This window comes from Talpa occidentalis, unplaced genomic scaffold (genome assembly GCF_014898055.3).
Source record: "Talpa occidentalis isolate TD23 unplaced genomic scaffold, MPIMG_talOcc4v2.1 talOcc4.7, whole genome shotgun sequence".
Taxonomy (NCBI): Eukaryota; Metazoa; Chordata; class Mammalia; order Eulipotyphla; family Talpidae; genus Talpa; species Talpa occidentalis.
Genome location: NW_023605083.1, coordinates 66242399 through 66314487, shown reverse-complemented (window position 1 = coordinate 66314487; position 72089 = coordinate 66242399). Strand labels below are relative to the sequence as shown.

General features: G+C 37.8%; 1 long non-coding RNA gene across 1 annotated transcript; it reads right to left on the bottom strand.

Annotated features, from left to right (window-relative positions):
- Window positions 1-33708: 33708 nt before the first annotated feature.
- On the bottom strand, window positions 33709-44766 carry LOC129144872 (uncharacterized). Its single transcript, XR_008549649.1, has 3 exons — window positions 44694-44766; window positions 36520-36627; window positions 33709-33738 (listed from the first exon to the last, which is right to left on the bottom strand). It is a non-coding gene; the product is annotated as an uncharacterized LOC129144872 (long non-coding RNA).
- Window positions 44767-72089: the final 27323 nt, after the last annotated feature.

The window sequence follows — 72089 nt, the reverse complement described above, 5'->3', positions numbered from 1 at the left end:
CACCTATTTCCCCAGCTCAACTCTCTTATAACCCTTGTCCACCTGGCAAACTTCAAACCCTTTAATCTGAGCTCAAGAATTACTTTTTAGTGTGTGAAACCTTTTCTTATTCTCAAAGGAAGATTGTGAAACTCTACTGTAAATGCCCAACTTCAAGTTGTTCAGCTCTCCATTGATCACTTACAATGGCCCATCAGTTCTTTCTTCTGAGAAAGTGATTTCTTTCCTACGATGATGCCTCCAGGGGAACTATGCATAGGAAATGCATTTAATATGGTCCTTGCATGGACCATGTTATTCTTCACTGTGGCTCAGCCTCCTTCCTGGTTAATGAAAAAACAGTGCTCAGTGCTCAGCGTTGCCTTCAGAGGCTGTAAGTCTGATTTCATTTTCCACATCTCTGTAATTTTTTTTTTCAGTGTTTACGCACTCATTGAAGAAATGTTTATTGAGTTCTTTTGTGAGTCAGTCTTCATGCTAGGTACTAAGGACACAATGGTGAGGCTATATAGTTAAGATCTCTGTTTTTATACAGGAGGGTTAGTGAGACATTATTTCACGAATTCCAGTGATGAACATATAGCCACAAATGAAAACCTAGTGGAAAGCTGATGTTATAACACTGTGATTGGTGAATCAGTGTAGGCTTACTGGTGATGAGTATACACAGATATGGACAAGTTTGATACTGATAATTTGGGGAAAGGCCGGGAGGTAGAATGTTCAGAAGTTTTGTGATAAGAGGGAACATGATGCACTTGACAAACTATGGTGCTTGGGGAAATATATAACTGGGGCAGTTTCCTTCTAGTCTGGAAAAAGTTTCTGTCATCATAACTGAGTCAATATTATCAGGTTGACAAAGACCAGAGATACTACTACATATACTCGGATGCTCATGTCACACGTCAAAGAATTTTGCAGCCCATCAAGTCAATAGTGTCACTGCCAGGATAATTGAAGGTTGTGAAATCTGGTCTCAAATGCATCTGAGAGGAAAGACAAAGAAAGGCATGAAAGTCTTTGTAGCCTATGTAAAATTATTTGGTCTTTAAGAATAATAGAAAACCCACTGTAGCATAAAGGCTACCAGTAGGGGAAGAGGGGGAGAAGGTTAAAAAGCAAAACAGGGAGGGAGCGCAATGGACTATAATGATAGACTATGGGTGCCTTGTTGGTGGGTGTGGTGCAATAATAATACCTGATGGGGGAGATCCTATTTTTCTAATACATCAAAATTATTGTAGTATAAGAAATAATAGGAAGCTAATAAAAACTGAGGGTTGAGAAGAGGCACCATTTGGCTTTCCTTTTATTAAAATCACCCAGGTCACACTATGGAAACATACTGGATGTGTGTCTGATCTTGGATTGGAAGGAAACAGTAATGAATGGGAGAGAACAGCTTACATATTTTTGAGTATCCAGAAAGAATAAGATGTTTTGGATTAACTTTGTTTCAACTATCACTCTTTCTATTCATTCCAGTACTGATGTTCAATATCTTCTACCGCTCCTATAATTCATTAGTTCTTATATTTATTTTTATTTCTTCTTTTTCTCTCACATTTCATCCACAAGAATGTTCTGCAGGCCTATTCTAACAGGTTGCCATGCCTAAATAGATATTATAGAATATCTTATAGCTAGAAAAACAGCTTTAATATCATATAGTCTAAATTCTAGTATGAAGCTCAAATACTTTGAATGCTGACAAGCATGAGGAGTTTAATATTTCCCAAAGATGCTCTATCTCTTTGGAGGAGAACAATTTACACCATGTTCTTGCCAGGCACTGGTTTACAGGAAGCAGAGAGGATATCTTCATATGGCATTTAAAGGTGTTTCCTGAGACATCAACCAGCTACCATACATCCTTCAACAATTCTCTTTGTGCTTTAACTTCAAGCAGCACAAGCACTGGCTTGTAACTCGCTTAACATGTCATCCTCTGCCAGGAATGTCCTCATTCTGCTAACCAAGTCTGTGAGATAAACCACGAGACATCTTCCACAGCAAAACTCGGGCATGATCTACTCTGAATATCTTCAGCATACATCTTCTCTCTCTCTTTTTTTTTTAAAGATTTATTTATTTATACAAGCACTGGGTACAGTCAGAAGCACAGGAGGATGAGAGAATTAACCAGAGCCAGAGTGGGGAGCAGAGCAGGCAGAAGGACCTAAGCACACTGCTGAGGGGAGCAGTGGGCGGCAGGAGAGGTCTGCACGCCATGCGGGACCCTCCTCAGGTGGCCGGGGAGCAGCCAGGGATCGATCCCGTGCCGCAGAGGCTGCGGGCAGCTTCGCAACCCAGCGCTCAACCGCGGCGCCACCGGGGAGTCCCAGCATACATCTTCTCTTAATTAACCCTGAACACAGTTCACTGCACACACCTATCAAACTAGGGTGTGAAGTCCTTGAAAGTAAGTTTTTTTTTTTTTTTAATTTTCTTATTTCTCTTTGATTCTCAATGCTACAAAAGTAAACTCAGTCCCCTGACAGCAACTTCCAGTAGTAGCACGGACTAAAGAAAGGCTCCTTCTTCCTTTGTTCCTTTGACTGAAGAAATACCTCCTAATTCTGCCACTTAATCATACTTGCATCTTTGTTGCTGGTCACAAGGGATGGCTTCTCACTCCAGTGACTAAATAAACTCTGTGATATTTACAAAGATGTATCTCTCTTGGTTCTTCTCATACACAGAAGAAGGGTATGTTACTGAATTGTTTCTCAATCAGGTCTGTTCAAAAAGTAATTTGGTGAGAGTTTCTAAAAACAGGTGCTCAAGTCCATAGAGATTTAGTGAATTTGAGACTCCCTGGGTAGAATTTAGGGCATTCTAATTTGGAAAACTCTGTCCATGTCATGCTGGTAGAAAGATACTAAAATTAATATATTTTCAATTTATATATGATGGGTCTGACCATAATGTCCAGAAAATTCTAGAATGGACAAATGGATGGGACACATTTTTTTCTCTTAGAGTATAAACGCTTGCACTGTCCTGTTTGTCAAAATTCCTACTTCCCTCTCCTGCCAGATACGTACTGGAAATATACATACGGAGGACCTTCATGCTGTTAAATTCCACCCTTATTCCAGTCCATCCAGAGGAAAAGAAGTGAGATCAATTTAGTCAACAGCTCTGCTTTTGTCTCAAGTCTGAATTAGGGTTACTAGTTAAAAATTCTATCTTTAGTTGACTGTCATTTTTTACTTGGTTTTCAGGTACCTAAATTTGGTGCTGTTTCCTATAACTTTCTCAGATGAAAAAAAAAATGTATTTCCAGGGAATAGGAACATGTTAAAAAAGAAAAATGTTATATATAAGGAAGTGGGCAAAGTGCAGCTGAAAATTATTGAACTCAAACTCAGATCAAATTCTAGATTCTGTGGTTATTTGCCCAGGTTTTTTGTTTGTTTGTTTGTTTGTTTGTTTGTTTTGAAAGTCAGTTTACCACTGAGTTGCAGCTTTCCATCTGTAAACCAGATGGGCTAATACAGCTATAGGTTCTAACTAGTGGATGAGGTTCACGGTGCATGTGAACTTAATAAAATTTTCACATGGTTTTATGAATAGTAACAATGGGAGTGTGAGTTTTACTTCAACCCTATCTGTTGGGGAAGGTTCACAGGTAAAGCTAATTAAAACTCATATCTCAAGGGAGACAGTGATCAATAAATGAAAAAATCAACAGCAATAAATAAGGTGTAAAATCCCTTATTCTGTCATATTCCATAGCTTTATGGACCTGACTGTTAATTCAGAAAAGTTTAGTATTTGGGGTTTTATACATGTTATAGCTATGCCATGCACAGTGATGGGAAAATTTAGAAACTATATGGAAAAAAAAAAAAAGTCACTTTAGGATAGTAAATCATCCAATTCTAAACAAGTCATCTTTGTTCCTGTCAATTTGTGTCACACTGACTAAACTTTGTCAAGATTTAGTAGCATTTGCTATGAACAAGCCAGCAACACCTCAGTAACAGACTGGAGAATAAATTAACATAAAAATCTTTTTGATGATAATCCCATGTTAAATTAGGAATATTCCCAATTCTCAGAACAGTCTTACAGATAGAAGGAGACATGAATTGTTACCTCCTTCTAGAATGAGAGAACTTGGGAAGAGTAACATGAAGTAGGTAGTTAATGACCCCTGGGTACTGCTAAATCCTATAGATCAATGCCATCCTCTCTATCTTTCACCATTCTAGCTAGTAACATGTCTCAGAAACAAACAAAAAAAAATGTACCATATTTTAAGGAGCCATTGGTTCAGAGACAAAGTAACTGATTAGTGAAAACTAATCCCTAGTCCTTTCTTCCAGTCATACTTTCTCTAGTTTTCTCTTCCTGGTAAGTATTTTTAGACACAATATCTAAGCTCTCTGAAGTTCAGTTTTTCTTTTTTTTTTTTTTTTTTTTTATAGAGGCATGTTTTTTTTATTTATTTATTTGTTTGTTTGTTCGTTCGTTTTTTTTTTTTTTGTTTATACGTGCACTGGGTACAGTCAGAAGCGCGGGAGGGTGAGAGAATTCACCAGAGCCAGAGCAGGGAGCAGAGCAGGCAGAAGGACCGAAGTACACTGCTGAGGGGAGCAGCGGGCGGCAGGAGAGGTCTGCGCGCCATGTGGGACCCTCCTCCAGTGGCCGGGGAGCAGCCGGGGATCGAACCGGCGCCGCAGAGGTCGCCGGCAGCTTTGCAACCCAGCGCTCAACCGCTGCGCCACCGGGGAGGCCCAGTTCAGTTTTTCTTACTTAAAAGTGGGGGGTGGCTGTAGCTACCTCACAGACTTTCAGAAAGTTCATTTAGTTCAAAGTCAAGCTTTCAACAGAAATATTTCCAATGCAGGTACACTGTCTTATTCAGAACAAGCTCTGAGTAAAACGTCTTTTCTGATTTATTATTTTCCCCATTTTCAATGACCTATTGTCTCAAGGTATCAATATCATAGCCAAAATGTCAGAGGGTATCGACAGAAAGAACATGCATTCATACTATTTTAAAATTCCACTTCAAATTGTTGTTTCTTCCTGATTCTCTCACTTATATTACGCTCTTAGAGAATGCTTTTCCCACAGCCATTTTAAACACCCCGCACTTCATGTTCTCTTAGTACTTCCAGCTGTTTTTCCTCATTTCCTATTTGGCTTTCAGGTTCTCCATTGGACCTGAAGGAGTTCCCAAGTCACTGGTCATCGAATTTCTCAGGTCATTAGTCCCACTCTGTGAACAGTTTCCCACCTAATCTTATTTTTAAGAACCTGCAGTTACCTTACCTGGGATGAGCCCAAGACGTTCCCACTAGACTCAGTCCATGAGCTAGTGGGGGACAGAAAGAGAACACTTGGGTTTTTTGGCTCTGCCGGGTCTGACCCCATAGTTGGAAACACTTTGAGTCAATTTCTCCCTAGGTATCAACAGATATATGCTTAGAATGAATCAATATTAAAACCATCATACCAGTTATATTTTTAAGTGAAGCTTATAATTGATGAGAAATAGTGACCAAAAGGTCTTCTGTACCTTTCCAAGAAGTTGAAAAAAAAAATTTACTCTGCTGCAAAACAACAGAACATATGGAGGTTTTTTTTTTTTTTCTTACTTCAGTTGAATCTGACCCAATTCCTTTATTTTGATTTATTTTTTGCCATTTTTCATATATTTAAGCATTTTTAAAAATGGGAGAAGGTGCATATCTATTTAAACAGACAGTATACAAAATTCCAGGCACTGGCTAATATATATATATATATATATATATATATATATAGTTCTTTTCATAGATTTCATGTATAAAGATAGACATACACACAAATAATATCAACACAATGAAATAAGTATAACAAAGGATGTGTGTGTGTCTTATGAAGATTATTTTTAAGGAGGGAGTAGGTTGCTTCTTATAGAAGACTAAGGAAGGTGATCTTGGTGGGTGATTTGACCTGTTTTGTGAAAGTGCAACAATTAAATAGTGAAGGAAATTGTGCTTGGAGAGGTAGTGATGTAAGACACATTATAGGGCTTAGAGTTGATCTTCCAGGTGATGGGCGACTATAGGAAAAATGATGACGACAAAGAAACCGTTTAGAATGCTCTCTCTGACAACCAGCTGGGGACATGGATTGATGGGAGTCATATAGGTAGCAACAAAAATAGTGCAGGGATGGTAGCAACATTCAGGTCAGGATGATGGGTGTCTACACCAAGGATATCACAATATGAATGAAGAGAACATGATACATTTAGAAAATATTTAGGAGGTGAAATAGGCTTTGTTGACTCATACATGAGGTGAAGCAAGGATAGTGTGAATCCCACACTTAAAATGAATGAAATGTGATTCTTAGCTAGAAGCATGACTCGAAATGTAATGTGATGTTATTTTTATGCTCTGGGAACATTCACGAAAAAACAAGGTAATCTCTTTTCTAAATTTGCCCTTCATTCCTAATTACCAGTTTCGGTAATAAGTGATGTTCCCAAAATAAAAATATTTTTAAATTCCTCTAGCCATATCATTTCCACATATAACCCATTTCCTTGCCCCTCATTTTCTCCCAAAATTAAATTCAAGTTCCTTAACATGGATTACAAATTGCATGATTTGGTGTCTACCTGCCCTCCCAGCCTCACCTATCTACTCTTCTCTCACTCCCAGTCCCATTTCCCTTTTCACTATGAACCAAACACTGTGAACTTTTCATTTCACCTCTATTTCTGTGCAAACACAGTTCAGGAACCATCATGTATGTATGTGTGCTCATGCATTCAGACCCCCTCCACATACACACACACACACATTATTGCTATTATCCTTTACTTATGCTCAAAGCACAGTTGCAACATCATGTCCTTTTTGTATCTTTCCTGGTTCTCTCTCTCCTCATGTGCTGAGTTTATTCCATGTCTTTTCACTTTAGGCCCTTAGCATCTACTCAGTAATGATACTTAAACCATGCTGATTTCTGTTAACAAATATTCTTCATGCTAAACACTATGCCAGCTGTTGGAGATATATTGATAAATAGCACAATCTAAGTTGCTACCATCTTAGAACTTACTCCTTAGTAGTAAAGACAAATATAAACAATCAACAGTTGTGCAGATTACTATAATGCGTTGTATTTTGAGAGACAAGTCCTGAGTTTACCAAGGCAGGGGTCATTTGTACAGGATTGTAACATTAGTATAAACATGGAGAGGGAGATAGGATAAATATTCTTCTTATAACATATTAATTGAAGGTTAAAGGATTAGAACTCTGGAACTATACAGTGACCACCTAGGTCAAGATTGAGTCACACTCATCTGAGGCAGGGGCAGGAGCTTTGGAAGCCTGAAAGCTGGATCAAAGTTTCTGGACTGATGAGAGTCTGACTCAAGGAAACGGAACTTTGCTATAATCCTGGCCTGACTAATCTCTAGAAGTTACTGTAAATTGTGTCCCTGTTTGTGAGCGAAGGATCTGAGTTGTGCAAAATGGACTCTCTATGCATACATAGGCAGAAATCTGGAGAGAGAGACAGCAAAAGGAAATAATTCAAGGCTTTGAGAAGGAATCATGTGTGCATTGTCTATTTCTGCCTGTAGCTCTAGCAAACAAGTTTGCATGAAGAGTGTGTGTGCATTGTAAATGAGTGAACAGATGGACATAGAGAATCACAGTAAGAAAATAATGAAATAGAATGATAATAAATCAATAATAATCAAAATAAATGATCAAGTGATGTAGCAAGTCATGAGTGAATTAATATCTGATACAATAAAATTTAAGTCAAGTATGTGAGCAAATACATTTGGGAAAGGAAATAAATATGAAAGAGAATGACTACATGAATGACTACATGACTATACCCAAGAAACTTTTTAAAATAAGCTTTTCCAGAAGTAAAAAGAATATAAATCATGTATTCTGTAGTGCTTAGAAAAAGGTTAGACTTGTATGTCTCAATTAAAATCATAAATGCAGAAGTGTCCTCCCACTTCAAGAAGAGTTTGGTGGGTGTCAGATTTGACTGTGCTGTTCCTCCAGAGATTGGGATTTTGGAGCTTCCACATGGCCTTCACTTTACTGGAAAGGTCTCTCCTCCTACTCAGCCCTGCTGAAATAAGAAAAATGGCAGGAGTATTGGACTGGCTATTACCAAGAGAGACCTCACATGTCTGAGCTATGAGACTCACAGAATTTAAGTAAGGCCTGGCCCTTATTTTCTTAAGCCAAGAAACATGTTTCTCAATGTGAAGAGTAGTGTCTTATAAACATGAATGAGCACTTTGTACAAACACTTCCAGAGACTGAGCTACCCACCAAGTGTGTTGGTATTAACTTGTATTGAGAAATAGAACAGCAAGGGGGCTGCTGTACTTGTGGGGAAAGTGGGGGACAAGCACGGGATCTGAGGCTGTCCACTTCATTCTCCCATAGGCTTTGTGATTAAAGTGCCCCTCCATCAGACCTACTCAGTCTTTGGAAGTATTGTTTAATCTAGACTCCTACATTTGAGAAACACTAGTGGAGGCAGATCTCTTTGGTTAACTTAGTTTTTACTGGAGGATTTGTATTGCTGACTGATCTTAATAATTGGTCCTTAGCTAACAGAGTTGGGGAGGCCCCACTGTACAAAGTCTTTCCAATGGGAGGTCTGTAAGTCAATATTGAACTTGCCTGGAACATTTCCCAAATGGCTAAGTACCTTTCTCAAGGTTTCCATTTTGAACCCAGCTTCCTTTTGCCCTACCTTCTTGTTCTGGCCTGGGAACTGCATTTTCTTATTTTGCTAATTTTTGTTGTTTTGTTTTCAGGATTTAAACATATGTGCTCTCATTTAATCTTTCTCTAGTATTCTAGTGGTTGTGCTAAAAATGACATGCATAATTAACAAAGTCTTTAGTTAATAGATATTTTCATTCCCAGGCTGAACAATACTTAGACTCTAAAATGCTTTTTCTCTTCTCTCACTCCTCCCCCATAAATGTGCTATTGTTGTTCAGTATTTAGGATGCATTTTGGATGTTTTTTATGTTTTAACCTCAAATTAACCACTATTATTGTTTTTCAGACTGTGTTTGTTTGGATAGACCTGAATGTTCGTTGTTTCTTTGCATCACAGATCTTATTGCTGGGATTATTTTTTTTTCAGAAGCACATCCTTTATAGATTTATTTTATGAGGATTTATTTACAATCTATTCATTTCTTATTTATACAAAAATGTCTATATTTCAGCCTCACGCCTGTAAGATAGTTTTGCTGGCAATCCATCCCAACTGATTTTTTTCAGCACTTTGAAAATGTTGTCCCATCTGGCTGATTTCAGTTTCTTCTGTCATTACAATTTAAGTGCCAACATTCATGCATTTATTTTAATTTGATTTTTTAAAAATTATTTCTAGTTTGAAGCAGTCTACCACATTGAGAAAAGGTTGGGATTTGATTACATAACTACCTCTCTGATCTCTGTAAACTGGAGTTTATTAACTTTTTGTTTTTTATGGAGTGGTAAGAGTTAATTTAGGTGTGTTAGTATAGCTAAAATGTGGGCCTTTGGTCGTTCTGCAACAAACTGTATTTGCTATTAATAGAGCACCTTGTATAACTCATTGTCATTATATCATAGTGTCTCTGCAGAGGCGAGTTTATGCAAGGTGCTCAATAAACATGCGATGATTTAATATTTAAGGCATCCTGAGTTCGTACAAAAATATAAGTGATTTCAGCTCTGAAGTGGCTAGAAATTCCAGATGCACTGACATACAGCAAGAAGACAGGCAAGAATGATCCATGTAATGCTCATAGCATATAAAACCTGCCTATTTGAGTAAGGACATCTGTCAGCTATTGGCTAAACCTTTGGCATGGAAAATTACCCAGGAGTCCTCTCAAAAACACTACATGAATATATTAGGTGGTGTTACAAATATTAGATAAAATAAACAGGCTGGTATTTTTCTGAGGCCTTTTTTTGTACCTCCATAAATCACAACATGCGTTTATTGTTTTTAAATTCAGCAAATGTAACTCCCTTTGGCTTTGGAGGATAATGATGCAATGGGAGTGATTAATACTATAATTATAGCTTAAATTTCTACAATTTCTTATCCCCTAAAGGTTTCCAAAATCTTGGTTTGCTATCATATACAGATATTCTAACTACCATGTACTTCAAAGAACTATAAAGGCAGAAACCAGCTGCTAAAACCTGAACTTTAATGAGGGCCAGAAACAGAAGAGTTTATCTGACCCAAATGGAATTAGAAGCCAGAATTTTGAGCTTCCATCCCAGTGCTCAAGTTTCAGGAAGGATAATTCTCTGTGCTTGTAAAACATAGACCCATGTAGATTTAAGTGTTGGCGAGGGCCCATGGAAATAATGCCATTCTAGTCTTCATCTTACAAATGGGGAAATTTGACCTAGTGAAGAAAATGGACTTTCCAAAGTTTTGCAGTAAATTAGCACAAAGCCGTGTGTGGAGCTTAGGTGTTCTGTTTTTCTGTTTAAGGTTCTTGATCACTCCGATCCCCAAGAGTAGCACCTCTGTTCCTGGCTCATCCTCTTTGAAGTTTGATGGAAGAGATTAGAAAAGTCATTTATTTGATTTACATTAAGTGACGTTTATAATACACCGTAGAAAAAAGACAGTTACTGAGAATCAAAGACGAGGTGAACACAGTCTCTGCCCTAGAGTATTGGAATAATAATAGATGAAATGCTCTGACTGTTCTCTACAGGCTACTCAGCATTCTTTAGTGCTGTAGACATACACACAAGTATATGTACAGATACTTATCTATATCCATTGAATTTTCTCTCTATATATCTAATTAATTGATATCCATATATGATTATAACTACCTTGAAAAGGTGATGCACATACTGATTACTCAATGCACATTTTCAGAATGAAATTTAATACCAATTCAATTGAGCATCTTCTATTGAGATGATTGTTGATTCATACACACTTATAAGATAGAACACAGAGAGATCTCACCTGCTGGTTACCTAGTCTCCCTCAGTTATAACATCTTGCATAGCACAATCAGGAAACAGACATAAATCCAATCTATGTCATTCAGATTTCCAAAGTTTTATAGATACTCATTTGCATGTGTTTAGTTCTTATGTAATTTTACCACGCATCTTTTTGTGCATCTACCACCACAGTCAAAAGAAACAATGGTTTTATAGCAAGTGTCCCTTCTATCATCCTTTAATAAACAGCTCCAGCTCCCTCCTTTTTTCCCTCAATGACTATCTCCATCCCTAGTCCTTGGAGATCTGTAATCAATTTTTAATCTCTTTAATTTTCCCCTTCAAGAGTGCATATAAATTAAGTCATACAATATATAGTCTTTTCAGAACATACTTGCTTTTTTTTTGAACTTGATATTCATCCAAGTTTTATTTATAGTAAAATTTTTAATTGATGAGTAGTATTCCATTGTATGAATGTACTACAGTTTGTTTCTCCAATAAAGGATATGTGAATTATTTCTAAAAAGTTTGGGGTTATTATAAATTATATTGTATGAATAGTTGTACACATTTTTTATGTGAACATAAGTTTTCATTCTCAGGGATAAATACCAAAGGGTCAACTGCTGCGTCATATGCTACTTGCATGTTTATTTTAATAAAAAACTGCCAAACTATTTTCTAAAGTGGCTGTGTCCTTTCAGATTTTCATGAGCAATGGCCAGTTTCTTCATGGCCACATTGGCATTTGATATTTATGATACCATTGATGATAATGTAACTGAGACACAGGACAGTCAAGTCACTTTCAGTATTCATTTAACAAATATTTATTGAGTATCTAGTGAAGACCAAATACTACTACATGGATCAAGAATACAGCAGTAAATAAAACAAAAATCTTTGGTCTTTTGGAACAAATGTTCTCCAGAGTAAGATAGGTAATTTATACAAGAAAGACAAATAGTAAATAATTTGACAGTATATTAGGGAGTGCTGAACTCCAAGGATGACAATTGAATAGAAAAAAGAGAGTAGGATGTTTCTAGGTGGTCTTTAAATTTTATGAAGGATTGTATGTGGAGGTGGCATTTTAGTAAAGTCAGCAGGAAGTAAGGGGAACAGTTTTAAGGGGATGTGAAGGAAGCACATTCAAGCCCGAGGAATAATAAGTAAATAACCTTAATGCTAGAGCTAGCTTGGGTGAGTTTGAGAGAACTCATCTGGAAGAACTGTTGGCCTTTCTCTGTCCTTTATGATCCACACAGTTTCTGAGCACACAATCCTTTCATTTTGTAGAAAGTCTTCAACCAGAGTTTGCCTGATGTTTGCTTATGACCTAATGCTACACATGCCTTTGGGATAGGAATACCACAGAAATTACATTGTCCTCTCCTCTGTGACTCAAAATATTGACTTGTCCTACTAGTTATCTTCTATCACCTGGCCATGGAACTAACTGCTAGGTCACCTGTCAACACCTATCATCCGGATTTAGGTGTACTGATTTCTGGAGTACAGCTTCACACCTAAATAAATGTATTTTAAACATCTACAATGATGGCATTCCTCCCATCATAGGGTAGGTTTATGGCCCTTCCCTTTAATATGGGGAAATTCATGACTCATGTGTAACCAAATAAATATGTCCTAAAAGATGCTCACGGTTTTGAAGGCTAGGTCAGAAAAGACTGTGTGGTTTCCACCTTGTCTACCAGAATACTTCCACGGGAGCCCTGAGCTAGCACATAAGAAGTTAAAAGACAATGGAGACTTGAGGATGATTTCAGTCCCGTGTGGCTGGTCACCTACAACCACTAGCTGTGACTCCACCATCATGGAGCAAAGTAACTGTGCCCTCTTGTGCTTGCCTAGATTCCAGATCCACATGGTATACAAACACAAAAGTAATTGTTTTATGCAACTTAATTTTGAGATGGCTAATCATATAGAAAAACAAAACTGGAACAACCTTCAATTCCAATGCCTCAAGGTTCCCTGTAAATTTCTTCCTTTTTATATTTGTAAATAATTTTTCTGCCATTGAGAAAACCGGCTCTCATTCTGGCCAAAATATTTACTAATTTGCTCAATCACTTGACTTATTTGCTTCATGTAAACAATCTCCCAACCACATTTCCTCTTCTGCCCTCTTCTTGCCTCCCTGGATACTGGGCACACCTCTGCCTCCATGTATTCTTCACCCTGCACATACAGAACCCTGCACCTTGGGATAGCCAAGGGTACTGACTCCCCTGAGCCCCTACACCTATCCCACTCTACTTCCTGGGCTGCAGACTGCACAGATGCTTCTGTGGAGAAATTGTAAAGAAGAGGGAAAGGAATAGGGAAGATGCATGGTAAGAGGGAAGAGAAAAGGACATTGCTATTTTTAATTTATCCCAAGGTCCAGGTTTAGACAACAGTTGATCAATTACAGCTATGTAGACATTGAGACAGTGTCTTTTCTGATGCCGTATATAAAGGACATTGAACTATAAAGCTTATCCAAGTGCTTTTCACTTTACTTTTCTCAGTCTGGGTCCTCCACCCTCTGACCCATAGCTCCTTGCTTATCCAAGGACCTGCTTCTCATTTTACTTATATCCTGTCATTAGACCTGCCTTTTATTGTCTCAGGATTTTCAGTTTGAATGGCTGTTCTCAAACTGAGGGCAGAGAAGGTTGGTAAGGAGAGCATCGTACATGCTTCTTGGAAACCACCAGAGGTACCTGGACAACATACTCTGAGGGACTGGGGATTGCACAACAGTGAGTGGAGGCAGAGCGAGAGAAATTCTTTTTATTACGCACAAAGTGACCCTATTTTTACAATCATGAGAGCAGCTAATGTCAGCTCGTGTAATACATACACACTTTGAAAGGAGAGCATTGTTTATCTAATGTCTAGTCTTTCTCTTTAATGTAACAACTGGATTTGAATCTCGGCTTGCATTATATCTCAAATTATTTCCTTCTCTCAGTCTCGGGTTGCTTTTTGACAAAATAAGGATACTCATTCTTATCTTACAGACTTGGCACCTAAAAGATTACAGAAGTGTTCTTAGACTTTCTAGTGAGTTTCTTTACAAAGAAAGTCTCTTCACTCAACCCCTCCCCCCACTTATTCTTTGTATTGGATCCCTCTGAGCTTCATGTGGAAAGATTTAGTTTGTGTTCACATGTATTTCCTAAAGCACATAAAACATACACATGGACTGTATGTCAGTCTAGAGCTACAGGTTCTATACCTGACTCTAGAATAAAGCCAATATCTCAGTGTTTGTCTCTGTACAAGAACCTTCCCAACTGAGGTCCTCAGTTTCCCACATTTATATTGAGAGACTGGGCTCTCTTAGTTCAGACTTATATTCTAAGTCTAAGAAACTTTGAGTGGAATTTTCAAAAATATAATGTCCCTAGTTCATCCAGACTGAATCAGAATATGCACAGTTGGGGCCTACGCATCTGCCTTGTTTAGAAGCTCTACGGTGATTTATGATGTAGCCAAACAAGTCAACACCAATAAGATGACACAGAGTATGGTCTTCCAGAGATAACATGGCATGCATGGTGACTAAGGACTCTATTTCTGGGGACAGAGGACACAAGTTCAAATATCAGCTTCTCCACATAATTAGCTGGGTGACCTTGAACAAATTATTTGAGTATCTTCCAGCATTATGTATGAAATAGAGGTAATAATCCACACATAATCTCCGAGTTAGCTGGATGTTTAACACACCTGGAATTGGTCAAATTGCTGCAAAAACCCAAGTCCGCCTATGGAAGTCCAAACTCCTGCCCCAGGTTTATAAAAATCTTTGAAAGGTCTGATTTCCTTTGAGAGCTGATATTCCACCTACCACCATTTTGCCTCCATGCACTGATTTAGGCATCATTTTCTCCTTCAGCTTACATAACAACAACAGCCAGAAATCTCACCCCAGTATGCTAGTGTCTGGTAGACTACCAAAGCATTCTGAACTTTTTTTTTTTTTTCTGGGAGAGTGTACACAGACCTGTTTTCATAAGGCTCCTTACTTCACTGGTTTGCTCTTTTCTTTTTCTCCCACTGAGTGCAAAGTTCCAGGTACCCTACAAGAAGGGTATGGCCATCTTTCTGCTGTTTTAATATCAAACAGCATGTCCAACTTTTTAGAAAAACAAAGACCTTTCTATCAGTCGGGCTTCACCCTCCTTTGGAATCAGTTGTGGTTTGGGGATAGCAAGCAGATACTCCTGGTTTTCTCTCTTTGTTTTATTCTTGTTCCACATGTAAAGCACTTAGCACAGTTCTGGCATCTGTGGCTTTATGATCATGTGTGTCAGAGCTACCCAGATGCAGGCTAGCCACTCTCCTTCTTCACCAGCATGGGCAACTCACAATTGTTCTTATGGGAAACCAGCTGGTATCAACCACTTTCCTCAAATCCAATTTAATATGTAAATACAAACATAGCTGGAGAATGATATCTGAGTACTAAGGGTTCAAAAGTCCAAAACATGACTCTAAAACAACATTGACTGCTAACATTGAGTGCCAAGCAGGCACTTCCTGTGACATTATCATGGCCCCGTCACAGTTTATTTCATCCTTGCAAGCATTTTTTAATGCTCTTATTTTCCATAAATGGAAACTGAGGCTCAGGGAGATTAAGTGGCTGAGTTAGGATCTGGTGAATTCAGGACATGTTGATATAACATCCTGGCTTGTTCCATTGCATCACATTCTTGTAGGGGAGTAAAATCTGCCACCCCAAAATATGTCTGGCAAAAGGTTGATTTCATGGGAGGGCCTCTGAAGGTTAAGAGGAGTTTGCTTTGAAAGGAAATGTATATGTTAATTTCTTTCAACCAGGGCATATCCCTCACTGTACAGGGAAGACTTAATCTCCTTCTCTCTTCTCATTGAAGAAGGGAGAATTTAAATCTGTATACCAGTGTTTACTGCATCTTCCTTGGTAATCTCCCTAACTGACCTTCCCTTTCCTATCCTCAACCAACTTGCCTTCTCTTAAAATGACATCCGATGCCATATAAGGAAGCTATATAATGGAATCAAACTGGGTCTCTCCCAGAATACAGCTAATATACATATTATTATAAAACTTCTCTTTGACTTTTTCTCATCAATATTTCTGATTTGTGTTTGAGTATTTGCTAGTCTAGAAGAACCCAGAGGGGTATGGGATGGTTTCCTTTGTTCCCCAACATTCTCTATAATTAACAGAGGTCTGGTCATAAATACACACAGAAAACTATGAATGAAATAACCATAATGATAATAGCTTCTTTGTCATTTGGTAGTTAAACTTCACTGTAACTTCATATAACATGTCTTCATAAAAATTACAGGTGATTTAAAAAACAAAAAACATGATTAGATGTGTCCTGATGTTTTAATGACTTACTACTTAATATATCTGATTAACTTTGTGAGAGATTATCAGAAAACGGTACCTTGGACAAAGGTAGTTGATTCACATATTTCAGGATTTGTGCCAAAAGGAGCTAGCTATAAAATATCTGAGGCAATTCTTAGTTTAACAACTCTTAATAGAAACTCATGAAGGCAAGCGTTGTGCTTAAATTTCTCATTTGTAAATTCAATTTGGAAAAAGGGCAGGCAGAAACTAATAAAGTGGATACAATACATGAAAAATATCAGAAAGACTTCAGTCATATGTATATACAACTGACATTTATACATTATTTTGTAGTCTATAAAATACACTTTTACTGGCTCATCCCCTTCTTATAACATGAGGAAAGTCTTTCTATCACCATTTAATGGGGAAGAGTACTTGAGCTCACAACACAGAATTGCTAAAAAATGACACAGTGAGAACAGAGCAAAATCAGGAATTAAACTGGAGTCTTCCGTCACTACATTTTATGTTCTTGTCACTAGTTTTATGATATTTTTACAGGGAAACAGATAGGCAAGTATAAGGTTAAGCCATAATCTATACATTTTTCAGTACGCCAATGCTCATATTAGTCAATAGCAAAATAAATCAATAGGAACGATAGCGCAATCATTCACTCAGTTTTATTTAGTTCTCACAGTGTGTATAGGAATGAACAAAACACAAGATCACAAGTTCCAGAAAGCCCACTGACAAGTAGGCAAAGTAGCAATTAAGTAACTATAGGTTCTGCCCAGTTTTAGGTCCATTAGAAAGAGTAGACGCTAATGTTCAGGTCTATGTTAATATAAGTTTTCCACAGTTCTTATCGGCAAATTCCAGATGAGAGGCACATGTAACCCCAAGCTGCCCTAAGTGCTGCAGCAGTGAGACATCAGTAAAATGCCACAGCTGCTCTCTGCCACCCTGTGGTTTCCACGGTCCTGTGTCCAACAATGGTACCTTTCGTTCAAATACACTGTGAATAACAACAATCCAACTAAGATAATTATAAAGATCTAGTTGGCTTTACTAAGTCATTCGTATGAATCAGGCAGCATCCCATGCAGCAAGCAGAAGTTGTACACAACAGAAGGTTTTCATAGCCAAAGAGAGAGTGGCACAAAGTTATTAACAAAAGAAAAGCATCATCATTTCAGGCAAAGCCACTTTTCCTTAGGGGAAGGGAGTGGGGTCTCCCCATGCAGATGACCTCACCAGTGCTGACCAGGAAACTCCATGTTCATTAGTTTAAATTTTGTCTTTGGGGAGAGGCTGACACTGAAATTAGGTCAGGTTATAAGTCTTGGTGGCCTTGGCACGAGAGAGTTCATTTTGGGCCTGTTGTGTCCTTTTCCTCATGAAGGTTTACCAGACTTGTGTAATACAGGTACTTGACATTTTACTGTTTTATTTATTTTTCAATCAAAGTGGAAGCTTTTGGGAGACTCTGCAGTCAACAGTCTCTAAAAGCTTAGGGAAATTCATTTCCCCATACTTCAACATTTAACAAGATGAGGTTTCCTGTTTCCAGGGTTTTCTTTTAGCATTTTTGTCTTTAATATAGTGCCCTTTTAGGTATCTGATGTTTACAATAATATTTGTATTATTTATAATATCACCCAAACTCCTCTAGATTCTTCTAGGTTTTCAAATAAACAAACATTAGACAGGTTGATGAAAGAAAAGTGCCATAGGAGATTTAAAAATAATATGCATACCTGCTGCATACCTGGGAGAGAACCAGAATGACTGAATAACTCTCCCAAGTGGCTTGAGATGCCATCTTCAATCACTGAGCTAGGACCAGGGAAATTGGGGAAGAAAGGGAAAGTCGGGGCATTTCCTAGGGGAAAGAAAAGGTATGTGGCCTTCTCCACAGAAAAGAGATAGCACCCCAGAGAGAAGTTTAGATATGAACATTGAAAACAGGTGCCCCCCTTCTCTCCTGCCTACCTTCCACCCCCCACCCTCTAGAGCACCTCCATCCTGAAATAAACCTCTTGCCAATGACAGGTTTCAAGGTGGCAGGTTTTTGCTCCCCTACATCAGCTTTATGTATGCTATGAGGCATTACAGCTGGCACCTCTGAACTCAGCACCCAACTCAGTAACAGGATTATGACCCAACCCATTCTATTGCTCCATTGTTTATTGTCTATATGGAAATATTTTTAAAAGTATAGCAGTATTATAAGAATAATGGAAAAAAGAGAAATCCTTTGCCCCTTCTCAACAAATCCCGTTACACTGAAGCTCGCGACTTCAGTACTTTCAAAATATTTCTCTGGGATTCTGCTTCCATTTTTCTAAATCACTCAATATATATTTTTCATCTTAAATCTGGACATTGATGGCTTTTAAGTATGCATGATGAAGATTTGACTGCTGTCTCACAACATGCACTGTGACTCATCCCTTATACAAACACATGAACATGCATTTTCCTCCCCTTAACTTTCCAGATAGTTCCATCACATTTTACATTAAATCAACATTTAGTGTTGACATTATCAGACTATGCAAATATTTTCAGAGCTAAGCCTTGAAATATAGCATAATTATTTCCTTTCTTCGTATAAATTTTCTTCCCCTTGGGTTTAAAATTGCCTCAATAATCTATTTGTTCAGGGATTTTTGTAATCTCCAAATGAAATAACAGAACAATGAAAGTTGTATTGTTTTGGTTTAAAACAAAACAAATGTCTGTCAGTATGTATATATGTATCTCTATCTACATATCTATCACTATTTTTTACCTTGAATTCTCTCCCAAATCCATCATTGTGGGCTTCATTTCTGAGAACTAGCTACTCACCTCACTGAACTGCATGCTTTTCAAACAGCTCTTACCTTAGACCTTCCCTTCTTCATTGTCATGGGGATTCCTTTTATCTTTTTTAATGGAGAAGTCACTATTTTCTGATTATCATTTATGATATTATAAGAAACATATTTGGTCTTGGTCTCCACTTTTCACACTGAGTCCCTAAAACCATAGGAATTTGTAAGGAAAAAGAGTTATAATGATATATTTTGTTATGTTAATATGGGGGATGGTTTCTGTTGTCAGAAGGACCAACCACAGGGCAGGAACTTTCAGTCCTCCACTTTAAATCCAATACCAGGGAGAGGAATGGTCTGGAGAGTGACTCTATCTTCAATGGCCATAGATTCACTCTACCATTACTACAAAATGAAGCCCCTTAACAAACAAACAAACAAAAAGGACTGGTTTTTGAGAGTTTTGAGGTTGGTGAACCTAGGTGATGCTGGGAGATTACTGTGTTTAAATAATTTTTAGAGAAGGCAACCTTTCCCCATGTTTTGCCTTATAAGTCTCTTCTAGCTGTTCCTGAGTTATATCCTTTTACAGCAAATCAGTGATCTAGTCAGCAAAATGTTTCCCTGAGTTTTGTGAGACAATAGCAAATTAATCAAACTCAAGTTGGGGATCCTAGAAAACCTGGGTTTGTGTATTTGCTATTGGTGTCTGATGTAGGACTGCATGCCTAGCCTCTAGCATCTAATCTATCTCTGGGTAGATGGGTAACAGACTTGAGTTGAGCTGTAGGACACCTAGCTGGTGTCTGAGAATTGTTTTGTTGATGGTAGGACAACCACCTCCACACCACCCTCCCAGGAACTGCAACTGGAATTGAGACATATCCTCCATGCTTCCCTTGTTTAGATTTTGATTCCTTATTCAATCAGACATATGAATTTCCTGGGTAAGTTAATTGCTTGAATTATTTAATATCTCAACATGTCCTTATTTTACTTTTACATTTAAATAATAATCAAGAAACAAGAGTTAGGAAATCTTTACAATATTAAAGATTTTGGCCCATTTTCTTATAGTGTCTGGTGTTGTGTTGGGAACTGTGATGATTTTTTTATCCCCCATATTTTATATATGAACTATTTTGTTCTGCACTCTAAAAGTTCTTATGATGTTTCTGACATTCTAGAATTCAAAATTTTCACTGCGGTGTGCCTTGTTTCACACTTATATAATTATTTTACACACACCACATACACACATGCACACATAAATACATATGCACACACACACATACACATATTTCTTGCCCAATGCTATATCTGGTCCTTCTTTCTGAAACCTCCAGAAAGGGGTATTTTCTTAGTATTACTTTTCAATTCAAATTGAAAAATTCTTGAAAGACAATCATGATTTTAATTTCTGATAACTTTGAAAATGTTTGAACACTGATTTACAATAATGAATATGATTTTAAAGTACAGGATCACATCTCGTCATATGTATCACATCTCACTCACCACCCAGGCACATATGGTCATCTACCATAGTCCACTGGGTCCCTTCCACATCCTGCTCTCCATCTTCCTCTTTCTCCTCTAGTAGTTTCAATTTGATAGTTCTACTTCTAGGGTTTGTTATTGATTTGGTTCTGTCTACTCTTTCATTTTGTTTCTCCAAATTTCACACATAAGTGGATTATTTGTATTTCTTCTTCTGATATATTTTGGTCAGCATTATTCAATCCAGATCCATCCATGTTATCAGGAATGGCAAGATTTCATCTTTTTTTATAACCGAGTAGTTTTCCATTATGTATATATGCCATAATTTCCTAATCTACTCATCTGTCTTTGGGCACGTAGGTTATTTCCATAACCCCATAGTCCCCATATCCCTTTGAATTATTTTTTCATTTTTGGGGCAGATACTTAGAGGTGGAATTTCTAGTAACTTTTTGTTTTCAGAGGAAACAAATAATGTTTTGACATTAATATATTTGTATTTTGTGATATAATAATCTCTTTTACAATGATCATAAAATTGTAATTTTAGATTTTAGGTTTTGCCTTTTATGTTTTTTTTTTAATTTTTTTTTTAATAGAGGCATGTTTTTATTTATTTATTTATTTGTTTGTTTGTTTGTTTGTTTTGTTTATACATGCAATGGGTACAGTCAGAAGCTCCGGAGGGTGAGAGAATTCACCAGAGCCAGAGCGGGGAGCAGAGCAGGCAGAAGGACCGAAGTACACTGCTGAGGGGAGCAGCGGGCCGCAGGAGAGGTCTGCGCTCCATGTGGGACCCTCCTCCGGTGGCCGGGGAGCAGCCGGGGATTGAACCGGCGCTGCAGAGGCTGCTGGCAGCTTCGGCAACCCAGCGCTCAACCGCTGCGCCACCGGGGAGGCCTGGTTTTGCCTTTTATGTTAAAACCACTTCTCAAATGCCTAAAATAGTTAGCTATTCATTTTTATTTAAGAATGAAGAACGAAAACCTACAGCATTGGAGGGGTGTGTTGATTATTGGGTTACCCTCTCTGCATGGTGATCTGATAGTGACCCAGTTTCACTGGAATCCTTAAAAAGTCATTATATTCTGTTGATTTCTTTCAATCAGGATATCCAGAGAAAAAACTACCCCATCATGCCATCTACTGCTTTTTGAGTTGGATAAAGAGGCTAAGAAGGGTATAGTTATTACTCAGAATGTGACATCTCACCTCAACTCCCTGCTTGACTGGTCTTTCCACTTTAAAACATGCCTCATTCCTCAAATAACAAAATTCTTGCCTCCTGCTAGGTTCTGAAGGGACAATTGCCTATCTGCATAGCCACAAAAGAGTGACTGGGTTTTAACTTCTCATACAGATTCTTTATCAGTCTGTGATTTTTCGCCTTACACTTTCCAAGCTACCTAGCACTTCCAATTTTTGAGCTTTTCCAAGAATCTATGGTACAGATCAGCTTGTATTTTTATTAGGATCCCTTTTGAAAGGCACTTTGGTTTCAGGATTTCTCAGTCTATTTGGTCATTTACTACTTATTCATCTGTTTTTCATCTTTCAAAAATTTGTTAATGCTTCTTTTCCAGGTCATCTTGTCTCTGGTTCTCTTCATTCTTATGAATTTATACATTTTAATTTCATTATCATTTTCACCGTAATTCAGAAAGAAACAGAAAAAATATGCTAGATTACCATTTTAATTGAAATTATTCAGTCCTGCAATCATATAACATGAATATAATGTAAATTATGTAAATATAGGCTATTTGAATAATATGACTATTGACTAAGATGATATAAAAATATTAGCTTTAGATTTGCAGAATACAATAGAAATCCTGGAACCAATTTATTTGCTGTTTTTTTTTTTTATGGTTGGTACTCTATGCAGACATTTTCAGGTTTGACGTACTTTTTAAAAAACGTATTAACTCAAGCATATTGAACAGGAACATGTGATTTTACAAAAATCCTTCTGTTATGCCAGTGGAAGTTCAAGACATATGAGAATGCACAGAAAAGTAGTCTTAGGAACTGGAGTCATTTCCTGGGAAATGACTTTTAATGGAAACATGGAGGGCAAATAGGAATTGTCCAGAACAACAGGTGAGTGCAGTATGTGTGTGTGTGTGTGTGTGTGTGTGTGTTTTCCCTGGAAGTGCAGTGCAGAGAGGATTTGGGAATAATAGTCTTTTAGCCAGGGGCTAACATACTTTGAACAACTTTGAGATATTAAGTATGGATGTGGAAAAAGAAAAAAAAAAAAACAATGGAGGATCTATGGAAAGAAGACCAAAAAGAGAAGATTTCATTTTAGGAATATATATATCTTTGGCTCTAAGATACAGAATGGACTGTACAGGGGCAAGAATGAAGGCTGAAAGTTCAGACAGGAGGTTGTTTTGATACCCAAGGAAGAGAAAATTCGAACATAATGTGCTTATAGGGCATTGGAGAGAAATGGATAAATTTTAGAAATATTAGATAAATAAAAGGGACCTATTGATGTAGTAGATTTGATAAGACAGAGAGAACAGTTGAAGATTACTATTAATTAAATCATTTATTTGGCTTAGAAGCCTGAGTGAAATTTTACTTTTGGAAGGAAATATGTGTGGCTAAAGCATATTCTGACAGGAAATTACTGATAGTTCTGATTTTGAGATAACTTCAGGTCATTTAAGTTGAAACTTAATATAGAAAATGAGTGTGTTTTGAGGCTGTAAGTCTTCTAGCCTGCATGTAGATCTAAAATAGTCAGTATAGAGACTGTAATTGGATCTACGAGAGTAGATGAGACATTCAAGAAGAACATGATTATTGAGAGGAAATATGAGCCTGGAATTCCTCTCTGTGGGGACCCAGCATTTAGAGGATAGGAGAAGCCTCTGTGGGAGTTTGAGGCAAAATCACTGGAGAAGTGGTTGGAAAGCTAGTTTTAAATGAAGCAAAGGGAACAAACAGCATGTTTCAAGAAGAAAGGAATAGTTGATTAGATAAAGAATTCACAGGTGTTCAACTGTTTCAGCAGAAAGGAGGTCACTGAATCTTGTTGCTAGAGTTTCAGTGGAGTAGTGGAAGAAGCCTCAATGTGGAGATTTGAAGAATGACTGTGAAATGAGCATAGGTAGATAGTGTAGACAAGACTTTCAACAAGTGTGGCGAAGAAGGGAAGCGAGCACTGGAAGAGAAGTTCCATTGGTTGTTCATTTAGAGGGAGAGAATTAAATATGTTAAAATGGTTGGACATATCCAGTGGAGAGGGAGAGGTAAAAGCATGAAATGATGATATGGAGAAAGGGATGAATTTGAAAGGTCAAAGGATTAGGTTATGTAGCACAGATGCAGAGACATTCATTATTCTTTTATATTTGAGACAGAAGAATGTGGAGGATGGGTGAACATAAAGCTAAATTCAGAGATCAGGTTGTAGACAGTTGAGGGCATTGAGTGTTTTCATATGCTTGGTTAAAAGTAACTATAATAATCTACAAATGGGATGGTAGAGAAAATGTAAAGACTTTGAAACAGTTATTGTGGAGGGAAGGGAAAGTAAATTAAGAAAACATTGCAATTGCACTTAAAAGAGAAAAGGTAAGCTGAAAATGATGATCACACGTTTATATTGCCCTCAAGTGTCTGCTGTTATAGAAGAATGCTAGCTTTTGAGAAAGATAGATGTGGGATTGAATTAGGCTCAAGAGTGACAGTAAATTAATTACATTTCATGAATCTCCACTTTGTAGTTTGTACAATGGGATAATTTTATTTACTTTGCAGAACTGGGCATTGGCAGCCCTTGGCACACAGTAGCTATTATATTTATTAATACATTTTTCTTTTGATGGGTAGCCAAGATTTATTTTGTTCCAAATTGTAAAAAAAAAAAAAAAATTCCTCCAAAATTACTGAAGACATTTGCTTTTATCCATATAATTTAAAAAAAGTGATTCTGTCAATGTTTTCCAGTGTGTGTTTTCCAAAGATATTAATTCCTCATGATGTTACTGGCTAGTCCGCCAAAGTAATTTTAGTGGCCCAATGTTTTTGAGAAATGCTTCCTTACATTTGTATTACAGTTAAGTGGTGAGTTTCTCTACTGAAAGACTTATCAGTTTCTTATGACATGTAATAATAGGCATAATAACTGTGCATTATGAATTTTCATAAGAAATATACAACTTGTGACAGTACTAAAGGTTTTTGGAACAAGATTCTCTTTTACTTGAGGCAATACGAAGGACCAGTGCACTGTAGACATTTTCCCTAAGCATTCCTTATTTAACTTTAATGGTCAAAGACCTTTTTTTTTTTCATTTAAAAAATATTTTACATATTTTTTACATCATTTTTCATTTTTTGCCCAATATATGCTTTTTCATCTTGGTTATAGTCCCCATACAATTCTCACCCCCTTGTTTTGATCCTACTCCCTTCTCCCCCACTCTGTAGTGTGTTTCTGGTTTATAGTTGCTTGTTGACTTTGAATTTTACTTTATTATAATTAACAGTATAGACAAAATTATTGCAACACCTAATGGCAATTCAGATATACCCACACTTCCATATTTGTAGAACTATTCACAATGGTCATGATAAACAACCAAAATGTCCTTGAACGAATCAATAAAGTAAATATACAAATGCATCTATATCTACACACATGCACACACACACACACACACACACAGAGAGAGAGAGCGAAATATTAAGTCTTTAAAAAGAAGGGAATGCTGATATTTGCTTCATAGTGCAGTGCTTAAACCCTTTTGCCACCAGGGAGGCCCAAGATGATTTATATATTAATTATCTTAATTATGATAATTATTTCATAATACATTGTTACATCAAAACATAAAGTTGTGTATCTTAACTATTCAGTTTCCATTTGTCAATTATACATTAACCAAACTGGGAAAAAATAAATGGTAGTATGCTATGGCTCTCTTACCACTGAGAATCCCTGAGGTGAATCATTGATTTGTTTATTCAGATATTTATTTTTTCACATATTTTTTACACACATGAGGTGGTGTTCTGAAGATGTGTTGCATTGCCTCACAAGAGACCACTGCTAAATTTTCAGGAATTTTGCAAGCCAACTGATCTCCCATTGACAGCTTGAAAACGATCCTGTTGGGAGTATTTACACCAAAGAAATTGGCAAACACTACAAATTCAAGCTTCCTTTTTTAGAGAGAAAGTCGTCAAATACCTACAGTGCACCACTGAAATGAGCTGAGCCAGTTCAATACTAAGGTGAGTCTGGCATGTCTTCAGCATTCAAAGGCCTTGCTTGAAAGATGAAAATAAGGGAGTGAAATAAATATAAAACATGATGAAAAGTGAGTCATCATTATAACACTTAACAAAAACTTGCTAAGTGCTGGATATTATTCTCATTGCTCCTCATGTAATACTATCTATCAAATTCTCAAAAGCAACTCAGTGAGGTGACATTGTTATCCTTGTACATATACAAAGAAGGAGGCATGGAGAGTACATATTTTCTAGAAATCTTGTAGTTGATAGGTGGGAAAGTCAACTCTTTAGCTCAGGGTGTCAGACTCTGGCATTCAGACCACAAACAGTATGCTTCATTCACACACTTATCCTCCATTCTCTAGGATAGAGTGGTGTGGGCATTCTAATGGGGGCAGGGGGTGGTTGAAAAGGCACACAGAGCAGAGGGAAATGGCAGCCTACTGCAAATGGATCACTTGTAGATACAGCCTTTCTCTCCACCTGCACTCCCTACACAGGCACAAAGGAGTGAGCTGAGGTGAACCGTGTCATTAGAGGCCTCAACTCCAATTGTCCTTCTCTCTGGCCTGGAGCCAGACCCCTGCTTTAGTCCGTGTCATTTTCCTCTGAGGTATGCACAGAGTAGAGGTTACTTGTGTCACATCTGTTCTTGCTTTGTGGGTCCAGTGGAAAAAAAATCACTAACTTTATTTTCCAAGAGAGACCCTTTAAGAAAGGCCGGATGCAGGGTGGCCAGGAGGGAAAGCTGTGTATGTCCTTCAAAGCGACCCTTTCAGCTTCAGCATTCATGCAGCATACCATGGTACACATGTCACAACGCTAACGATCCCCCCCACCCCTGTTTGGGTTTAGAATTTCAGAAATGTCACAATGCTGCATTCCTTCTCCGCAGAGAAAATCGGACCTCTGTGTCTGTATTACACACCCATATGCAAAACTTTCACAGATAGGGTTGGCTTTTGTATGGTTTTTCACCAGAACAGCTTCCAGTTTGAAAGCAGCCTTGCATGTTTTCAGTCCTAGTTTCCTATCTGAAAGGTTTTTTTCTTGCTAAGGGCCTTTGTTTGAAATGAATAGTTTCTTAAAGGTGCCTTATTCCTCTGATTCACCCATATCATCTTATATATCCTCTTTTAAAATACTCACGGTGCTCAGCTGGATGTGGTTATAGGCAAATTCTATGTCTAATGGCAATTTATATTTGAAAGTAAACTGAAAAAATGTGGACAATTTTCAGGGCAATGTGCACAAGACTCCTTGAAATGGGGCATCCTGTCTGGCTATAGGGTTGATTTCAAAAAACCTGCATGTTCTTTTCCTCTTCTCGTATGGTGTATTACTAGTAAATCAATTAGCAGTAGACAGTAAAAACCTCATGGTTATGTAGAGCCAGGTTCTTTATCCTGAGGGGCTAAAGAGCTACTGAGCTACTAAGCAAGTGATTACAGAGTGTGCAATCTACACTTTTGGGAGACCACACTGATATCTCTGGATCATGGGCTAGAGGGGAAAACCCTGGCAGAGACCAGAGAAAGGATGAGAAAACAGCACATTATTACACTCATCACCAAATTAATCAGGGGTAGGGTGAGGTATTTTTTCCAGTCAAGACTTGCTACTTTACTGAAAAGAGGCTCTTGGCTTGTAATTTAGGGGCAGGGATTAGTCACATGCTTGCCTCTTTGCTCTGTGTAGCAAACTCTCTTTTTATGTACTTACCTCTATATACCCAACTATGGACTGGAAACTCATTGTGGGCAGGAAGTATGTTTTGCAATTATCCAAATTCTCCTATCTAAGTTCATGCTTTCTATTCAGTAAGTCTGTTTGAAATATTTATTTATTGATGAAATTTGTATAAATTTAAGGGGTATAATGTGCTGTTTTGATATCATGTATATATTGTTAATTAATTACCACAATTAGACTGATCAATATATCCACAGTTACTTCTGGTAACCGCCATCCTACTCTTGGGTATGGAGAGTTTGACAGGAGCTTCTCAGTCTCTCTTGCTTTTCCTTTCCTCCCTCCCTTTGCACAACCTACAAAGTACCCATTAAGAACTGGACACACTAAATCTCTCTCAGTTGTCTGTGTTCATTTACACACTGAAACAGAGCTGCACCTTAGAGACAACAGTGCCTGAGCATCTATTGGCCCCTCCTCAGCCACTCTGTGGGACTCAAGGCAAACCACTGACCTACCTACCACCTCTTTCTGTTTATCTGTTGGCTATAATGATTAAATTCAAAATATTTTAAAGACTTGAAACAATGCCTTGAATTTCATAAATACAATGCCTTTCCCTTCTCAAATTTTCCTTCTACCTTTTGTTCTGCCCTATGCCAGCTACCTCGGCACCCTTTGTCTTTAGGCTGCTCTCATCCTTGCTTTCTCACAGGGAAACAAAATAAATTAATAGGAAGCGATTGCAGTTTCATTTAAAATAAAAAAAAAAAGACATGCTCGGTTGGAAAAGAATGATGTCGTGTATGGCACCCTCTGACTAGGGTAGTTGATTAAAATACTGTGCCACGTCTACATTGACTGGGCCAGTTACTCAGACATGTTATATCCTGCTGAAATTCATTTGAAAACAAATTGATTTTCACTAGACAGGATGCTGTCTAAAGAAGAGGACAATTGGAAAGAGGGTTATGGAGTGCCATTTGCTATGAACTCCTTGGTCAGAGACCCTCAAGAGAGTGTTAGTATGGGTTTATTTACCAAACATCAGTTTACTGAATACCTTTGAGGTTCCAGACTGGAAAGTCTGTGTTGCAGGTGACTTTATAATGAAAGACAGTGTCTTTTGATCCAAAGGCATTCATCAAATCAGATAGGGAACACAGATGTGCTAAAACTAAATGACAATGCAGGGAAGGACTTTCTGATTTGAATGCATAATGCTTTGGGAACACAGGGAAAGAAACTAGACACAGAGAAGGCATTCTAGTGGTTGTGATGAGAATATAAATGGAACTCATGCAATGTTAGTGCTGGAAGGACCTTTAGAGGTTATCTAAAATTCTTTCAATAACCTTTAGAGGTTACCAAACTCTCCTGATATAGACCAGTTAACTGAGGACCAGAGAAATATCTGAGTTCACACAGGAAGCTAGAAAGAGAACCTGTCCCTCATCCTCACTCCAATGTCCTTTTCAGTTTCCATAAGGGTCAGTGGGCTACGGGCAGGTGTGGAAGGTTATTTTCTCTGGGAGCAGACACAGTAATGGAGTTTAAAATGTAAGATGTTAATGAGGGATCCATACCTGTGAGGGAAGAAAGAAGGCATGGAATTGATAGAGAGGTAACAAGGTCATGAGGGCCTGCTCAAAATAGCCAGTCCAGAGAGGGCCTTGTCCCAGTGCCCTGTAATAGGGCAAAATGGCTGAGACTTTGCACCCACCTGCCTCGCAGTCTTCACAGACATTCTTGCAGAGGGTGTGAGCGCCATGAAGCAGCTGTCTGCAGCTGAGGTGAATGAATAGGAGAGCACTAGCTTTCATATGGACAAAACACTTCAGTTACAAAGATCATTAATGTGCAGCAATTCATTTTGTTCATAGATTCCTCATCCCCACCCCCTAAATGGAACATGTATGCGAGATTCAGTTACGGGGTTCCAGTCTCTGTACACATCAGATCACTTATGAAGTACAGGACTCCTCTGTACTCCATGACTTCCTATTTAGGGTGTTTAAATACACTGGAGCATTTACCTTCACATCCCCTACTGTATGGAAGTAAAATGAGACTTGGAGTGATGGGCTGATCCAGAATCACCCACATGCACAGGTCAGAGCCTTAAATTTAAGCAGTGTTCCTTTTTACACATGAGAGGGAATTCATAATGTCTGGGTTATGATCTTCTTGGAAAATCTCACAGATCCTTCCTCTGGAGTGTGCATGTGTGAGTGTGTGTGCACAAACACACACACACCTTTATTTAACTGCAGGAGGCATACACACTCTAAAATGAGAACTCCCTCACTTAGAGACACTGTTAATAGTCTTGGTAATTCAAAAATTGAGCTATTAGGGAATCACTGCTGTGATCTGGCTCCTGGGTAGAGAGAATTGAACTGGCAGTGAAAAGACTAAATGGGTGGTAGATTCATTGTAAGAGAATCAGGGAAACGTGTATGAAAATTTTACTTCTCTTCTATTTTTACTTCTCTTCTATATTAGGCAAGCTAATATTCTTGGAATAAAGAATGAAATCATGGGCACTCAGAACAGAGCTCCTAATTTTAAAGCTAATGCATGTTCTATTAGCTGCATATGTCAGAACACTCTTGATTCATAACTCCATGAGGCCCAGAGCTGTCTGTCCCAAGGGACAGCAGAGATAGCAAAGGGAGAAAAGGATGTTTCGTTCTGTCTTTGGCCAGGTCTTGACACATGGGTATGTCTGCTTCACATGATTGTGGTTCTTTTTGTCTTCTAGATCTAAACCCACTATTATTGCTTAAGTCCAGCACAACTTTATGCCCTTCTTTTTTTTTAATAATAAATTTTATTTTTATATTCCCCATACAATTTCAACCCCTCCATTCTGACCCCAATCCCTCCCCTCCCTCCTCTCACCCCACAAAAAGTGTTCATAATTTTTGTTGATTTTTACTTTCTTATAGTTATTCAATTTCCTGGTCCCTTATTTAAGTTTTCTAGATTCCTGCTCTGAGTGAGACATGAGACCATACGCCCTTCTTTATTAAACTATTATGGGAACCTCTCAAACCTAGTTGTCCTTCTACTGTCATGACTCCAGATAGCTCCACTTTATTATATATCTCCCATAGTTTCCCCCAAACATGGGACTTCAGACACTGGTTGCATCTGCTGTAGAAATAGCTAAAATCACTGAATCCCTGGTCACATCCTTTAACATGCAGGTTAACACTGGTTTGTCATTGAAACTTAGGCATTTTCATGTAATAGTCACTTCACTGGTTCTTTGGATCAGTCATGTTTGAGAACTTTCTCTAAGACTTTGCCAGTTGGCTTCCTGCATGTCTCTAACCTAGACTATAGTGCGCCTGGCAGCCACAGCAGCTCTAGCACTGGCAAAGCCTCAACACAGCTATCTAGAGTTCATAAGCATCCCCAAGAAGCCCCACCATAGCCTAATTTTTCATTTTATATATGTTTTCTGAAGATGTAAGACTGGCATGGTATAGCCCGGGGCTTCATTTGGTATAAAACCCTTAGGTGTGCTTTCCATTAGTGCAGGTCTCTTCCTCACATTTAGTTCCATTTATGTTGCTTCTGTTAATTTTTCAGATTTATTGAGCTATAAATGACATGTAACACTGTGTAAGTTTAAAGTGTACAATGTGTTTATCTGACACACACAAAATTGCAAAAGGACACTGTGGTGTTAGCTAACACCACCATCACGCCATATAATTACCATTTCTTTTTTGTGGTAGAACATTGAAAATCCATTCTGTTAGCCACTTTCAAGTATATAGCACAGTGTTATTAATTGCAATCACAACTGGACATTCACACTCTGGGACAAACCTCTCCCCAGCCCTGCTAACCACCATTCTACTCTTTGTTCCTATGATTTCGGCATTTTCCTATTCCACACATATGTGAGGTTATATAATATTGATATTCCTGAATCTGAATTACTTCATGTAGCATAATGCCCTCAAAGTGCAAGGTCCATCCATGTTGCAAATGTCAGGGCTTCTCCTTTCTCATGGCTAAATAATTTCAGATAAAAATGCAGGTAAAATATTCACTTTATACACCAGTATATACATGATACATGTGTATGAATGACTAAAAAAGAATGATTTATTCATTTACTGATTGCTCCTTAGCTGGTTTCCATACCATACCTATTGTGAATAATGCTGCAATGGACATCAATCAGTCCCTTCCGTCTCTTGAAGCTGACTGTTCCTCCAAGCAGCGCCAGTAAAGACTGACTTTCTGGTCTTCCTCTCATCTAAAGTATGATTCTTTCTTCTTGTGATACTTGGCCAGGAACCAGGGCTGACTTTTACTATGAAGGATGTATTTTAAAGATAAGAATCTTAAGAATGGCATACATCAAAAAGGCCTTCAGGGCCTCGCCTGGTGGCGCAGGCATTGAGCGCTGTGCTGTGAAGCTGGCTGCAGCCTCTGCAGCACCGGTTCAATCCCAGCCAGCCGGTGAGGGTCCCACATGGTGCTGCAGACCTCTCTTGTCGTGTCCGCTGCTCCCCTCTGCAGTGCATTTTGTCAGTCTGCCTGTTCTGTTCCCCGCTCTGTCTCTGGTGGATCCTTTCACCCTCCCGGAAGTCTGGCCTGTACCCTGGTTCTTGTATAAATAAATAAATCTTAAAAAAAAAAAAAAAAGGCCTTCAACAAGTGGTAGAGAGTATGTGGAGAAAGAGAAACCTTTAATGCATGTCAGGAAAGTGAAACCCGTGTGTGTGGGGGAAAGAGGAGCCCTTATGGTTGGAATGTAAATTGGTGTAATGGTTTTTGGAAAGGGGTCTGGACTTACCTTTAAAAAACTAAAAATGGAAATATTGATCCAGCAATCTCACTTTTGGGTATCTATTTGAAGAAAAATAAATCAGCAATATGTTTATTACAACATTATAATGGCTAGGATTTGGAAGCAATCCAAGTGCTCACTGACAGGATTAGGTAAAGAAGATGTAGCATATACCCAAACAGAATATTATTCAGCTATAAGAAAATATGAAATGTTACCATTTGCAGCAAATTGGAAGTAACTCGAGGGTATTAAGCACAGAAAAGTCAGAAAAATAAGGACAAATATTGGATGATTTTGTATATAGGAGTAATATAAGGAGACAAAGCAGATGAACTGACAAAGCATAATAATTATAAATTAGTGGACATTGGTAATTAAATGTCAGGTTTCTGAGGTTAAGAGGAACGAGGGAGAGAAAAAGGGTCAAAGGGGGATAATGAATAATGGTAGAAAAATAAACAAACTAGCAGAAGGGAAAAACAAGGACCTCTCCCTTCAAAGCAGTTCATATCTATCATCTGCCAAGAAGAAACAGCTCTCCAAATCGGTACAAGTCATATTACAGCTTTATCCTTCACCTGCCTTACACTTTACATGGCCCCACCAGAAACTCACTCATTGATTTCTACCTAGAGCATCATATTACAGCTACATGGGCAGTTTTAAAATTCCTGATTCCTTGGCTCAAATGCAGACCATTAAATTAATTTCTGAGGATGGACATGGTGCACTGATATTTTAAACATATTAAAATACCAACAACAATGTAAACAATTACCTCAATTTAAAAAATAATAAATAAAATACAGATATTCCCAGATATTCTGATGTATAGACAGAGTTTGTAGCTACTAATATAAAAATATTCCAGACTCTTACACCAGGGCCTGGATGTCTTTTATGATTCAGTCCTAAACTTCATTTCCACTTTTATTTCCCACTTGCTTTATTTATCACATACTCTGTACATCAGTTACAAGTCTAGGAGCTCTCCTACTTGAAAACAAAGCAAAACAAAACAAAAGCTCATATGTGAAATATCAAGTGCCATTTTTTTAATCAAGTCACCCAATTCCTACTGTGTGAAAGAAATCTCCACTTCCTCTTCTCAGCTTTCCTTCCCTTTCATTTGACCTATGCCATGCTTATGTAATAAGCCTCTCCTACCTTATGTTAAGGTTCCTGTATCCAGATACTCTTCTCTCCATTGGTCCCTTCAGCATTCTTTATTAGAAGGCATTAAAATTAGCGTTTGTTCTATTTTAGTTGCCATGCTAATATAACCTGTATTTGACAAATAGTCTTATTAATGGAAAATTCAATCATCCATCACGCTACATTTAGCTCCCCAAAGCCTCGGCAGAGACAGCAAAATTAGGTGTAAAAATGGTAAAACCAAAAATAGGTGATTTCAAAATTGACAGAGAGCTTTAAAATTTAGAGTTGAAAGAACCTTATAGACTATAAACTTCTAACACCTTGTTATACAAATCAGTACAACAAAGACCAAGGAAGGAAAAGAATCCACTGAATGTGTTATAGGACAGGGAGAGGGGCAGCCCAAGCCCCACAAACCTGCCTATTCTAAATGGGTTCTGCCATCCGCCGCATCAACACAAAACATAGGAGACTTTAATGGGAAGGAACTTTAATAAAAACTAGGAAACAATACAGGTGAGGCAAAGAGTCTAGTTTCTAAATGAAGCACCCAAAGTTACCCATCCCCTCGTGGGTAAAAGTCCATCCATATGGGAATGGCGCAGAGCAAAGCCCCAAAGCCTGCTAAAAGTCTAAAGCATCTTCCAGTGGGGACCCACAGAGAAGGGTCACAAACAACCGGACAAGCCCGGAAGGAAAAGAGCAAAATCAACATCAAGATAAAAGCTGCCATGGTCACCTCCCCACGGGTCTCACCCACATCTGTGTCACCCAGTCCACGACCAAAAGACAAGCGCAGTTTCTTCACATGTCTCTAGGCTCCATGCGCCTCCTCCAGGTCTCCTGGCTCCATCCTGCTTCCTTCCTCAGTCTCTTCCTGCAGCTTCTCCTTCTGCTGCTCAGCTCCACCCTCCCTTGGGTGGGGCAGGGAACCTCCCCCTTTCCTGGGGACCACCCTGTTGCAATCCGGTGGTCCCCAGGAAAGGGGGAGGTTCCCTGTTGCAAATGTACATGGGTGGCTAATGGAGGGCAGGAATGAGACTCTACATAGTCCCAAAGAGCACTTTGATCCTTTTACTCTACCAGGTCAAACAGTTCACATTAAAACATTCATGGATATAATATTTAAGAGCTCCAAATAGTTTACTTTGAAAATAACTAGATGGTTTCATACTCTGCCAAAAGCAGCTGAGGAAAGTTGATTTGATAAGGGAATAGCTACAGATTTTGTTTCCCTGTTACAAACACCACTGGACACACCAATGCACTTTGCACAAAATTCAAGCACTGATAAAATTTAAGTCATCATAAACTCATATGAATGTGTCATATAAACTAACACGTGCCAACTGTCCAATTTAATCCGATGCTTTGAAACCTTTTTTCAGAACCCAGATGGATTTTCATGTATCGTGATCCAAAAGCACCTTTAGCATACATAAAGAAAGACTAATTAGAACCTTCTAGGTTTCAAGAACGATGGGAGCTGCTTTAAGGAACACAAATGTCTGTGTCAAGATGAATACCACCTTAAACTTCTAATCCAGTTTGGTGAAGACCAACACAAATATCCAGTTGCTCTGAAATAAGGCCAACTGACAAGCATGAGAATAAATTATCTATGAGTGTGTGATGAAGTAAAACCTTTGCTATTTAAAAACAAAATTGTCTTCTCAGAGGGTGGGGCCTGCCAAAAGAGAGACATTTTAATTGTTCGGAGCATCTTATTAGGTTCTGGATCTGAATTTGGATCTATGAAGTCCAAATTCACTTAATCTTCCTAGAGAGCAATATTCTCACTGAGAACCCTTTCCTTCACAATTTCTTTCTTTTGGAAGTCTTACCAGAATTCAGGGCATGTTTTCATTTTTTTCCCTTTAAGTATTTAATAGCCCTATGAACCAATAAGAGCCAAGTGGCAGCATCAATTCAGGCCTTACCTTAAACAAAAAAAAAAAAATAACACTTTAGATGAGATTGACTATTAAGGATTCTGAGCACCAAAATATTGTTGGAATAGCCTTTACCTCAAGGATTTTCCAGGTATACTCAGAAAGTCTCTTACCAGGGAAGGGCTTGCTTTCATACATGCCATTTGTCCTTCCAGATGCTTGTTGGCTTTATGATGCATTATCTGTTATGATCTCTCAATAAAAGCCTTTGCCTCCTACACTGGGCTTTAGTCACGGCTGAAAGCACTATGGAAATTGTTTTTTTCCCTCCCATTATCATTTATCTTTTCCTTTACTGCCCTAAAGAGGTGTTAACCTGACTTTTCACAATAAAGGGCAGTTTTTCTTATCTGTGGCTGGGTTTCAGCATGCTAATGTAAGAGACTAGGGTGAGGCTAGATGATCCCATTCCTTTAAAAAAAAAGGCACATAAAAGGTATTTCACATGGCAGCACCATCAAATCATATCTGACCTGCCCCACTAGCACATTTATGCCTGGTTGCAGGGAGGAAAGTGTCTTTGTTATATAATTGATATTCCCAAATCCTATAAACATCATACTCTCTAGAGAGCTATATTTTAGGGTCTGGTGAGTTCATGTTTTGTTCACAAATTTTAGGGTCTTTGTAAGAGAATTTGGGTTTTGGATGTGAGGCAGGCTTCTTGATAGGAATATTCAGGTCTGCATGTTTTATTATCTGTGTCTTTGTGAATGCAGCCTCAAAGGGCTAAGAATTGAATCAGATACAAGTTTCCCCACTCTCTGGACATAGAGTGCTCCTATGAAACCTTCCCTAAGAAACAACTACCATGAGTAAAAGAAAGAATTTGAGCATTGCCAGAAGTGAAAAATAACCTACCAAATCACACCAAATGGCACATAAAACCTAAAGTAACAATAGCATCTGGTAGAGCAGGAATGATATAATACATAGAAATAATGTATGCACTTACCAGAACCAGGAAGACAGTGAGAAGACACACTGGAAGGCTGAGACGGGGTGATAATGGTGTGTCAGGCTGAGTCATCAGAGGTTGGGGTGGTGGAGAGACAAGGCTAGACTGTAGGAGAGAAGGGGAAAGGGACGTCTATTAGCATCTCATTGTTACCTGACTCTATCAAGGAAGGCAAGTCAAGAACATCTATAACTTCTCAGTCTGTCTGCCTGGATGTGGAAGGTCAAGGTTCATCATCTGCTGTAGCTGGTATGGCAGGCAGGCTTTAAATATGACAGAACGCTTGACTGTTTCGTACCACACATTTTTCTGCCATACAGTTCTTTGTAGGTACTCAAAATACTCAGCAAACCTGCCCTAAAATTATATGCCCTTTCAATGAAAGCTATATTTTCTGCAATTATTGTAGCACTGTCAATCCTAGGGAAAATCTCAGGCAAGAGCTTGAAGTTCTGATACTGGATGACATCAGTTTCAGACTCTTTGCTACTGTTGTTTGTTTGTTTTCAATGATGTCCAGTTTTACAGTACTTATAACACTCTTGCAAGCTTTCTTAGGCTTTTTGGTTACCTTTGGGCACATCTTGCTAGGGGACACACAAAATAAATCACATTAAAGTGCAGATGCTCATACAGTTCAAAGCTAGAGTGTAGTTCTTGGGTAAGGAGCTTGGAGGCATCCAGCACCACACATAGCTTGGTGTCCGCATTGCCTCTAGAATGACTTACTGCAAAAGCAATGCTGAGCATTATTTTCATTTTTTTGTTGCAAAAGTGAAATTCTTTCCTGTATTTATTTCAGTTGAACAAGACAGGTATTAATTTAGGTCTTTCACAAAAGCAAAGTGAATGACAAAGATGTTATAAGTACTTTCAAAAAGCACTGGGTACCTGTACACAGGAAGGACAGTTTCACCTCCCGAAACAACAGAACAGCACATCTCAGTTTCTAGTGTGCATAAGAATCACCCAGAGAGTTTAGTGAAACACAGATTCCCAGAGCCCCAACCATCACAATGGTTTAGCGGGTCTGGTTGGGGCCTGAGAATTTATTCTTCTCAAAAGTCCACAGGTGATACATGTGTCCTGGGCAACACATTCAAGTCATGGCACAGACTATTAAAGTTAGCTAATGCAATACAAACTGACCTTCTTTCTGGTGCTCATTGTTTATTTTCATAATCTCCACCAGAGCTAGCATTCTTTTGCAAGTGTTGCCTTTCTATAGTTGCTCCAATTAATCAGTATTGCACCTGATATTTTATCTGTCTGGAGCCTCTTTCATTCTCCTCAGGTGTGGCTCATTTTTTCAAGCCTTAGTTTAAAGGACATTTCCAGTGGAAGTTCCTCCTTGCTTCTTGTTTCCTGAGTCCCTGTGGCTATGACCCCATAGTGCCCTGGATATCTCTATCACTCACTACCCTTTCACATTGCTTGCCTTGTCACTTGCATTATAATCCCTGTAAATTTCTAAACTTTCTCTGACAAGCACGTTATTATAGCTTCAAAACCAAACAATGGGGTTAGTACATGGTCTCATACTATATGTTAATTTCATGAAAGAACTAAAAATTCCATTTAAGGGATAGGAGAATTATTGATGAAGTTCTAGAAAAGAAAGAGAAAGTATAAGGGCAATGTCACAAATCCCGTCAGAAATTATCTGATTCACTGATCCATTGTATTAGTGGGGATTTGAGACATACAATGAAGAACAGGAATAGTTCAATGTCCCAAATAGTGCTCATTCCAATACAACATCTTTTCTCTAGCCCCAACTTTATGAACTCTGAACATCCTTAAACAGAAGACAAAAATTCTACATCCAGTAGGAACAGAGAAAATATTCAAGGAAATAATTGAACTTCCCAAACATGAAGGAGCTGAAAATAGACATACAAGAAGCAAGAAGAACACCAAACTTCCATGACAAAAGGAAAAATACAGCAAGACACATAATAGTAAAGCTCCCAAGAATCCAAGACAAGGAAAAATAATGAAGCTGACAAGAGGGAAGAAACAGATAACATTCAAAGGAAAACCAATCAGACTGACATCAGACTTCTCTGAAGAAACACAACAGGCAAGGAGAGAGTGGAGGGACATAGTCAACAGACTCTAAGACAACAAATGCCAACCAAGAATACTCTATCCCGCAAAGCTTTCCTTCCTCTATGAAGAAAGAATAAGGACATTCCCAGACAAACAGAAACTCTGGAATTTCATTAGGACTAAACCCCCACTCAAAAAAATACTACAAGGAGTCCTAAAGCCAGAACCAACAGAAGAATGAATAACAATGAAAGAAGGCCAAAAAAAAAGTTATTAAAAGAATAAATAAATGAAACCAGAGGAAAGACAAACACAATGGCAAATACAGATGCTAACATATCAATATTAACTCTAAATGTAAATGGACTAAACTCTTCAATAAAAAAAACACAGAGTTGCTGGCTGGATTAAGAAACAAAACCCAAACTTTTGCTGCCTCCAGGAAACACATTTAACTACAAAAGATAAAAATAGACTGAAAGTAAAAGGATAGAAAACAATCCTACAAGCAAATGGACCAAAAAAGAAGGCAGGAACAGATATACTTATATCAGATAAAACAGATTTCAAACTCAAAAAGGTAAACAGAGACCCCAATGGTCACTACATTATGATTAAGGGGACAATATTTCAAGAAGAAATAACACTCATTAACATACACTCACCAAATGAAGGAGCACCAAAATATATCAGACAATTATTATCATCTTTGAAAACAGACATCAGAGAAAACACGTATGTAGTAGGAGACTTCAATACACCATTATCAACAATAGATAGATCAACAAGACAAAAACTAAGTAAAGACACTAAAGCTCTAAATAAGGATCTAGAGTGCTACAGAACACTAAACCAAAAAAAAATCTGAGTACACATTTTTCTCAAGCGCACACGGATCATTCTCCAGGATCGATCACATGCTGGGAAACAAGACAAACATCAACTGATACACCAATATTGAAATCATACCAAGCATCTTCTCTGACCATGAAGGCATCAAACTAGAAATAAACCATAAAAAGAAGGCAAGGAACTCTCCTACCTCATGGATATTGAAACCCACACTACTGGAAGACCACTGGACTAATGAGGAGATCAAAGAAGAAATTAAAAAATTCTTTGAGTTGAATGACAAGGAGGAAACCAATTTCCTAAATGTATGGGATACAGCAAATGCAGTAATAAGAGGAAAATATATAGCAATAGAGGTTCACATCAAGAAAAAAGAAGAACTCAAAGAAACAACCTAATATCAAAGCTTAAAGAACTAGAAAAAGAACAACAACAACAAAAAAAAAAACCCAAAACCAGTAGAAGAAAAGAAATAATAAAAATCAAAGCAGAAATAAATGAAATTGAAACTAATAAAACAATGCAAAAGATCAATGAAACCAAAAGCTGGTTCTTCAAAATAAATAAATAAAATAGACAAACCCCTAGCCAGGCTCACAAAGGAAAAAAGGGAGAAAGCACAAATAAATAGGATCACAAATGAAAAAGGAGAAATCACAACAGACACTGCCGAAATCAAAAGAATAATCAGAAACTACTATGAACAGTTATATGGAAACAAGTTCAACAATCTAGTAGAGATGGACAAATTCCTACAACTCTACAATCACCCAAAGCTAGATAAAGAAGAAATAGGACACCTAAACAGACCAACTACATGCAGCAGAATTGAAATGGTAATCAAAATCCTTCCCAAAAACAAAAGCCCAGGACCTGATGGATTTACAAATGAATTCTACCAAACATTCAGAGACGAATTTATGCCTATGCTTCACAAAGTCTTCCAAAAAATTGAGAAGGAAGGGAAACTGAACAAGGACAACACAATAAAAGAAAACTACAGGCCAATCTCTCTAATGAACACTAATGCAAAAATCCTCAATAAAATTTTAGCTATCAGAATCCAACAATGTATCCATAAGATAATTCACCACGACCAAGTAGGATTCATTCCAGGGACACAAGGATGGTTCCACATCCAAAAATCAATCAATGTCATCCAACACATCAACAAAAAGAAATATAAAAACCATATGATAGGGCCTCCCCAGTGGTGCAGCGGTTGAGCACTGGGTTGTGAAGCTGCCCGCAGCCTCTGCAATGCGGGTTCAATCTCCGGCTGCTCCCCGGCCACCGGAGGAGGGTCCCACATGGTGTGCAGACCTCTCCTGCCGCTCTCTGCTCCCCCCAGAAGTGTACTTTGGTCATTCCGCCTGCATTGCTCCCTTCTCTGGCTCTGGTGAATTCTCTTACCCTCCCGCACTTCTGACTGTACCCAGTGGTTGTATAAATAAATGAATGAATGAATGAATGAATAAATAAATAAATAAATAAAAATAAATCTAAAAAAAATTTAGAAAATATGATAATATCAATAGATGCTGAGAAAGCTTTCAACAAAGTACAACACCCATTCATGATAAAAGCCCTTGAAATTCTTGGGATAAAAGGAACATACCTCAACATCATAAAGGCCACATATGACAAACCAACAGACAGTATCATTCTCAATGGCAAAAAGCTAAAAGCATTTCCATTCAGATCTGGAACAAGACAAGGATGTCCACTCTCACCACTGCTTTTCAATATAATGCTGGAAGTCATAGCCAGAACAATAAGACAAGAGAAAGACATACAAGGAATCCAAACAGGAAAAGAAGAAGTCAAACTATCACTATTTGCAGATGATATGATAATATACATAGAGAACCCCAAAAACTCCACAGAAAACTAATTCAAGTAATCAATCAGTTTAGTAAAGTGGCAGGCTACAAAATCAACATGCAAAAATCAGTAGCTTTCCTATACACAAACAATAAATCTGAAGAAGAAGAAATAAAAAAAAATTCCTTTTATTATCAAAACAAAAAAATCAAATACTTGGGAATGAATCTAACAAAAGAGGTAAAGGACCTATACAAAGAAAATTATAAAACACTGTTAAAAGAAATAGAAGACACAAAGAAAAGGAAAGACATCCCCTGCTTATGGATTGGAAGAATTAACATTATCAAAATGGCCATCCTATCAAAAGCAATATACAGATTCATTGCTATTCCAATAAAAATTTCAATGACATTCTTCAAAGAAATAGAACAATTATTGATGAAATTCATATGGAATCACCAAAATCCCCGAATAGCCAAAGTTCTTCTGAAATAAAAAAGAAGGGAATGGAGGCATCACACATCCAGACTTCAAATTATACTACAAAGCCATAATCATCAAAACTGCATGGTACTGGAACAAGAACAGACACACAGACCAATGGAATCAAATAGAAAATCCAGAAATAAGCCCACAGATTTATGGTCAACTAATACTTGACAAAGGAGCAAAGACTATGCACTGCAGCAAAAAAGTTTGTTCAATAAATGGTTCTGGGAAAACTGGGTCGCTACATGCAAAAGAATGAAGCTTGACCACTACCTCACACCATGCACAAAAACCAACTCAAAATGGATTAAAGAACTAGATATAAAACCTGAAACCATAAAATACATAGAAGAAAATATAGGCGAAACACTACATGACATGCACCTCAAAGACATCTTTACAGACACATCACCCATAGCAGTTATAGTGAAGGCAAAGATAAACAGCTGGGACTACATCAAATTAAAGAGCTTCTGCACAGCAAAAGAGACAGTAACCAAAACAAAGAGAAACACCCCACTGGGAGAACATTTTTGCACACAACACTAATGATAAAGGACTGATCACAAAAATCTACAAAGAGCTGATGAGACTCAACAAAAAAAGAGAAAATAATCCAGTCAAAAAATGGGCAGAAGAGCTAAAAAGAAACTTCTCTGAAGAAAAAATGAAAATGGACAACAGGTATATGAAAAAATGTTCAATATCTCTTGTAATCAGAGAAATGCAAATCAAAACTACAATGAGATACCATCGCACACCAGTGAGAATGGCACATATTAAAAAAAACTAGCAACAACAAATGTTGGAGAGGTTGTGGAGAAAAGGAACTCTCCTGTACTGCTGGTGGGAGTGCAAACTGGTCCAACCACTATGGAGAGCTGTGTGGAGATTTCTGGACCTACTAAACATAGAGCTTCCATATGATCCAGCAATTCTACTCCTAGGTATTTACGCAAAGGACACAGAAACATTAATTCTAAAGGGCACCTGCATCCCTATGTTTATAGCAGCACTATTTACAATAGCTAAGCTATGGTAACAACCCAAATGCCCAAAAATAGATGACTGGATCAAGAAGATGTGGTCCATATGCACAATGGAATATTACTAAGCAATCAAAAAAGATGAACTCATACAGTTTGCAGCAACATGGATGGAGCTAGAAGGGATCATGCTCAGTGAAATAAGTCAGAAAGAGAAAGAAAAATACCGGATGGTTTCACTCATAGCAGGAATTTAGAAAACCTAAATAAGAGACCAGGAAAAAGACTAATCAATACAAAGTAAAAATCAAAATCAACAAGCAACTATAAACCAGAGACACACTACGGGGAGAGGGTAGGAGAGAGGGGCGGGGAAAGGAAGGACTAGAGTCAAAATAAGGGGGGAGGTGCAATTGCATGGGGAATATAACGAAAATGAAAATTCACACATTGTGCTAAGATGAAAAAAGATGTAAGAATTATATAAAATATTTAAATAAGTAAAAAATAAATAAATAAAATTCAAAAAAAGAAGCATTAGATGTTGGGGACCAGCACACAGACTAGGCAAATCACACCAGCCCTGAATACCCCATTAGGATGGGGCAGGATGAAGAAGAAAAGTGATGCCCCATGTCTCTGGTGGGGAGGGAAGAAGCCTAATTGACTGACCTTGAGAAAAAAAAAAAATTCTAAATCCAAACAGAAACTGAATTAAATCCAGGTGACAGGTTAAGTAGTCAGGTGAGAGGTTAACTGACACCTCTACTCTGTCTCAAGAGAATCTGAAGCAAGGGCGCATGGCTGTCATTACCTGCCATGGGCCAGATCATTGTTCCTTCTGACATAACTACAAGGCCTCAGTTCATAGCCCTACTCCCAATTACCCATTTTATCTCTGGGTATCAAGACTGAGTGCCCCGAAAAGCTGACTCTGGTGGAGATTTATATATAGGTGGCTTAATGGGGAGTGCTCTCAAGACGACCTATAGAGGAATGGGGAGAGCAAAAGAAAGATGTCAAATTTCAGCTTTGAAGATATGGGGCAAAACTGGAACTCCATTCTCTGGAAATTGTTAGACACAAAGGGCATATCTTCCTTGATATTGCTCTCCATCTTTGCTTATTCAAACAAGTGTTCATGAATGCAAATGATGCTGCTTTGGAATAGGTTCCTAAAAATGAGTAAGGTTCTGGGAAAGGAAGGTGCCAGGGGCAACATATACTGAATACTCTGCTATGTGGGTCATACATGCATTGACATCACCATAGCTTTATGGGGTTGATTTTACAAGATAAGAGATAAATACCTCTTATTAAATGAGTTTAAAATGATTCTATATACAAGATAGATAAGACATACACTTTCTTAATTTATAAAAAACACTTACAAAGTTCATGAGAATCTGACACATCTACCAAGTAGAGTGGCTGAAAACTAAACATAGATTAATCTAATTATGTGAAGCCCATGGGTTTAACTGGAATTGGTGGCCAGAATGGTGAGGATACTTGAAACCATAGTGAGTCAGAAAGAGAAGAACTGAGAAATACTTAACAAGAAGCGGTTCAGACTTATGAAAGAAGGGGAGAAATGATCAGTGCATTCAGTTCTTTGCAAGGTTAGCACCTGTACAGAAAGAAGATCAAAACTGAAGAGGACCAGGATCACAGCAAAGCAGTTCTGGTATGATAGGCATCCTGATGATTGGAATTGTTGAAAAATGTGCCAGGGATTTCTATGGGAGCAATAATCACATATTTATTAAGCCCTTCCTTTCATGCACAGGATGCACAACTGGGAACATGTCACAATCATTTGCTCTAAGAACTTACAATTTGATAAGAGGAAGTAAGTTGGGTCAGTGCCTCCTTAGTGAAGACACTCAAACCGGACACTTATCTCGTGGCCCTATTGGGGAGAAAGCAAGTGTTCAATGAGAAGTGTCAAAGTTGGCACTCAACTGTCTACTGCAAATTCCAAGTGTATTCCAGCATGTCAGTAGGTGTCCAGAGGAAAATGGTTCTGCAGCCAAGTGAGTCTGGAAAACAAAATCAAATGAGTTTTTTTGTTTTGTTTTGTTTTCCTATGAGACTTCTCAGAGGTTTGAAGATGGGCACTGTGGATCTCTAAGAAATCAATGAAGTAGGCACTGATTCATAAACTTATTTGATCAGGAAACCTCTTTTTTATGAAAACTTACTAATACCCAATTGGGAGAATGCTGGTGAGGTGATGGTATTTGAAATTCTGTCTCATCCTGAAATTCTGTAATTCTTCAAGCAACAAATGAGTGAAGGAATTTAGAATTTTGTACTAATCTTGGAACAAAGTTACTGTTTTCTTAAATAATTTCCTTCCCTTTTCTAAGCCCCAGTTTAGTGTCCCTGGCTGGAAAAATTATTGCTAAGACTTTTCACCTCCAATATTTTGTGGTTTTATGGAGGCTTCAGGGCATCAAAGAAGAATTTCACCTACTTGACAGTTCTCCAGGGCCTTCTTCTAATGCTATGAGTATCCAATCTGCTGGCTTTGAGTGAGTGCATATTGTTTCTGGTTCCTATTCTGTAGGATAGCAGTTTGAGGACAGGAAGCCAAAAGGACCTCCCATTCTGAAGGTTTCCAAATTAGTTTTGCAGACCTCAGCAATTCAGAGTGTTTGAAGACACTGCAGAGATGTGCAGTTCTGCGGTTGACCCCTCTCAAACAGTACATAATTCTGAAAAACTTGGAGCTCCTCCATAAAGCCATATTTCAGTTGCACATTTTAGGCATGAGATTTCAGCCAAAAGCCATAATATAACACTGCTGAGGATTTTTTTCTTACAAAAATGTGCATTTGCACAAAACTTAAGAACTTAAAATGATAGGAGTTGAATGTACCTTCTATGTTAACCAAAGTGCTACATCAAATGATAAGAGATAGAAATGTAAAATTTGATGTCTACCTAGAGACTTCCCAGCCCAAAGTCCCAGATAAAACATCAATTTTCCCTATATCCCTGTGAAGTTTTTGCTTAGTTCCTCAATCACACTTATTAGTAAAAGCATGCTATTTCAGAACAGACCAATCAGATTTCATGTGTCTCTTACTAGGAGGCTGTCTCATCTTAAAAGTAAGTATGCCTTCTCATGCACATTTGTATTTCCTGCTCAGCATACTGTAGACATAAGGGAAAGAAATCCGTATTCTCTTACGTAAAATGATCTTGAGTTTAGAAGACAAAAATAGTGCCTCCCTCCACCATCTCTAAATAAAGTTTCAATCTATAACATAAACATCCCCTGCTCCTTCATTAGGAGAAATGTGAATAACGAAAACAAAAGATAGTCTTGAATTCAAAAGTCCCAGAGTTCCAAACCCTAGTCTTTTACCTGCATACTAGTGACTTTGAACTTTTACAAAATGCCACTGAGGCCCAGCTGTTCACTTTTAAGCAATGGGGAATAAAAACTAATCATGGGATTATTGTGAGGAATAAATGAAGCAATGCACATGAGCCCTTCTTATGGTAAGTGATTGGTATACTCCTCTCTTTTCCTCATTGGCTTTTCTTCTCTCTAGACACAAACCTGATAGGATAGATGTGACTTAATACCCCTTTATCCTGAAATATTCTTGCTTATCCCACACAAAGTCCAGAGTCTGCAGGAAAACATAATTTCAGGTAAAATGCAGAGTTGGAGACTTACCTTCCTGATCCTGAGCATTACACTTCTATTTAATGCAACTACTCTTTAATATTAAAATAGCTCACATCTCTTCAGACATTGTTAATGCAGATGAAAGAAAGAAGACCTTGACTATCTTTCATTACAATATTAATATTGGTGAGAGTGCATCTGAGGAAGTCAAAGCAGCCAGTGTGCTTGGACACTAATTTCCTTAAGGATTATTTTGTTATGCACTCAATGTTCTGAAATGCCAATATCTGCAGATGCAGTGTGATTACTTTGCCTTTGTGATTTCAATTATTCTTTAAGAAGAGTGATCATTTTTCATTATGGAGAAAAAACTTGTAAGCTCTGGACTAACATAATAGAACAAAAGAGCAAAACATCATCTCTCCATGAGGTCTGACGTCAGATTTAATCATGCAGGAAGCAATGCGGGTCACTGGAGTGGGACTGAGAGGCCTGGATCTGACTCCAGCGCTGCACCGAATTGACATGTGGCTTTAGGAAAGCCAAAGTTGGGCTTTTTGTGATCTTCAAAGTTTCTTATTTGATCTCTAGTGGGCAGAGCGAGATGATGTCTAAGGACAATTTTACCTCTTTATCGCTAGTGTTTACAGTAGGAAAGAACCTAACCAAGGAGGCTACATCCAAAGACCAGTCCAAAGAACTTTCCACATAAGGAAGCAGAAAACACCCATTTAATCACAGAGAAACATGTGATTACAGGTGGAGACTGGAAGTCAGGGGGGCAAGATTGTCTCTTCTTTGAGAGAGGGAAAAGGAACTTGCTTAAAATTTTTGCAAAAGAGGGGCCTCCCTGGTGGCGCAGGCAGTTGTGCGTTGCACTGTGAAGCTGTCCGCAGCCTCTGCAGCGCGGCCTCCATCCTGGCTGGCCTGCGAGAATCCCGCACGGCGATTCTCCCCTGTCTTGCCTGCTGCTCCCTTCAGCAGTGTACTTCTTCAGTCTGCCTGTTTTGTTCCCCACTCTGTCTCTGGTGAATCCTCTCACCCTCCCGTGCATCTGGCCTGTACCCCCAGTTCTTGTATAAAAATAATCTTAAAAAAAAAAATCTTGCAAAAGGGGGCCAAAATGTATGTGCTTTGCTTTCCAGAACAATTGCCATCCTGTCCCATCCTTTGCCTTTAGAAACCACTCAAACATGGGCTCCCTCATTTCATCAGCCTACACTTCTACAATGACAGTACATAATGAAATAGAAAATGCTAGGATGATGTTCATGATGTCATATTGAGATGTTAGGCTGATAATTTGAAATTAAGCACTTGTTGTCCATGACTTTTACATATGAAAATTTTCCCCGAAACAGTATTTTATACTTTTATTCCATTTAAAAACAAAGTTTTGGTTGTCTAATGTAAACTGCAAAAATCTCCATTTTCGTTTCTCTCAAAAATCAGTTTGATTAAAATATGGAAGAATGATTGTGTTGTATAATGAAAAAAAAAACATAGAAGTAAAGGCGATTCAGCGTTTGACTACTGACTGAATATTAGGGGTCTCAAGATCTTGCGGGAAAATATCCCCAGAGTAAGCCCATTTCCATACATAGTAATGATACAAGATGTGTCAGTTTCTATATAAATTATCTATGATTACATGTAATCATATGTAATATAAAGTATTTTACTTTGTGTTAATATATTTATTATATAAATTATATATTATATAAAGATATGACATGCATTCCTTATACAATTACTGCAAGACTTACATTAGGTGGGCAATTAAAATCCCTTGCTTAAAATATATGGAATATAGTGAAACAGAACAAAGGATCAGACAGAACCAAACCAAGAACAAACCCTACAATTCTAACTCTAAAACTGAATCTACCAGAGGAGGGGAGAGGGGTTAAAAAGAATAGTGTGGAAGGGGAACTGATGGACTAGGGTAGAGGACTATGGATGCCTTGGTGGTGGATGTGATGTGGGAACATATACATGAAGAGTGACGATCCTAAACCTCTGAAGGACACAGTGTTGTAAACCAATTTCTTAAAATATAAATATAAAAGAGAGTGAAAATGTTCTCGCTGTGCCCAGCATACAGAGGATCTCAGAAAATGTACAGTAAGTATTTTATAAACACTGCATCCCGTACCCTTCAATGAGATTTACTGGAATCTTTAGGTAGAGCTCCTAATTTCAAAGATGTATCTGAAAAAATTCTTGCAGTGATTTGAATGTGTATTTGCCAGTGTGAACTATTGTCAGCCTACAAATCAGCTTCATTCATTCTTCATATTTTAAGGTTCTCTCAGATGATACAGTTCAACTGTACATCAATTTTTATATTCCCCCTTTTCGCCAATAAAGTAAAATTGTAAAAACTCTACACTTCAGTGATAAATGTCTTCTTTAAATCAATAAAATAGACATCTCTGGGAAGAGTAGGTAAGGGACAACAGAGAAGGAAAAAGAAAAATCTCTCTGGTAGTTCTACATACAAACAAGTCTAAGTTTTACAAGATGAGCAAGGACTTGAAAACATAGCTGCAACAATGCAATTAAACAGGAAAATTTCACAGAAGGTGATACCACTACCACAGATAGCCAAAGAGGACTTCCTGAGCTAATGCATCTGAGTTAATAGGGAGATAATAGTGCCCAGAGCAGCGTAAGGTCTGTAATAGGTGCTGGACAATTTTTTCATGATTATGCACTTTCATTTATCTGACTTAGAGCATATGCATCTAAATAGTTTTAAAGCATATGCAAAAATTTATATTTTATTTTTTGTATTTTTTAAAAAAATAAATTTTATATATATTTTTACATCATTTTTCATTTTTGCACAATGGCATTTTCATCTTGGTTATAGTCCACATACAATTCCCACCACTCTTGTTTTGATCCTACTCCCTTTTCCCCCACCCCCATAGCGTGTCTCTGGTTTATAGTTGCTTGTTGATTTTGATTTTTACTTTGTATTGATTAGTCTTTTTCCTGGTCCCTTATTTAGGTTTTCTAAATTTCTGCTAAGAGTGAGACCATCCGGTAATTTTGTTTTTCTTTCTGACTTATTTTGCTGAGCATGATCCCTTCCAGCTCCATCCATGTTGCTACAAATTGCATGAGTTCATCTTTTTTGATTGCTGAGTAATATTCCATTGTGTAAATGTACCACACTTCTTGATCCAGTCATCTATTTTTGGCCATTTGGGTTGTTTCCATAGCTTAGCTAATGTAAATAGTACTGCTATAAACATAGGCATGCAGGTGCCCTTTGGAATTAATGTGTCTGTGTCCTTTGGGTAAATATCTAGGAGTGGAATTGTTGGATCATATGGAAGCTCCATCTTTAGCAGGTTGAGGAATCTCCACGCAGCTTTCCATAGTGGTTGGACCAGTTTGCACTCCCACCAGCAGTGCAGAAGAGTTCCTTTTTCTCCACATCCTTGCCAACATTTGTTGTTGCTATTGTTTTTAATATGTGCCATTCTCACTGGTGTAAGATGGTATCTCATTATAGTTTTGATTTGATGTGTATTTCCCTGATTACAAGTGATGTTGAACATTTTTTCATATGCCTATTGGCCATTTGCATTTCCTCTTTGGAGAAGTGTCTTTTTTAGCTCTTCTGCCCATTTTTGACTGGATTATTTTCTTTGTTTTTGTTGAGTCTCATCAGCTCTTTGTAGATTTTTGTGATCAGCCCTTTATCATTAGTGTTGTGTGCAAAAATTTTCTCCCAATCAGTGGGGTGTCTCTTTGTTTTGGTTACTGTCTCTTTTGCTGTACAGAAGCTCTTTAATTTGATGTAGTCCCAGCTATTTATCTTTGCCTTCAATATCACTGCTTTGGGTGATGTGTCTTTAAAGATGTTACTAAAGTGTATGTCATGTAGTGTTTCACCTATATTTCCTTCTATATATTTTATGGTTTCAGGTCTTATGTCTAGCTCTTTAATCCATTTTGAGTTGGTTTTTGTTCATGTGTAAGGTAGTAGTCAGGCTTCATTCTTTTGCATGTAACAACCCATTTTTCCCAGCACTATTTATTGAACAAACTTTCTTTGCTTCAGTGCATATTCTTTGCTCCTTTGTCAAAGATCAGTTGACCATAAATCTGTGGGTTTATTTCTGGATTTTCTATTCAGTTCCATTGGCCCGTGTGTCTGTCCTTGTTCTAATACCATGCAGTTTTGTACTCAGATTTTTGGGGGTGTAGTGTTCTATAGATGTCTGTTAAGCCCATGAGGTCTAGATTCTTATTTAGAGATTTAGTGTCCTTACTTATTTTTTGTCTCATTGATCTATCCATTGTTGATAGTGGTATGTTGAAGTCTCCTACTACATATGTATTTTCTCTGATGTCTGTTTTAAGAGATGATAATAGTTGTCTGATATATTTTGGTGCTCCTTTTGGTGAGTATATGTCAATGAATGTTATGTCTTCTTAATGTATTCTTCCCTTGATCATAATGTAGTGACCGTTGGGTCTCTTTTTACCTTTTTTTGAGTTTGAAATCTGTTTTATCTGATATAAGTATAGCTGTTCCTGCCTTCTTTTTTGGTCCATTTGCTTGTAGGATTGTTTTCCATCCTTTTACTTTCAGTCTATTTTTATCTTTTGTAGTTAAATGTGTTTCTTGGATGCAGCAAAAGTTTGGCGTTTTGTTTCTTAATCCAGCCTGCAACTCTGTGGCTTTTTATTGAAGAGTATAGTCTGTTTACATTTAGAGTTAATATCAATACATTAGTGTCTGTATTTGCCATTTTGTTTGTCTTTTCTGTGGTTTTATTTTTTGTTCAGTTTCATTATTATTCATCCCTCTGTTGGTTCTGGCTTTAGGACTCCTTGTAGTATTTTTTGGAGTGGGGGTTTAGTCATAATGAAATTCTGGAGTTTCTGTTTGTCTGGGAAGGTCCTTATTCTTTTGTCATAGAGGAAGGAAAGCTTTGCAGGATAAAGTATTCTTGGCTGGCATTTGTTACCTTGGAGTTTGTTGACTACATCCCTCCACTCTCCTTGCCTGTAGTGTTTCTTTGGAGAAATCTGATGTCAGCCTGATTTGTTTTCCTTTATATGTTACCTGTTTCTTCACTCTCATCAGCTTCATTATTTTTTCCTTGTCTTGGATTCTTGGCAGCTTTACTATTACGTGTCTTGCTGTATTTTTCCCTTCATCATGGGAGTTTGGCGTTCTTCTTGCTTCTTGTATGTCTATTTTCAGCTGCTTCTTCATGCTTGGGAAGTTCTCTTTGATTATCTCCTTGAATGTTTTCTCTGTTCCTATGTCTCTCTCCTCTTCTTCTGGGATTCCTTATATTCTATTATTTCCTTTCTTCATGGAGTCCGATAGTTCCTGATGTCTTTCTTCATTCTTTTTCCTTCATTCTCTCTTTCCTTTTCTGTTTTGGTTCTTTTTATAAATATATATATATATATATATATATATACACATATATATTAGATTTATTTATTTTTATACAAGAGCTGGGGCACAGGTCAGAAATGTGGGAAGGTGAGAGAATTCACCAGAGCCAGAGCGGGGAGCAGAACAGGCAGACGGACCGAAGACACTGCTGAGGCGAGCAGCAGGCAAGGCAGGAGAGGTCTGCTGCATCATGTGGGGTTCTTCCTGGCTGGCGGGGAATCAAACCGGTATTGCAGAGGCTGTGCATAGCTTCGCAGCATGGCGCTCAACCACTGCACCACCAGGGAAACCCAGAATCTATATTTTAAAGAAATCATTTTCTACATTATTTTCCACATCATTCTGATACATAAAACCCATTAAAGAAAGCTTTTTCAGTCCTCAGAGACAAAACCACTTGTTCACTTATTTTTCATCACAGTATCTAGTATCTACACATTTTTATATCTTGTATTTGTTAACTACTTTATTTACAAGACATGCATTCTTCCAGAGCAGGGTCTATGTGTTAACATTTTCTCTGATCCATTTCTTCACATGTTATCTGGTTTATAGTACACATTTAGTACCTACTTATATTTATTACACAAGTAATATCATGATAGCATGCTGGCACAGGGGATAACATGAAAATTACTAAATTCAATCTCTATAGCACATTTGGGGATACTGAGGCTCAGAGAAGGAAAGGAATAAAAAAATCATATAGCTAGTTATTTTCCAAATTAAACTAAGATCTCAAATTTTTTTAATTCAGTGTTTTTGTTATAACATTTCCACTTTTAAATTAGATAGTTTGGCATAGCTCATTAATTTGCTTTTCTTTCTTTTTTTTTTTTTAAAGATTTATTCATCTACACATACAAGAGCTGTGGTACAGGCCAGAGACGTGGGGGTTGAGAGGTTTCACCAGAGAAAGAGTGGGGGAACAGAACAGGCAGAGTGAATGAAATACACTGCTTAGGGGAGCAGCAGGTGAGTCAGGAGAGGTCTGCTGCGCCATCTGGGTAGCGCCCTGGCTGGCCGGGAATCGAACTCATGCTGCAGAGGCTGCAAATTGCTTCATAGTGCAGTACTTAACCCCTTGCGCCACCAGGGATGCCCCTGCTTTTCTTTCTTTTAATATTTTGGTCAGTCTGAAGAAACACCTATATCAAAAGTCAAGTTTTCAGGATCACTTTCTTTTGGAAGCAAATTCCAACTGGATAATTCTACGTAAAGAGATCAGCATAAATTGTACACAAAATTGACAATTTATAGTATCTAGTCTTTGAATGAACTGACTCACCCTGGGGAAGGGTGAATTACTAAGTGTATTCTAGAACCAAAGAACCCAGAGTTGGCTATGTGTGCTAAAGAGGAGAGACACAGTCTTTGAATCTGTTTCTTTCTCAGATTATAGAAATCTTTACTACTTGCTCCCATAATCCAGTAACACAGTATTTACTGCCTCTGAGGAGTCATTGTGGAGCTATTAGCTGCCGTAAATTGAGCTGAGAAATGCCTCATGGTAACTTTGATCTACTGGACATAATTTTCTTGTCTGGATCACAAAGCACAACCATCCCACCACCAGCACCAGTCTAAAAGCCATCTGATATTCGGAAATAGTGACCACTGCTTTTCCCTTCCTCCCACCCTTCCCCCCACCACACACACACCCATCCATGTCATCTCCCCTCCAGGCTAAATGTCCTTCTAGCTCAAGCTATTTTCAATGGGTAGTAAACCAAAAATGTTCAGTCCCTTCCTTTCTTTTCTTTGATGGCAAAATCCCTTTGATTTACCATGAAAGATTGTTTTTGGACTCCCAAAATGAAAGGGTAAGTTGACCAACAACAAACATATCATTCAATGCTGTCTTTCAGAAACAGTATAATTCCACATTATTTAAGTGGTGTGTGGGAATGGAAAAGGAAACATTATTTATGGAATACCTACTATCCTTTGGTGATATTGCATTGATAAGGCCCTGGGATACTGAAAATAATCCTTTGAAGTACATATTATTACAGTCCACTTTTATATGTGAGTAAACAGAGATTCAGTTCAGTAGTTTTAATTAACTTGCTCCTAACCAAACATCTAGAAATTGGTAGAGTGGAATTTGAACCCAAGTCTGTAGAATTCATCAGCCATTTTCCTGGCACTCTGCCCAGCTGACTTCTGTCTTGGGGTGTGTAACTGTGGTCAAAATTCTGCTTCTTTAATTTGCTGTGAATACCTCCCATGACCCATAAACAATATGGTCTTCCAGTAAATCTGACACACATTTACTAGAAGGGTCACACTGGCAAATTGAGTGATGTATCTTGCCCTGTGGTCTGTGTCTGAACATGGTCCCAAAGGGCTTTTAAAACCATGTGGTCACTGATATTCCACACAGGAGCACAAGAAAATGCAAAACTAAATATCCTGCCCAGCATTTTAAACTGAACCTCTTGTGTAATTTTCCTCTTTATAAATGGCAGGTCCATTGTCTTATCAATCTCATCTTTGGTTCTACTTTCTCTACATATTTAAATTCTCACTGCCAATTCTGCCCATGGAAGGCATCTCATATTTGGGTGCTTGTCTCAATTTCTTTGGCAATTGTTTTATTATTAATAAGCCAGCCTTCATTCATTCGTCCTCATTACTATACTCCATTCTACTTGATCAATCTAACTGCAGTCATACTTATCCCAGCCTATTCTCCAAAAATGCATCAAGTGATATTTCAGACAAAGATGAGTGATGCGTCTTCTCCCTTTTCAAAAGGCTCTAGTGCTTTTAGGGGGAACATGCATCACACATCTATATTAATGAGACTCCACTAAAGTAACTCACTTTGCCACTTAACCTAATTTTATTCTCTCTTTTCTGCAGAGGAGAGGTGAGTAAGCCAATTTCTGGGTGAGATTTTGTTCTGTGCATCTTAATTGGGTGGAGTTAATTTACTGAAAAGACAATGAACACCTTCCCCTTTTGCCAGGGACCAGTGTGAAATGCACACTGTGACTTGGAGCATTTTTAAGGGAAGAATGTATACTTTATAGACTAGATTTTTTCCCTTATCCTATATCAGGCAGCATAGTTAGATTCTACTGCAGCAAAGAGAGACTCCTGTGACTTAAAGCCATTTATTTCTTACTCACGTTGTATGTTCATGACCAGGTATGCAATAGCACAGCATGTCATCTTTACCCCAGGACCCAGACTAAGGAATTAGCTTTTATTTGGACCATTATGGGTCATCAGTAAAGAAAAACATAGAGAGTGAACCTCTTACTGATTCTCAAACCTTTTGCTTAGACACATGTCACTTCTGCTTATATCCTACTGGACAAACAAGTCACTTAGCCACACTTGAGTTGAAGAGAGTGGTGTTATACCCTGCCATAAGTAGAGGCACTACAGGAAAGGGAACCCAAAATGAGTGAATATGTAATACCACACCTTGAGCTCTCCCAAAGTCTAGACTGGAAAGTGAAACAGTATTTGCAAGCACATTTAGTCCCATATCTTAGTTAATTCATCTAACTTAGCATTTAGTCATTTTAAAAAAGCTGACATTTTGAGCTGATGCTTAGCAAAGGGAAGTGATTTGCCTCATTCTGCAAAGATTCTGCAAAGCTTCAGCATTAAAATAAAAAGCTAAAGCTCCTTTCACTAAATCAGATTGCTTCTCAAGCTTCATTGCCCATGTCTTGCAAAAAGTAGGTGTCTAGTACATGTCTGTAGAACTTATATGACCCACTAGTCACTTTCTTCCTGAAAGCAATTTTTTTTTTTGTTTTTGCTATTCAATAAATCCAGTTCCTACCTGTGTTCCATGGACTAGGAAATTCCACTGCATTCTTAATACAGACCTTCCACAGTAAATAAGTTCACTACCCTCAACCAGCCTTTCCAGACACATATTTTGATTCCTATATTGGTGTAATATCACCATACTCCCAAAATAATAAATGAAAAACAGACAAATGTCTTAGCTTCCACGTGCCACCCCTCATTCTTGGTTTAATGTTAATCCCATTTCCCCGCTTCTAGGCCAACAAAATTCTCCCTCAAGCTCCAATCCCTTCCCTCTCTGGAAGAAAGGCTAGGTATTTCTTGAACTCATTTAGTGTGTTTTTCCTTCTTTTCAGTCATCTTTCCTAGTAACATCTTCCATATGTCTGTAAGCCATTGTGTTAAAGAGCTCTGCCCAAAGTCCTTATTTATTCTGAGCAGATTGGAATGGCAGCCCTAGGTCTGGTATTTCCTCACGTTTGACAGCTTGAATTACAGACTTTGGGTACATTTAAAGTAATCCATTCATGTGGAATGGCTGTTGTTCCTCTCATAGTAGTTTGAAAATATAAATATTTACAAACCTCTAAGACAAAAGCTCTTACTGACAAGGTCTCTAAAGCAACAACTTCATGGACAGGAACCTTTCCACTTACAGTTTTCCACTGACAAAGTCTCAATTCTGCTGGGTCGTGTGCATTTAATGCTAATGGAATATTTGTGAAAACATCAGAGAGTTCCGAAGGGGAAAGAGCAAGAGTGTGGGGGACAGATTTTCTCAGCAGGATATAGTCAGCTCCTTTATGATTAGTCAGAAATCTGTCTGCGCCTATGGCAGTTTTTACTACATTGGTATCTTCTCTGTTCCAGGTTCTTTGATAGTGATAAACACTTTGTATACCACAATTTATTGATAGCTTGTAATCCATTTCATTAATGAAGTAAGGTTTTGAGAGATAAATGAGTTGATCCAAAGTCAAATACCTAGCAAGTGGAAATTTCAGAGATTGATTCATAGACTTGTTCCTTTCAGGTGGACTGGAAGGACCAGGAGAGTGTTAAGTGTAAGTTTTCTGAATGTGGCGGTAACAGTTAACATTGGAAGAATCTGTATTTCTGAACAATTTTCTCTTAGCTACATATAATGTAAAACAGCCCTATTAGATTGCCTCTACTCATGCTAATTTCCTTTATCAATAGGTAACTTTCTATTCACCCTTTTAAACATCTATCCATCTACATCACAATCTGGGATTGGTTTTTAGTCCTATACCTTAAGTAAGATAAATAGCTTTCCACTTTAAAGCATATTGGGTAGAAGAGGTCTATTTACATCAGTGACATGGGATCCGTTCATCTCTCTACTGCTCCATCCCTTGAGTGTGTAACTCTGATGCATGGTCCAAATTGATTGCTATGGTGGCACCCATCAAAACATTGCTCCAAGAATAAGGAAGGAAATAATGAAAGGAAGGGGGCAAAGCTTCCCTTTTAAGAAGACTTCCCACAAGTACCCTTTCCACATTTACATATCTTTAGCCAGAACTTGATTGCATGATAGCACCTAATTGCACAAGAGAGTAGAGCATGGGATATGTAATCTTATAGGTGAGGTGCATGGTAATGTGCTCAATTGAAACTTGTAATTCAGAGTTACTGATGAGGCTCTGAAAATTGGCTCAGTTGACATATTTTGGGACCAAAAGTAGAAATCCTAAGTATTGCTCTAGAATTTTTATCTTGGCTAAACAGAAGTTCAGTGAAATGAATACTGGGAAGCAACCAGAAGTCTTTGGCTCACCATATTTCAAACCCAGCTTAAGTACCAACTAGAAAGAATCTGGCTTTGACATAAAACAGACCTGGGTCACATCCCATTCTGCTCTGGGCAGGTAGGTCTTGTATAGACTGGAATATAGATATAATCTAGCTGCCTGAAGAATGGAGCCAGATATGAAGCCTCTCTCAATCGCATATAAATTCTATTATAAAACACAGTGGATAGTAAAAGAACAGCCTTGTTTTTTTGCCAACTAAGTGAACCAAGGGTGTAAATGGCATAATATGTTAGTTTGTTTAGAGCACAGAATCTTAGAAAACCAAAATTTCAGGTGATACGACTCCAAAGACAGCGAAAGTGCTAGAGCAAGTCAGTATTTGCCCTGTTTTAGACCCAAGATGTGAACCCGAGGCAGAAAAAGGTGAAGAAGTTGCATATAAATCCTGCACCTAGTGAAGGGAGAAAAGAGATTGGAATCCTCAGGGAAAGTGAAAGGGCTTTGTTTTTTAAAAGTATTCATGTAAAAACAGGGGACTAAGTGGCCACAGCTGAGGACAAGGATGAGATGTCCAATCTCTAGGCATGGAAGCCAAGACCAAACAAGGAGTCAGTACTGTGCCCTGACAACAGAAGGTCCTGAGGGGCATCAAGCATGATGGGGGTGGATGGCAAGCAATTGAAGAACTAAAGTTTGGCCACATCCTGGGGAATCTGTGGTCAGTGATACATTAACCAGCTTTGGACTCACAAAGTTTTAATTGGAGGCATTTCCCATGAATGTAGCCAAGAAAACTGTAAAAAGAAAGAACAGGATAAAAATGAAGAAAAACCAAAACCATTCAATGTGGTGCCAGTGGATTACAGAACCAGAGCAGACAGAATTAAAGTCCATGGGATTTTAACCCTTTCTTTACTTGGATCCTGGAGACAATTGAATTTATATCCTAGTCCCACTACTTGTGACTTACGCACTTTAGGGAATTCTACCACATCTCTTATCCTCACCACATCTCTAATCCTCAATCTGGGGGTTAAAATAAAAAGAATATTCAACTCACAGGTGGTTGTGTGCATTGTATGAGATGAAAGATTTGAAAGATATTAAAAAAAAAGTATTCACATGAGCACTACTGCAGCAGAGTTACATAATACGATAGCATTCCTTCTAATTCTGATGATTCGGTATCCAATCACTTTACATAGTTTGTCCTAATTCTTATATGGTCAATTTGAATTTTTGGTAGTTTCATAACACTAAAAATATTATTGGGCTTTTATAGTCAAATCATGATTTCCTATAGTTTAACCCCTTGCTTGTTGAACAAGTTTAATGGAAATGTGTTTGTAAAAGTTGGTTGAGGTGATAACCCTTGAGACATTAACCAGAAATTCTAAATATTATTCTATACTGTCTTAGAGTAAAGGAGCATTAAGAAACTACCAAAATTAACTAAGCTACAACAGAATAGTTTTACATATGAGTGTGCAACTTACAAATAATAGTGAAAATTCAGAAATCCATTCTGTATTAAAATTTGAGTTTGGCTACAATGAGATACCATCTTACACCAGTGAGAAGGGCACATACAAAAAAAAAAAAAAAAAAAACTAGCGACGACAAATGTTGGTGAAGAGGTGGAGAAAAAGGAATTCTCCTGCACTGCTGGTGGGAGAGCAAACTGGCCAACCACTATGGAATGCTGTGTGGAGATTTTGCAAGCTGCTAAAGATGGAGCTTCCATATGATCCAGCAATTTCACTCCTAGGTATTTACCCAAAGGACACAGAAACATTAATTCAAAATGGCACCTGCATCACTGTGATTATAGCAGCACTATTTACAATAGCTAAGCTTTAGAAACAACACAAATGGCCAAAAATAGATGACTGGATCAAGAAGATGTGGTAGATTTACACAATGGAATATTACTCAGCAATCAAAAAAGATAAACTCATGCAATTTGATGGAGCTGGAAGGGATCATGCTCAATGAAATAAGCCAGAAAGAAAAAGAAAAATATCAGATGGTCTCACTCTTAGCAGGAATTTAGAAAACCTAAATAAGAAACCAGGAAAAAGACTAATTATAATAAAGTAAAAATCAAAATCAAAAAGCAACTATAAAGCAGAGACACACTGAGGGGGGTAGGAAGAGGGAGTAGGATCAAAATAAGGAGGAGTGGGAATTGTATGGGGACTATAACCAAGATGAAAATGCATATTGTGCAATAATGAAAAATGATGTAAAAATATATAAAATTAAAAAAATAATAAAATTTGAGTTTGGAATCAATAGTATTTCCTGCATGAAGGAAACATCAGAATGTGTTAATGATTTTAAGAAATTAATTTGGTCATGAAAGTGGTCAAGATTTTTAAAGTATAGTGAACTTTAAAATGAAATTATAGGTTATACATTAAAACTGACATATACAATTGAGTTATCATAGCATGTGTCCACATGAAATTATTCTAACAATTTCCTTAAAATTTATATGGTTTTATGATATCATGTAGTAATTTGTGATTTATCAAGTATTTAAACTGTCTGGTATGTGACTCAACTCTAGCTCAGAATGAAGATAGTGAGAATGTAATTTGATGAAAGTATGGAATGGACAAATCATTTAATCATTTATTTATAATTATTTTTGAAATTGAGGTAACATTGGTTTACAACACTGTATGATTCAGAGGTACAGGTTCACACCCCTTCAGATGTGTCGCCACACCACCCCCACCACTGGCACACCCACAATCTTCCACTTTAGTCCATTGTGCCCCTTCTTCACTTTGGTCTCTGCCCTTCCCTTCCACTATGGTAGCTTGAGTATTTTAGTCAGATTTCTAGGGCTTTTTTTGTTATCATGTGGTTTCTCTGTATTCTACATGAGTGAAATTATCTGGTATTTGTCATTCTCCTTAGGATTTATTTCACTGATGCTCAACCTCTCCAATTCCATCCATGTTGTTGCAAATGGCAATTTTTTTTTTCTTAAGATAAACTTTATTTATACAAGAACTGGGGTATAGACCAGTGGAATGGGAAGGTGAGAGGATTCACCAGAGACAGAGTGGGGAGCAGAACAGGCAGGTGGACCAAAAACACTGCTGAGGGGAGCAGCGCAGGAGACCAGAGAGGTCTGCCGAGCCATGTGGGTATCTCCCTGGCCGGCCAGGAATAGAACCTGTGCTGCAGAGGCTGCAAACAGCTTCACAGATCTGTGCTCAACCCGCTGTCCCTCCGGAGAGGCCCGGCAATTCATCTTTACTTGTAGCTGCATAGTATTCCATTGTTTATGTAGACCATTTAATCCACTTCTCTGTCATTGTGAATTTAGACTATTTCTATAAGTTGGCTATTGTAAATAATGCTGCAATGCAAAGTTTTGAAATGTAGACAGTGAGTATGTGAAGAAAATAAGATGAGAATAAAAAGGTAAAAAAATATGAGTTAAGATTTTAGTCTAGGCTCTTTTATTAACTAGTTGAGTGCTTTAAGATAGCTATAAATACCCTGTAAGGCTTTATTTTCTCATTTGAAAATTGGTGTTCATGGTATCCAGCTCTCAGTGCTATTAGGAAGAATAAAATTAACAGAAGATACAAAGAACAGACTTCCCTTTGCCTCTTTGCTGTGCTATGTTACCTGTGACCTTGGCACATTATGCATATCTCTATGCCTCAGTTTTTTTCATCCACAAGATGATAATAATACTAGTACCTATGTTATCTAAATGGCATGTTAACTATGTAAATATGTTAATATATACAAATAATTAGTACCTGGTACAAATTAAGAGCAAATAAATGATGACTACTAATGTATATAAGACAGTATCTTGACGATATGAGGACAGCCAACTGTGAATGTTATTGTATTAACTCAATAATAATTCCTTTTTATACTCATAATATAAAAGGGAAAGTTTAAAACCATGTTTTAGATGAAAAGACTGAGGTTCAGAACCTGTAAACCACGGGAATCCCACAAAACCTGGAACTATAACATAAACTTTAAAAATTTCCAAAATTAAATATCATTCCAAATAAACTATTGCAGAAATTAGGCAGACCCTCTGGCTTTTCTAAGAACATTCTATTCCCATTAGTTTTCGCACCCCAAATTTCAATCCCCAATTTGAAAAGGAAAGTTACTGCTATAAACTGACAATTTGGAATTCAGTCCATTTGTCAAAGTTCTTAAATTTCATATATATGTATATGGAAGTTAAATATATTTTCTTGAATGTAATTTATGAGAGCTTTCTCACAAGGTTCAAGAGAATCATTTATAATATATCCCTGGACTGCATATCATAATCTAAACACTGTAAGAAAAGTTTGGGAAAGTAATTCCCCAGATAGTCACACCATCAGTGGAATCACAGTATCTTGTACTTGAAGCATTGCCCCCAATGATTCAACTGGCTTTAGAATTGAAATTGACTAAAGTTATTATAAGTTTGTGGGTTATCTGGTTCACATTAAATGCCCAAAGAGAAACCATACATCTATGGCGTCAGTGGAAGAGAGAAAAATGGTGTCAGGCAACAAGCCCAAGGGAAATAGCTCTTTTGGAGGAAAGAGTTAAGAAGAAGTATTTCCTTTCCTCTTCTGGGAGACAGAGACGGAAGTCAAATCTCAACATAAAAGACTGGCTCACATTCACGGTCTATGTTCAGGAGTACCTTGATTTAATGGTGTTTTACTCTGTCTACCACCAGATTATGGCACTCCTAGGGTCACAAATATCAGTAGATCCCTATTGCCAACCAATGTCTTTTTTTTTTTTTAAGATTTATTTATTTGTTTGTTTATCTATTTAGTTGTTTATTTGTTTGTTTATTTATTTATTTATACAGGCACAGGGTACAGTCAGAAGCGCGGGAGGGTGAGAGAATTCACCAGAGCCAGAGCGGGGAACAGAGCAGGCAGACCGATGAAATACACTGCTGAGGGGAGCAGCGGGCACGGCAGGAGAGGTCTGCGCGCCATGTGGGATCCTTGCTGGGGGCCGTGAATCAAACTGGCGCTGCAGAGGCATTAATGTCTTAATGTGCCTTCCTAGGGTTCTGTATCGATATGCTTCAAATGGCAAGTAATAGCAAACTCAGGTCAAACTCGTTTAACCCATAAAGGGGTTTTATTGGTTTAGGTAATACAAAAGTCCAGAAATAGCACTACTTTCCTGTGAGGCTTAATCCAATGGCTCAAAAGAAAATGTTAGGACATATATTTTCTCCTCATTCTCAGCCTTGCTTTCTTAGTGCCAGCTTTAATGTTTTAACCTATTTTTCCTCTAATTTCAAGATTACTATCAGAAGCTCTCAGAGTTTCAAGTTTCCTTGACTATATCCAGTGGAAAAAAAGAAAACATTACCCTATAGCGCACATTGAAAATAAATACAATAGAAGATTATCTTTTATTATTTATTTTTGTTCTTACTTTCACCATCTAGCATCCCTGAACCAATCTTTCTGAACAAGGGAATAAATTATATGGATAGGTTTAATCTAATCAACCTATCCTCAATGAGCTAGGAGTGGAGTTAATCCCATCAAATAATCTAGGCTCAGAAATGTTGATGTTGGTGGAATGAATAACAGAGAAGCAACGTAGCATTTTCAACTTCTGGACTCAATCCATTTTTTTTTTATCCTTACCTCCCATTTGGATTTTACTCCCCATACATACTGAACTATTTCTAATTTTTACAAGTACACCTTGACTTTTATTCCATTGTACTTTCTTCTTGAAATGTTCTCTCTCTCTGTTTTTTTAAGTCATATCTACCCTTTAAGGCCCAATTCAAATAGGTCTTCCTCCATGAAACTATTCCATATTATTCCCAGCTGGAGACTCTCTTCATCTTATTTCCAAATAGCAACTTGTATGTTCTAGATTCCTGAATCTGACAGCTTCTTACCATGTATTTCATTGTAAAATATGTGTCTCTTCCCAGGATCTACATTCTCAGAGAAAGTATTGATATAATAGATTGTGCCTCCTTGTCACTGATTCCCCTTAGATTACTAAGTGTTGCCCTGAATGTATTGTAGGGAACTCAGCCAATGGGGATTTGAGGTCATTTGTCTGGTGACACAGTCTGTATATTTCTATTAATGTCAATAATCCCACTCCTGATTCTTTGAAAAGGTCTAAAGGTTTATTTAGCATTCTGGCAATTTGCTTATCTAGAAACCAATTCTTTACCTTTCCAGCTAGCAAGTGCAATGAGCATGTCTGCTAACAGCAGAAAAGCAAAAACTAAACAAAAACCCAGAGGCTTATCTATTTACTTCTTACTTTTCAAAATCATCCCTAATTTAATAGCTGTGGGTTACAAATCAGTAATTTATGGATTAGAATAAAGCAACATTCCTTTTTTTTTTTTTCATTCTCTTCTTTCTCATAACTTTACTCTCTTTAGATCACAAATATCAGAGAGGGAAGAAAAAAAGTATTGCATGTTTTTAAAAATGAATGCTTTATAAAAGAAGGGACTGATTGTAGAATTAGAACACAGGATAAGTAGAGGTAGTCATGGTGGACACACCACGGAGTGCCATAAATGGAAAGCTAAGAACCGAGATCCTATCCAGAAAGAAACATGGAGCCACAGGTAAGCTTAAGTTAACAAGTGACCTAAACACTATTTTGTTCATCTTGTTGTGAATCCCATCAAAGTCTACCAAAGGGAAAAAGACTGTTCCTCACTCTCAAATTTTGCCATTTGATTTTTGACTATATCATTTGCAGATATCTCAAACATAGTACATAGAAAATAAAATTGTGGACTTTCCTCCCCCAAATTGGCTTTTCCCCTTTCTCCTCTTCATCTCAGAAAATGGCATCATCCTTCATCTTGCTTCTCAAATAAAGAGCTTGGGACACATCCCTGACTCAGCCCTGTCTTTGGCTCAAAGACATACGTAGCAATCCATAGGGAAGTCCTATAAATTCTATCTCCACGTATATCTCTGAATCCATCCATATCACTCTCTCACTGAAGTCATTTTCTTAGTCCACAGCTCTTGGATGACTGGAGTAATCATCCCATTGTGATTTCCAGTTCCATTATTGTCCACCCTTCACCCATTATCCACACAAGGCAATAACTGGCCATGATGTCTTCTCTCACTTAGTTCTCTTCATTCTTTCCATCTTTTAAGTCAACTCCTTCAACCTGAAGTCACATTCTTTATATATAGAATTCTCTTTGTTTGAACTGTTCTTTCCTAAGTCTCTTTATGAAGATTGTACTTTTTCATTTTCTAGGCCTCAGCAAAAATATTACCTTCTGACAAAGAGTTTCCCTTACTACTCTTTCTGAATCATGGGCCTCTGTTATTCTCTGCCTTAATTCCTTGCTTACAGTATATCATGTATTTGATACGCGTGCTTGCTTATTGCCTTTATTTTTATTTTTGTGTCTTCCCCCAAGAATGTAAAGTCACAAAGTAAAGGTTGTGACAACCTTGTTTCCCACTTTATCCCAGCCTCTCACCCTGTCACATGGCCAGAGCTGGATAGAATATCTACTGAATGGAAAGAATTTCTGTCCGACTATTTTATTTCATAGGATGTTTATTGAGTCTATGACACCCCCCCCAATATGAAAGTGAGCAGTTCAAACTCCTTTACTATCTAAATAACCAGTGTATTTCTTTAAAAAAGATTCTTTAGACTTGGTAGGACTTAAGGCTCACTCACAACCAGTAAGAATCCTTGATGGAACAAATGAATGTACTTGAGACATATCTTGAGAAACAGAGGGTTGGAATCTGTGAAAAAAGGCAGTCTGTGCCCTTATATGGCAAACCAGATTTTGCTAAACAAAGATTCTCAAATCCACAGAGTCCCCGTGGTCAGAGATATGCCAGTGCAATTCACTTGGTGTCACTGAACAGTATTTTCCAGGGAATGAATACATAAGCTTCCAGCTACTTTTCTAGGTCTTCTTACTTCTAAACCTTTTCCCTAGCTGGGGTTCTGCCAACGTCTAAACTGATGCCCCTTTTGATTTTATTCTAATTTTATGCTCTATTTCCATGAGAGCAGTCACCCCATCTCATGTATCCCAGCTACTGACTTTATACTGACAAATCTTTTAGTTTCTGATCTCAATCTCACCCCTAAATCATATCTGTTTTTCCATCAGCTTGAATCATGGATTCCTAATATAGCTCTGTAGACTGGAATCAAATCTGAGCCTTAAAAATCTGAATTCATCATTACCACCTCTAAGCTTCAGCTTTATAATTTGCTGCTTTCTCTCATCAATGTTTTCTTTGCACACAACTTTATATTTTCTCCTTATTTAATTGCTGTTGTGAAATAAATGCGGAAGTGGGAAATATTTCTTGGTCTCACGTTACACAGTTGTAAAGATTATACACGCAGGACTCTAGAGGGTATGATTTACACTGCTGTCTGTGTGAGTGGTGCCCTTTGGAGCTGCGTTTGGAAGTATGTCTGACTCCTTCCTGCTTTTTCCATCTTCTCTGCCAAACATAAGCCTCTCTTCATTGTGGGCACCAAGAAAATGATGTTGACAGACTACTTTGGACAGTAGTGAGGAGCTAAGTGTCAGAGAATGTCAGATCCACACCCTAAATCTTCTTTACTGGATTCTGCGAAACACTTGCCATGTGTCTCTCCTCATGTAGATTGGTCCATTCTGAAAAGAACGTGTTTGTTAATGTGTTGTCAATTTATCTCTTACTTCCTTGTATAATCTTCCAATATTAGGGGATCAAACTCAACAATGAAATGTGAAGTCAACTAGCAGTTATTTCCTGATAGCTCTGCATAGAAATTGGTCATGGTGGTTACTCAATCAGAAAATTGGAGCATGGGTTCCCTATGCTGAGTACTTAGATAACATGTTTACAGTAGTGGCTGGCAGAGGGCTCTCAACTAGCCTGCCTTAATGAGGAAACTCATTGTGAAGTAATCTCTGTGCCTAGCCTAGAACCTGGCACTTGGTAGGGATTCTCCTTCAAAATGGCGTGAATGCCCTAGGGTAACGGTTCCAAATCTACCATGACTGAGTAGCAGAGATATGTCTGGCAGACTAACTAATACATGACAATGGGCAAATCTTGACTCTGTTACAATTTATAGTTATATTTTACACTCTTAGATTTGGGCCTCTTCATGATTGTGATTTTATGAATCTGTTCTTACCGCAATACATAAAGGTATGCACAGTCAAAATAGCCAAACAGTCAGACAGACAGTATCTGTTTGAGCATTCATTATAACCAATTTTGGAAGTAATTTGCATGTTCACATAATTTGTTATCAATAGGTGCATATTAAATAAAAGAATTATTAGAATATGAAAAAATATTTTTTAATCTTTATCTTCTTTAGTGCTCCTAGTAATGATTCTGGCACATGATCAATATTCAGTGACTTCATGAGTTTGTGCATGAATCAATGAATAAACATTTCATCTCCCATTACTGGCTCAAGGAGCCTAGAATAGCCCTTGCATTGCAGCTTTTGTGGACGCCTTGACAAGAAGAGGAGCTATGGATATAACTGGAATCTGATAGGTAGTAGTTATTAAAATTGCATCTTAAATTAATTTCTGAAGTTCCAAAAGGTCAAAGCAGAAGTTGCTGCACCATGGATTAAGTGGGTATTGTTGGTTGCTTTAAAAAAAAAAAAAGTATATACAAGGACATGTGGAAAAGGCAAGGGAAAGAGAATTTCATACTTGAATATCTCCAAGATCTCTCCTGGCAGTAACTTTCTAGGCTATTTGATTGTATGGCTTAAAGTACAGAATACCTACATCCTGTAAACTCTGCATCTATGATGAGACCACCTTGAAGCAGTCCTATGATACAGGACAATTCACTACCTTCAATTTTCACAGGCCAAATCATCCTAGTGACTAGAAATTCTCAGGATCGGTCATTATTAGTAAACCGACTGCCTGCATTTTGGTTTTGCTCCCAACTGATCTCTTCTTCACCCATTTTCCCTTTCAGTCCAATGTTTCCTCCCTGCCTTCCTTGGCTCCCCTCTCTTCCTCCAATCTTTGTACCAACATTTGTTAAACATCAATCACGCATTAGGTTCCACAGTAGGCAATGGTACTGAGGATATCAAAGTCAGTGAAAGACCAACCCCCTTCAAGACACACCATATTCCAGTCATTCCTCAAAGACCAGTGTCGTAATCCTGGCTTTCATTCCTTTGTCTCTGCTGTTTCCTCCTGGAATGCCCACCTCTCCCTTGTCCTCTGGCTTCCAACTTCCTCTCACCATCTCCTGTTCCAACAGTTACCACAACAACAATCATTTTTCCAAGGCTTTGGTTACATACCTTCCCTTTTTGAATACTTCCACAGTCATTTCCCTGCACAATCCCTCCCATTCCTACTAAGTGCCACTGGATCATTTCACCCTCAGCAGGTAACTGAGCAGCTTTCACTGCAATACTCCAGTGGCATACATAGTAATTTGCAAATAAAAGCAGGTCCTTAAATGCAGATTTAGGATTGAAGTCTGCCTTTTATACTTACGGGGGTTCCAACCACCAGGTATCTGCCCCAGTTCCTAGGGTATTTCTCAAAACTGGGTGGTTGTACCATACTATGACCATAAAGCAATTTGGAAACTGATTCAAATAATTTCCCAAGCTGTTTACTTCATATATATAGTCATTCAGTGTGCATAACTGCTGTGGTATGTTTAAGAATACTATTATTCTGCTCTTATTTACTACTTTGCAAATGGAAGGAACAGCACATGCCACCCATCCATTTTATTTAGCACAACTGTGCCTCCAAAATAAAAGACAGCTTCTCTAACTGACCTCTGAGCTCCTGGGATAAAGTTATTATTTGAGTCTATAATTTATAGGAAAATAATCATCTGTGGAAAGTATAGAATACATCTATTTCTAGTTAAAAATCTACGCAGATTAAAATAGATTTTGTAACTTTTAATGACATTTGTTTATTCTAATTGTTTTTCTAACTTTGGATGGAGGGGGTAATTTTAAAAAGTATTCAAAAGCACAAGTCTTCAAACCAATTGCAACAAAGGACGATTTGGAAAAAGTTTACTATAAAGTTAACTTTGAAAATGTCTTACAGAAAAGAAAACTGTGTCCCATAAATGGTATGAATAGTTCTTTGGGTTTTTTAGCTTATGATCCCAGAAGGATTTTGGAACAAGAGGGCACATTTTTCCCCCCAGTTTTAGAGAAAAGAACATATTAGTTATACTGTCTTTATTTTCCATTAGTATTTTAAAGTTTACAAACTGTTCTCATTTGATGGTCCCAGGAGCTTGAGTGGTTGGCACATAGTAAAAAAAGCAGCCATTGGGGAGAGGTGCTGTTCTCTTTGAGATTTGCCTTATGGACGCTTAAGCAGTCTGAGGAGATAAATTAAACTAATACCATTTTGCAGCTGGGAAGAATGAGGCATGGGGAAGGTAAGCGACATTCCTAAGGCCACACAGCTAGCTTGGAGGTGTAAGCCCAGAGAGTCTGGCCCCATAACTTGTGTTTTGTTTTGTTTTTTAATAATATAATTGCTTAAGTTTATTTAAAAGTGAGGACATATTTTACTTTTAACCATGGTAAATGCCACACAATATAAATTTTACCATCAAAACCATTTTTAAGTGTCCGGTAGTGTTAAAGTACATTTAAATTTTGTGCATTCTATCTCCATAACTCTTCATTTTGCAAAACTGAAACTCTACCTATTAAAAAATTCCAATTTCCTCTCTTCCCAGCCTCTAGTACCCACCATCCTACTTGTTGTTTCCATGAATTTTACAACTCTAGGTACATAAGGCAAGTGAAATTACACAATATCCTGTCTTCTTATGTAAGACTTGCTTATTTCACCCCACGAACTACAAGGTTCATCTATATTGTAGCAAGGGTTAGAATCTTTCCTTTTTTAAGACTGAATAATATTTTGTTGTGCAGCTATACATATATACACACAACATTTTGTTTCTCCATTCATCCATCCATAGACATCAGAAGTGCTGCTGGGACATGTTCCTACAGATATACATTCATGTTGCTATTTTCCATTGGACAATATGGTGGGTCCACATTTAATTTTTTTTGAGGAACCTCCATATTCATAACATGTGTTCTTAACAATGCAGTGACCCACCTCCCAAGATCACAGTGATGTTCATGCTTCAAGACTCACATAAAGAAAGGTGTTGACCATGAGCATAACAGAATGGCCACTTGATGGACAAAGAACAGTGAGGAGAATTGAATCTCTGACAGTTCAGAGTTTTGGGGTCTCTGAGCTTAGTTGAATGGGACCTCCTCTATGGACATAGCACCCCACATTATGTGTCTTCTCAAGGAGTCACTTTTAAGTGCAGGTGGCCCTAGATATCCCATCTGTAGACCTATCAACAAAAAATGAAAGCCTGGAAAACCAAATGACTTATCCAGAAGTCACTGAGCTCAAAGATGGAAGAGCTGGCAGTGGAAAGCATGTCTGTAGATCTCCATGTCTAGGGTGTTCCCACTATTGCTCTCTACGGCTTCCTTTTCCAATGCCCAGCTTCCACCTAATTCTGTATAGCTCTTAATTCTTCATTGCCCCCAGCTAAACGTGATCCCTGTCAAACTCCAAGTTTTCCCATTAGAAAAGTGGGGAAACCCAAATTCACTCTGCTGAGTAGGTTTTTGAGAATTAATTTGCAGGAACAATGTTGTAAAAGTTATGTTATGAAAATGCACACTGAGCAAGACTTTGTTTTTCTGGAATAAAGGTGACTTGCTTTGTCCCACAGACTCCAGATTTCCCATGTTACTGGGCTATTATGTATATACCAACACTAGCTAAATTTTTCACTTAGAATCTTTCTAAGTGATACGTCAGCATTCCTAAGAAGAACAGAAACAAATGCACATTTCCTTCCTTCAAGAGGTTTCCAGTCAAGGAGGAGAGGTAACTGCTTACAAAAGTTATCTGGGACAGATAAGTGCAGGTGGTCCTAGATATCCCATCTGTAGGTCTATCAACAAAAAATAAAACCCTGAAAAAATACATGAACTTATCCAGAACCACTGATCTCCTAAATGGAAGAGCTGGGATTGGAAAGCAAGGAATGATTGAAAAAGTACAAGGTAAAGATAAAATAGGAATGATAAATTGCTCACCTAGAAAACCCGAGGAAGGTTTCATGAAAGCAGTAGTACTTATGGGTCTGAGTAGGCTGAAATAAATGTAAGCAAAGGACAGTCATTTTAGGTGGAAGAGGTTATGTCAACAAATGCAGAGCAGTGAGAAATGTCAGACATGTTCAGAGAATAAATATTAACTTCACAAAAAGATACTTAAGGTTGCTGTAGTATCCAGTGAAAAGGAAATCAGAAGACAGACCTCAGAAGACCTCATATGATGGGTTGAGACAGGTGGGCTGCTGTTCACAGGTAGGTATTGGGGACATAGCAGACTTGTTTCATTGAATAGAGCACAGAAAGCTCAGAGCAGAAAATGCTCTGTAAGGTAGTTGAGCCAGACAAGGGCATGCAAACCAGCTACATTAGATTGCATGCAAGGGCATGTGGGCAGGGTCAAGGCAAAGGCAATGGGCTTGGGAATGAACAAACAGATGAATGGCATTGAATTCCAGGGCACTCTGGGTGAATAAAGATATGGTGTGTCTTATCTATGATGGGCTCAGTAAAGACTCGTGTGTGTGTGTGTGTGTGTGTGTGTGTGTGTGTGTGTGAAAGAGGATAGACAACTTGCAATTGCCATTTCATGGGTAAGATCTGGATGCTTCAAAACATCATCAATTATTCACCTGTTTGCTGGCAACCTTTCAAAACATCTTACAGGTGTCTATATTATTAACGTTTTTGTCTTAATGCATTTTTTCATCCTGATATCCTTACCTCAACTCCAAAATGAAACAAAACTGTAATTAATTTTATAGTATGTAGAAAAATAAAGTCCAGAGAAACGTTCATTTCCTGGAGGGCAGTGATTCTCAACTGCCTGAAGAAATGGAAAATGATTTTTACTATCTTAGAGAGAAGAAAAACAGCAATTTCCAATTAAGCTGTTTGCTCTCTGTATTCAGATGATGAAATAGACAGGTTTGTACCTCTTTCTATAAAACAGAATTTAAATTATGTACAAAGTAGAGGACAGGTAAAGGAGAGGATGTAAAATTTTGAGTAACACTGTGCTCAGCACAGTGTTTTGTTGGTGTTCTTCAGTGTTTATTACCCAAATATCTGAATATGAATTTGAAGATCTTATATTTCTCAGGTGGTAATCCCACTGAATTTATGAACAACAAAATATCCCCTTAAGACTCTGGCAAGAGATCTCATGACCACTTTTTTCTAACTGCAGGGACCTGGTTGCGGCAATAAAGTACCTATTTTTTTAACTTGAAAAATATTAGGCTTGCATAAATATTAGGAAAAACAATAAAAATATTACTGTATACCTTTCACTAGACTTTCCAAACGTAACATCTTACCTAACCTTGACACAATTATAAAACATGAAATTAACACAAATACAATTCTATTAACTAACCTACAGACCCTGTAAGAAGTTTTCCAATTGTCCTATCAATATTATTTCCTAGGTCGGGGATCCAATCCTGTGATACATAAGAAGTAAGGATCCTATCATTAGTGTCTCCCCATGTGGAGGCATTTTTTCCCTCTATTTATGACTACAGCATTTTGAA